The sequence below is a fragment of the Nicotiana sylvestris genome, chromosome 1 (genome assembly GCF_000393655.2).
Source record: "Nicotiana sylvestris chromosome 1, ASM39365v2, whole genome shotgun sequence".
Lineage (NCBI taxonomy): Eukaryota > Viridiplantae > Streptophyta > Magnoliopsida > Solanales > Solanaceae > Nicotiana > Nicotiana sylvestris.
The window spans coordinates 132,273,568-132,345,656 of NC_091057.1; the positions used below are offsets into that span (position 1 = coordinate 132,273,568).

Here is a 72,089-nt window from a genome sequence, read left to right on the forward strand (position 1 = left end):
CAACTTCTTGTGCTCCTTGGCAAACTCCTTTAGAGCCTTGCCATGTGAGGCCACTGCCTTTTCCAAATCAGCCTGGGTACTGAGGATCTGCTCCTGGTTTTCAATTATCTTCTTCAAGGTATCATCTATAGACTGTGGGACCTGTGCTGGCTGAGGGGCCGACTGAGCTACAATGGTGGAGGTCAAGGTAGACAACTTGGATGACGTAGTATACATCCAGTTGTTTAAACTCTGAAGCGTCTGGCTCAGCCGGTGGGAAGTGATAGGATGGTCCCGAGTAGATGGAATCTCTGGGCCCGCTGATGTGGAAGGGCCTAGAGGAATATCTGAAGTGGAGGGTCTGGGAGGCAGGCTCAATGGAGGCCTCTACCACAACTGGCTCTTCAGACTGGCCAGTTGGGGAAGAAGCTGGTGCCTTATAGCTCTTGTCCTTGGGGTTGTCTGGTCCCTTCAGACTATACCATGAGAATGGGGCTGTAGCCTTTGCCTTGAGTCAAACCGCCTCTTTTCTACCTTCAAATCTCTGAAGTACATGGTCAGGTTGTTGAGGAAAAGGTAGTTCCTGTCAGTCTCAGTACCCACAAGAGAGATAATGCGGGACATCACATTCCCCACATTGATGGGGTACCCTTCCATGATGGAAGCAACTAGGACAGCCCGGTGAAGAGGTAGAGTCTGATCATGGGTAGTGGGGTCTAATCGACTGCATACAAACGTCTCCCAACCCCTCACCTCAAAGTTAAGAGTCCTCCGTAGTATCTTTACCCCAACAAACAACCACTCCAGAATTGTACCTGGGATCGCCAGGTACTGAGCTAACCATGGACGGATCTCCTCGCCCATCTCCAGCTTTTCCATATAGAGAGACTAATCTTCCTCATTGAAGCCTAAATATTCATTCAGAGACTTCCCATCGAACAAAAACCTTTTTGTTTCGAACCTTAGTCACTTTGGAGCCCTTGACGATGTGGGACACATTACAGTAAAACTCCTTGACCTAGTGTTCATTTGCCTCCCCGCAGTCATCTATAAAGTGCTCCCACCCCACTCTTGTTCTAAACTGTCTATGCACATCGGGGTTTAGGGGTAGAAGATCTCTATCTACGGAACTCCTCTCCAAAATCATTTTTCGCACCGACCACCACTACCTGAATTTGTGGTATGCTACTTGGCTTACAAACCTATCTTCCCACACTTTGGGTTTTCTAGTACGGGCAATCCCCCTAATTTGAGGCTCACCCCCCTTAGGTACCTCCTCATCTCCCTCATCACCTCCGCCTGCACTCTCCCCAGATAATGAAGCTGTAGGGGAGGTAGAGTACTCGCCACTGCTGGCTACTAAGCCCTCAGACGACTCAGAAGGTATATGCTCTAGAGCTTGGGCAATGGGTGATTGTGGAGGAGAATCATCAGTCAATCCGAAGTTGGAGACGAAGTGAGTTGGAACTGAGTCAGAGGAGATGTCTTGGGAAGGCAAGTACTCACTCCCCGATTGATCACAAGCCCTGTCAGTTGCCTTGATTGCTTCCCTCATGTTCTTAATGTTTTTTCTAGCCTGGGGAGTGAGTTTTACCAACCTTTGCTTCCCTCCCCGGGAGGAATCACCTCGGCCAGGTCGTTTTGAGCCTTTACCCTATTGTTTAACCATTTATCTACAAACACAGCATCTAACGTTGTTAGTGTCAGCAGAGATAGTGAGACATTAGTACAATAAGAATTGCATAACAGAAACAGACAGTTGCAGACACAGTTGCAGAGCAGTCCAATACGGACCGCACAAAAAGAAGTGCGGCCGCACTGGGGCCAGTGCGGACCGCACAAAGTAGTACCTCGGCCGCGGTGGGCCAGTGCGGACCGCACAAAATGCAGTGCGGACGCACTGGGCTTAAGGTCACCTTGCATAAGTTCAATACCACGGTCCACGCAAAGTGGTACTGCGGACCGCACTAAGGCACCGCGGACCGCACAAAATTGACTGTGGTCTGTGAAGGGTGCCCAGATATGGAACTGAGTTAGGGTTCCTAATTTTTGATTTATTCGTTCAAATTCACCTAATTAACGTCCCTACTCAATTACCCAATTCATTATACTCATCAAGCACCCAAAAATTAACATTTAAACTAACTAACCTAAAACTGAAGAAATACGGGAGGAGAAAAACTACCAGCTAATAGAAATGAAATTAAACATTTAAACTAAGAAGAGTTGGGTAAAATGTTACCAGATATTAAGCATGAAAGAACTAACACAAAGCAAACGAGTAATTACAAGCAAGGAAGAAGGATGAACAGTGATTAGTCTCTTTTGAGTGTAAAATTTGCGAAAAGTGTAAACAGGAGTCCCTGAGGTCTATTTATAGAACAGCCACTGGGGACCCATACTGACCTACCAGCGAGGCCGCACAAAATGGACCGTGGCCCGCGCTGGGTTTGTTTAGAAGAAGTTTGAGAAGGCAACCTCTACTGTCCGCACAAAACAGACCGTGACCGCAAAGGTCCACCGCGGTCCGCACAAAATGCAGTGTGGCCGCAATGGCAAACTTCTGACAGTCCTCACATTGGTCACACCAGTGCGGCCGCACTGGCAACTTCAGAGACTTGTTCAATTTTTCCATCATGTTTTGCACTGCATCAATACAATCCTTGCACATCTCACAACCAATTAGCACAAAAATCAATCCTACACTACAAAGAAAATCAAAGAAAACAAGAAGAAAAAGACATGGGTTGCCTCCCAAGAAGCGTCTAATTTAACGTCGTGGCACGACGCCTGTTACCATCACATCATTTGAAATGAAGGAGCACCACCACATGGCTGTCATCAAACTTTCCAAGATAATGCTTGACTCGGTGCCCATTAACTCTGAAGACTTCACCATTTTTGTTTTTCAAATCAAGAGCACCAAAAGGGGTCACAAACACAACTTCAAACGGTCCACTCCATTTAGATTTGAGCTTTCCCGGAAACAGACATAACCGGTAGTTGAACAAGAGAACCAAATCACCTACATTGAACTCCTTTCCATGAGCATATTTGTCATGAAAGTACTTCATCTTGTCCTTATACAAGGACGAGCTGGAGTAGGCATGGAATCTAAATTCATTGAGTTCTTTGAGTTGTTCAACACGAAGATTAGTTGCAACATCCCATTAAAGATTCAACTTTCTCAAAGCCCATATGTCCTTGTTATCTAACTCAACCGGAAGATGGCATGCTTTCCCAAACACCAATCGATATGGAGACATCCCAATTGGAGTTTTGTAAGTCGTCCGATAAGCCCATAGAGCGTCATCCAACTTCTTCGACCAATCGGTCCTATTTGCATTGACCGTCTTTGACAAGATACTTTTGATTTCTCTGTTGGAGACTTCCACTTGGCCACTAGCTTGAGGATGATAAGGAGTTGAAACCTTATGATTGACACCATAATTGGAAAGCAATGTGTCGAAAGCTTTATTGCAAAAGTGAGATCTCCCATCACTAATAATCGCACGAGGAGTGTCAAACCTTGTGAAGATGCTCTTTTTAAGAAATGCAACAACACTCCGGGTTTCATTATTAGGCAAAACCACGAATTCAACCCATTTTGAGACATAGTCAACTGCCACGAGAATGTAAGTATTCCCACAAGAGCTAACAAATGGACCCATAAAATCGATGCCCCAAACATCAAAGATATCCACTTCAAGAATGGTGTTGAGAGGCATCTCATCCCTTTTTGAAATTCCGCCCGCTCTTTGGCAATCGTCACACCTCTTCACAAAATCGCCCGCATCTTTGAACAAGTGGGCCAATAGAATCCACAACTAAGGACTTTCAAGGCGGTCCTCACCCCACCATGATGGCCACCATAGGGTGAAGAATGACAAGCCTATAAGATACTAAAGTGTTCTTCCTCCGGGACACATCTACAAATCACACCATCCGTGCAAATCTTGAATAAGTATGACTCATCCCAATAAATATCCAAGCTATCCTGCTTGAGCTTCTTCCTTTGGTTAGAAGTGAGCTCATACGGGATTATTCCGATCACAAGGTAATTGGCAACATCGGCAAACCATGGCATATCATTCATTGATACCGCAAGTAGTTGTTCGTCGGGAAATGAATCATTTATCTCAAGGCCATAACAAGGCCTCCCCTCCTCCTCCAAACGGGACAAGTGGTCCGCCACTTGATTCTCACTACCTTTCCGGTCCACAATTTCTAGAACAAACTCTTGGAGTAGTAACACCCATCTCATCAATCTTGCCTTGTAGTCTTTCTTTATCATCAAGTACCTAAGGGCGGCATGATCAGTGTGCACTATAACTTTAGCCCCCATAAGATATGGTCGAAACTTTTCCATTGTAAACACTATAGCCAACAACTCTTTCTCGGTGATTGTATAGTTCCTTTGAGCCTCATTCATGGTCTTGCTTACGTAGTACACCGGATGAAACATCTTGTTGATCCTTTGGCCCAAAATAGCCCCAACCACAATATCACTAGCATCACACATGAGCTCGAAAGGCAAGCTCCAATTTGGTGCGGTAATGATCGGGGTAGTGGTCAACTTAAGCTTGAGAAGCTCGAAAGCTTGCATACATCCCTCATTCAAGGGGTGTACCACTTTTGAAAAATCTATTATAAACCTCTGGTAAAAACCCACGTGCCCAAGAAAACTCCTCACCCCTTTGACAGAAATGGGGGGAGGAAGCCTTGAAATCACCTCTATCTTGGCTTTATCAACTTCAATCCCTTGTTTTGAAATTTTGTGACCCAACACTATACCCTCTTCAACCATAAAATGACATTTTTCCCAATTGAGTACGAGGTTTGTGTCTTCACACCGGGCCAACACTCTATCCAAATTACCCAAACACTCTTCAAAGGAATCACCAACCACACTGAAATCATCCATGAAGACATCCAATATATCTTCCACCATGTCGGTGAAAATAGCCAGCATGCATCTTTGGAATGTCGCCGGAGCATTACATAATCTGAACGGCATCCGAGAGAAAGCGAAGGTTCCATATGGGCAAGTAAAAGTGGTCTTCTCTTGGTCCTCCGGGGCAATTAAGATTTGATTATACCCCGAGTAACCATCCAAAAAGCAATAAAAAGCACGTCCCGCGAGACGATCAAGCATTTGGTCAAGGAATAGCAATGGAAAATGGTCCTTTCGGGTCACCTTGTTTAGCTTCCGGTAGTCCATGCAAACCCTCCAACCTGTGATTGTCCGAGTAAGAATAAGTTCATTGTTGTCATTGGTCACCACAGTTATACCACCCTTCTTCGGTACACATTTCACCGGAGAAGTCCATGAGCTATCAGAAATGGGGTACACAACCCTGACATCCAACCATTTGATCACTTCTTTCTTCACCACTTCTTGCATCGCCTCGTTCAATCTTCTTTGATGCTCCGAGGAAGGCTTTGCATCATCCTCCAAGATAATTTTATGCATACAAAATGTGGGGCTTATTCCCTGAATGTCAGCTAGTGTCCATCCAATTGTCCTTTTCCGCTTTTGAAGAACCGCCAAAGTGGCCTCAACCTGCATGTTAGTAAGGCAAGAAGAAATAATAACTGGTAAAGTAGAATTTGATCCTAAGAATTCATACCTGAGGTGTGGAGGAAGTGATTTCAACTCCAACACCGGTGGCTCCTCAATTGATGGCTTTGTTGGTGGAGTTTTTCGATTTTCAAGATCCAAAGATAATTTCCTCGGCTCATAAGAATAAGAACCCATCCCATGTAGGGCATTCACGCACTCCACTCTACTAGCATCATCATTGACATCCATGTTTAAGAGCACTGCTTCAAGAGGATCCTCCACATTGATCATAGCACTGATATCATCCACAATCACAGTTGTGACAAGGTCTACAAATGAGCACACCTCGGTGCTATTGGGTTGCTTTATAGATTTGAAAACGTGGAAAACGACCTTTTCATCTCCCACTCGGAAAGTGAGCTCACCCGCTTCAACATTAACCAATGCTTTCCCCATTTCAAGGAAATGTCTGCCTAAGATAATAGGAACCTCATAGTCCACTTCACAATCCAAAATCATAAAGTTGCCCAGCAATATGAATTTATCTACCTGGACAAGCACGTCATCAATAATGCCCAAAGGTCACTTCATCGATCGATCCACCATTTGAAGTCTCATTGAGGTTGGCCTAGGTTGCCCGAAGACCGAGTAGGGCAGTAAATTGATACTAGCTCCCAAGTCACAAAGAGCCTTGGCAAAATCCGCACTCCCAATAGAGCAAGGAATGGTGAAAGCACCGGAATCTTCAAGCTTCGGGGCCATTGAATGCACTATAGCACTAACTTGGTGAGTCATCTTTATAGTTTCATAATCCATAGAACGCTTCTTTGTGACCAAGTCTTTCATGAATTTTGCATAGCCCGACATTTGTTCAAGTGCCTCCACCAATGGCACATTAATAGATAAGCTCTTCATCATATCAATGAACTTTTTAAACTGATTATCATTCTTCTACTTCGCGAGCCTTTGAGGATAAGGTGGAGGCAGTCTTGGCAAAGGAGCCTTGGCTTTTGGCACAACTAGCTCCGGCATGTCAATTATGTGTTCCCTAGACGAGTTCAAATCATTTTGGGTTTCCACCTCGACTTCTTCAATATCAATCCTCACTTCATTGTTCACATTTTCATCAAGCACATCTTCAACTACCAAAGGAACTTCGTCATCTTGCAACTCAACATCATCATCCACAACTTGCTTTTGCTTAGAGGCATTTACATCACCGCTTCTCCCACTTCTTGTTGTGACCACCATAACATGATTGTTCCCACCCTTTGGGTTCACTACCGTATCACTTGGTAGAGCACCCTTCGGGAGAGTATTTAATGACTGAGAGATTTGGCCTAATTGCACCTCCAAGTTTCGGATAGAGGTGTTGTGAGAAGCTAATTGTGCATCCGAATCTGCATTCCTCTTCATCATCTGCTCGATCATCATGTCAATTCTACCCATATCATTACTAGAAGAACTAGGACCTTGAGAAGGGAAAGGGGGTGGATTGTTCGGTTGTTGGTGCATTGGGGGCGTTTTAAAGCCTTGTCCTTGGTTGCCTTGGTTTCTATTGTTGTTCCACCTCCTTGATTGTTGTTGCCCCAGTTGTTGTTATTTCCATTCCAATTGCTTTGGTTGTTGTTCTGATTACCCCAATTGTTGTTTTGGTTGTTGTTCCAATTGCCACCACTTTGTTGTTGATTGCCCCAATTTCCTTGGGGTCGCCATTGTTGGTTAGAAGAGTTGCCTCTATTGCCTTGATAGTTGTTGACATATTGTACCTCTTCACTTTGGTCATCATAACCATCATATTCATCAACAAATTGCTCAGAATTTCCTATATTTTGTTTCCTCCTTTGCCTTCTCTTGTTGATAAGTATACTAACACCCTCTATGGCATTCACTTGGCGAGGATTATGAACTTGTTGCAATTGTGCCTTAGCCAATTGATTCATCGTAGTAGTAAGCTCAGCTATCGTTTTCCCGTGATCATGTAATTCCTTGTGCAAATGGATAACCGTAGGGTCATCTTGAGGCACATTTGTTCTACATTGCTATGCTGAAGAAGTATCCGCCATTTCATCAAGTACATCACATGCCTCCTCATAAGAAAGCTTCATAAAATTGCCCCCGACCAATTGGTTAACAATGCATTGATTTGTAGTATTTATTCCCCGGTAGAAGGTTTGTTGGATCATGGCCTCGGTCATATCATTATTTGGGCACTCCTTCACCATCGTTCTATACCTCTCCCAAATCTCATGCAAAGGTTCCGTTGGCTCTTACTTGAAGGCTAATAATTCATCTCGAAGTGCCGCCATATGACTAGGAGAGAAGAATTTGGCAATAAACTTATCCGCCAACTCATCCCAATTTGTGATGGAATGGTTGGGGAGTCTCTCGAGCCAATCCAATGCCTTTCCCCGAAGTGAGAACGGGAAAAGTCTCAATCTCAGCGCGTCCTCAGACACATTCGTCTGTTTGCTCCCCCAGCATGTATCTACGAACCCCTTGAGATATTTGTAGGCATTTTGATTTGCAGCGCCCGTGAATTACCTACGCTGCTCAAGTAAGGTCAACATCACATTGGTTGTCTAAAAGTTGCCCACCCGAATTCGGGGGGGACAATAGCACTTGCGTATCCCTGGTTCGGTAATACTCTAGGAGCCACTCTTGGAGAAACCGGGGGAGGGTCTGGAATATTGTCATTTTGATTAGCATTGGCATTCCGGCCTCTCCGTTGAAATTGAGGTGCAAGAGGCACCTCATCTTGCTCAAGATCATCTACCTCCTCCCCTGCTATCACATTTCCAAGAGGATCATTAGCGTTATTTAAAGCCATATTGGTATCTGAGTAATGACACAAACAAGTAAGTAACAAAGAAAGAAAGAAGAACAATACATAAAACTAACTAAATAGATAGCCAAAATTGTTAGCTCCCCGGCAACGGCGCCAAAAAGTGATCGCAGCCTACTCCACACTACTAAAAAGTAGGAAGAGAGGGTCGCAATAGCTTTTACCCTATATGAGGGTCGGGATCGATTTCCACAGGGAGATAGAAATGGAGTCGAGTATCTATCTAGACTAGAGTCGTGTAATTGTTCCAAATGTCACTTCCAAACATCTTTTGATTTTTCTTTAACAAACTAATATTATCAACTACTAATTAGAACTAAATTATGCTAATGAGAAAATTGCTAGTGTTGTATCTAATGGGAAGAAAGGCACTAGGGTAGTGACTTTCACCTAGGTGGCTAATTAACGGGTAAATGCTTCTAAGGTTTGATTGAAATGATTGGGGAAATATGCTATAACCATTGCAAAATTTTACCCACTCTCACACCTCTTGGTAGAGAGAGTGATTTTGCCCAATTGACTCTCTCGAGACCAAATGGGTAGGCAAATTAGCTCAAGCAGGTAGGGTTCAAGTTGGTTAATTACTCTCTCAAGGTTTAACCCTTTAATTGGGACTATCAATTCTCTTGAGTCCATCCCAATTCCTTGTTGGGTCAATTTTGGAGACTTAGGCTCTCTTTTTCAAGAAGAGCCAAGTCAACTTAGTACAAACCAGTGTTTGCAACCACCAATTCATAAATTAAACCATAAAATTGACCCAAATAGCAAACACCCATAGTCAATCTAACCCTAGATGGCAACTCCCATCAATTACCCACACTAGGGTTTAGCCACAACCTTAGATAATGGGTTTAGCTACTCACGCTTGAAGAAGAAAATAGAGAAATAGATGAAGAACAAGGCATAATAATTAATTGCTAAAGTAAATACAAAGTTTCAATGATAAAAACTAAGTAAAAATGGCCAAAATGGCTACAGATGGTCTTCTCATGAGCGCAGCTAATGTCTGATAACATCTGATACGCTAAAAATGGAAAAATGTTCTATTTATACTAAGCTGGAAAAACTGGACAAAAATGCCCTTGTGGGGTTAGTGCGGATCGCACAAAATGGACCGCGGCCACACTAGGCTCTTGGACTTAAAGTCTTGGATCTCTGAACTCAGGCTCCGGGGACCGCGCAAAATGAACCGCGGACCGCATGGGTTTGAAGTTGGCACTAGACATCTCTCCGATCTTCTCCTCCGCGTACCGCACAAATTGGTAGTGCGGCCGCGGAGCCTTCAGTATGGACCGTACAAGATCGAATGCGGCCGCACTGCTTTGAAGCTCGATTTGCCAGCTCTCTGAATCCCCTAGTGCGGACCGCACAAAATGTAGTGCGGCCGCACTAGGCCTTTTTGTCCTGAGTTTGCCTTGTCTTTGGTACTTTAGCATGTTTTACTCCTTTTGAGTCGATCTTTGATATTTCATCACTTTGTCGATCAAACCTGCAATCAAGCACAACTTTTTAGCCTTTTGGGACTATTTTGTAAGACTTTATAATCAAAGTGTAAGCATGAAGGAGCATAAAACACGTCAAAATTCTTAGTTATCAACTACCACACCATCACGGGCCCACAAAGTCCCTGGGTAGTTTGACAATCAATCTAATTTTATTTCTATAGCCATGCTAGGCATCTAAGATATTTTCAGTAATTTTGTTTTAAAGACTCACTTTTTTCAAAATAATTGCTCGATTCATCGAACCGTACTTGTTTCGGATGCTTTCAGTTTTAATCAATGCATTGCTATTTATTATTCATTATTATCTTCAACATTTTTCTTTCTACATTGTTATTATCACTTTTTCTGATGAACCGGTGATTGTGACATGTAATGAGACAACGAAATATAAAGATAGTGACTCGGAGGAAGAAGATGAAATACCTGAGGAGGTTATCAGAGAAATTGAGAACTTTGAGAATAAGCCTAAGTCCAACTTGGACGAAACCGAAGCAGTAAATTTGGGAGACGTCGAAACTGTTAAGGAGACTCGTATAAGCATTCACTTATTACCGCCAGAGAAAGAGGAGTACGTCCGTTTCTTAAAGGAATATGAGGATATATTTGCATGGTCATATGAAGACATGACCGGTCTGAGCACATCCATAGTGGCTCACAAGTTGCCCACCAATCCAATGTGTCTGCCAGTGAAGCAGAAACTCAGAAAATTCAAACCAGATATGAGCCTGAAAATCAAGGAGGAAGTTACTAAGCAGATCAAAGCCAAAGTTCTCAGGGTGGTTGAATACCCAACCTGGTTAGCCAACATTGTACCAGTCCCGAAGAATGATGGGAAAGTCAGAATATGTGTTGACTATCAATATTTAAGCAGAGAAAGTCCCAACGATGACTTCCCACTGCCAAATATACGTATCTTGATCAACAATTGTGCCAAGAATGAGCTCCAATCCTTCGCACATTGCTTCATGGGTTATCACCAGATCTGAAGGGATGAAGAAAACACAGAGAAAGCAGCTTTTATTACACCATAGGGGGTGTACTACTACAAGATGATGCCATTTAGTCTAAAGAACGCTGGAGCTGCTTACATGAGAGCCATGACAACCATCTTCCATGATATGATACACAAAGAAATAGAGGTGTATGTTGACGACGTCATCATCAAATCCAAGAGGGACGCAGATCACACAGCAAACTTAAGAAAGTTCTTTGAAAGGTTAAGGAGGTACAACTTAAAATTGAACCCCGCAAAATGTGGATTCGGGGTTCCCGCAGGAAAGTTGTTGGGATTCATTGTCAGTCGCTGTGGAATCGAGTTGGACCCGTCCAAAGTAAAGCTATTCAAGAGTTACCGCCACCAAAAAGCAAGAAGGATCTGATGAGCTTCCTAGGACGTCTCAACTATATCAGTCGCTTCATAGCATAGTCCACAGTTATATATGAACCCATCTTTAAGGTGTTGAGGAAAGATGCCGAAACAAGTTGGACCGAAGATTGTCAGAAAGCTTTCGACAAAATCAAGGAGTACCTGTCCACACCACCGGTCTTGGTCCTGCCAGAGCCAGGTAGACCCTTGCTACTCTACCTTGCAATGCTAGGTGGAGCCTTAGGCTGCGTTCTAGGGCAGCACGATGAGACAGGGCAAAAGGAACAAGCCATATACTACCTGAGTAAGGAATTCACACCTTACGAAGCACGATACTCTCTGCTAGAATGCACTTGATGTGCTTTGACTTGGACGACTCAGAAATTGAGGCATTACTTCTGTGCCTATACCACATACCTCATATCCAGGATGGACTCTTTGAAGTACATATTTTAGAAGCCCATGCCGACTGGAAAGTTAGCCAAGTGGCAGATACTGTTAAGTGAGTTCGATATCGTCTATGTAACTCAGAAGGTAGTCAAAGGACAAGCATTGGCAGACCATCTTGTTGAAAATCCTATGGGAGGGGAATACGAACCTTTGAAAACATATTTTCCTGATGAAGAAGTATCATTCGTGGGAGAGGACATTACTGAAACATACGACGGTTAGAGGATGTTCTTTGATAGAGCTGTAAATTTCAAAGGAGTGGGCCTCGGAGCCATCTTGGTATTAGAAACAGGTCAACATTACTCGGTATCTGGTAAACTCAGATTTTCCTGCACCAACAACATGACAGAGTATGAAGCATGCATACTAGGGCTCAACATGGCAATCAACATGAATATTCAGGAGCTGCTAGTAATCGGTGATTCAGATTTGCTTGTGTACTAGGTACAAGGAGATGGGCCGCTGAGAATTCCAAGATATTGCCATATCTGCACCATGTACAGGAATTGAGAAGGAGGTTCACGAAGATAGAGTTTCGGCATGTTCCCAGAATTCAGAACGAGTTTGTCGATGCATTGTCCACTTTGTCATCCATGATACAACATCCCGACAAGAACTTCATCGACCCCATCCTAGTGAGAATTCATAATCAGTCGGCGTATTGTGCCCATGTGGAAGAAGAAACAGACGGGAGGCCTTGGTTTCATAATATCAAAGAATACCTGGCAAAAGGAGAATACCCGGAGCATGCGAACTATACTTAGAAATGCACACTTCGGAGGTTGTCCAATCACTTCTTCCACAACGGAGGAAACTTGTACAAAAGAACTCCTGATTTGGGATTGCTAAGGTGTGTTGATGCAAAAGAAGCTTCTAAGCTACTTAAAGAGATACATGCTGGGACTTGTGGCCCGCATATGAATGGTTTTGTCTTGGCCAAGAAGATACTTAGGGACTGTTATTTTTTGATGACCAGGAAGACAGATTGCGTCCAGTATGTCCGAAAATGCTACCAATGTCAAGTACATGCCGATATGATAAAAGTGTCGTCAAATGAACTCAATGCAATAAGCTCACCTTCGACATTCGCCGCATGTGGAATGGATGTCATCGGTCCGATTGATCCCACTACTTCAAATGGGAACAGGTTTATTCTAGTGGTCATTGACTACTTCACAAAATGGGTAGAGGACGCATCCTACAAGGCAGTAACTAAGAAAGTCGTGGCAGATTTTGTCCGCGACCTGATTGTTTGCCGGTTTGGAGTTCCGGAATCAATCATCACTAACAATGCCTCCAGTCTCAACAGTGATCTGATGAAGACCATGTGTGAAACTTTCAAAATTAAGCACAAGAATTCTACAGCATACAGAACTCAAATGAATGGAGTTGTGGAAGCTACTAACAAGAATATCAAGAAGATACTAAGGAAGATGGTAGAAAACCTCAAACAATGGCACAAGAAGTTACCCTTTGCCCTGTTGGGATACCGCACTACAGTCCGTACATCAACTGGGGCGACTCTCTACTTACTAGTTTATGGTACCGAAGCTATCATCCCAGCCGAGGTAGAAATTCCTTCCTTAAGGATCATACAGGAAGCCGAACTCAGCGATGCAGAATGGATGAGGAGTCACTATGAGCAACTGTCCCTTATAGATGGAAAAAGAATGAATGCAGTATGTCACGGTCAGCTTTATCCGAACAGAATGTCTAGAGCTTTCAACAAAAGAGTCAAACCAAGACAATTCGCATCAGGACAATTGGTATTAAAGAAGATCTTCCCACATCAAGATAAAGCCAAAGGGAAATTCTCTCCCAACTGGCAAGGTCCATACATGGTTCACCGAGTGCTAACAGGAGGAGCACTCATACTTACAGAAATGGACAGAGAAGTCTAGCCAAAACCAATCAATTCAGACGCAGTCAAGAGATAGTATGTTTAGACTACCTACATTGCAAACTCAAGATGCATCGTATTTTGAGTTTGCAAGTGATCCCGGAGGTAACCATTTTTCAAACAGGAGCAACCTTTGCTCCGGTTTCCGCTCATACCATTTTCATATCGCCATTCATAACCGATTCTCATCAGTTACCCATCCTACCTCATGATATCCAACTATCTGCCCTATAATACATCTGATACACTCCAGATCCATAATCATAACTCCATTCGACATTACCCTTCACAAAGGAACCTTTGTTGAAATTGGCTACCATTCCTATAATAACTCCATCGGCTTCATTCACCGGTGGATCCAGAACTACACATGGAATGATTCCTATAAAACCAGGGATAGGAAGGCAGCTCAAAGACAAAGGTTCGGCCTATATTTTCCAAAACGCCTGTTCGGTCAAAATTGGCCATCATTTCTTTACCCGAAAACTCTTTCATCTTTTTTGGGTAAAGAGGGGCAGCTGTTGATACCCAATTTTTTCCTATAATACTTTTTTAAGTGCATACATACCTTCAAAACTATACATTAGCATCAATTGATATTTTTCCATAATTTTTATATTTTTTAAAAATTAATTTATCCTGGTATTTTATTTACATAAATAATTACAAAATTGCATCACAAATGACTTTATAGCATTTCATGACTTAATGTTGCTATTTATAGTTATATTAAGTTCAAGTTATTTCACAAATGGCCAGATTCACACTTTTGGTTACAATTGCAATAGCTTTGCAATTATAGCTCATGCATACATTATCACATTATTTTAACAAAAAATAACTCATTGTATTTTCTAAATATGTAGTGATTGTTTTAAAACATTTCTATGCATGAAAATTATTTTTTATAATCTGTTAATTATTTTATAAAATATTTTTTTATAAATTGCTTGGGTATTTAATAAATAGCCCCTTTTATTTTCATATCTAACCTTTTTAAACCAGCCCAAAACCCCTCGAAAATTGGCCTAATTCCCTTAAGCCCAAATACACATCTGCCCGACCCAAGATCCTCATTCAATCGTGGTCGTTGATTATTTTGATCAACGGTCTACAAAAACCATTACCATAAGTAACCCTAAATGACCCCCCCCCCAAACCTCTCATTTCTCACCTCTCACCCGCCGTCATCATCTCCCTCTTCTCTCAAACTCTCTCGACCTAACCCTATTTCTAACACGCCGTCACCGGCGTGAATCTTCTCCTTATGAAGCTTTCATGGCTTCTCTGGCCAGTCATGACCATCTACGCGCAGTGGCTTTTTGATTATTTAGATCCTTGAGAAGATCTCAAAGAACCCAAGCAATTCTGGGTTCAAACTTCGCTCAATAGCCTGTCTCACGCCATTTTTCTCAACTATGAGTGAGAACTTCTCTTTATTTTGTTATGAATCTATGGTTTCATCTTTGTTATATTTTGTAAAAAAAACCTAGTCTACTACCTTCGATCATTTCCAGATCTGAATAGATCTGAGATGAATTGAGCACTATTACATGTTTTTCTCTGAAAATTTCTAGTTTTAATTGATTATTTTTGCTTTTCAATAAAAACTAGGGTTCATTACGAGTTGTTTTTTTCCAAAGGTTTTCTGACTTCTAAATGTTTAATTGATTCTCTTTTAATCTTCTTGACTGATTTGTGCAAATGATACTCAAACCCTAGTTGATTTCATGAGATACTTCGATTTTCTGATCTTTGCTTCGATTTTGAGTCTTTCAGTGTTACCAACTGTATTAATTCACCCTGTATTTTCTGACTTACACATTTTTCTTTATCAAATCCATTATTCTGTGGTTATTGCCCTAATTAATCTCTATAAGGTTTTGCATCTGTTTCCGGCTAATTTCTGTACTTTTTTGTAAAGTTTAACTTAGCTTATTTTCTATTTGTGGAAGTTGATATTTCTTTACAGAAATCAGTATTACTTTGAAATTCTGGTTGATTGATTTGCTCTTGATTGTTTCCTTGTTTATTACCTTATTTTTGTCATTCATGCCTTATTTAATTGTCTGTATAATTGTGGATCTTTGTTGATTCTTTACATAGTATGATTAGGGTCCTTTCCTTAATTAGGCCCATGTATTATCGTTTGATCAAGGAGTCTATTCTGAACTCCCTTATTTGGTTCAAACTCCTTGCCTTATTTAATCCCTATTATTACTGTTTGGCTAATTGCCCTTAATTAAGGGAGGTCTATGCTGAACTCATTTGTATGATTGTTTTCTGTGACCTCTTAATTGCTGGTTTCTGATTCCTTTATCTTATTTGCTCTACTCTTGAACTGCTATATAAGTACTCTTATTTTACCTCTCAACACACGAACACTAAGTTCAAAACACACACGAACACTCAAACTCTCTCTTCTTTCTCTGCTACTTGTGATAACGATTGATCTAGCCAGCTGAAAGTCAAGGCTAGGCATTGGAACTATACCTGCTTTAAATTCTGCACTTTCTTCTTTAACTGGCATGTCTCTAGTTAAATTTTGAAACTCAAACTCCATGTGTTCCATTCCTGCACTAGTTTAATTGGCTATGTTATTTAATTGTTTCCCTGTTTACTGCTTTATTTAGCATGTCTAAATTCTATCTTCTCTTGTTCAATGTGTAATCAGCATGTCTAAACTTCACTTGGTTATTTGATACTTGTCCAGCATGTTTACTTAGTCCTTGCTTACCCCCCCCCCCCAACTAGTGTGACCATGTTAGTACTTAGTCTCCTAATGCATTCGAATGGCCCTAATTGTATGTCCAATTCTGTTGAACACACCCTTGTCTTCAACATGATTCTGCTACATTCTTTCTCTATGTTTTAACTATCTATTACCATGACTGACTTGTTCAGTGGACTCCTAGTTGTTTTGTGCATTTGTTGTCTCAAATATTTTCCTGTTTATGTGGTTTCAATTCTATATGTTCCCAATCCATTTCACCCTTGTTTGTAAATCTGTTGGTTAAGTGCCTGTGAATTTGAGTATTCTATGATTAATAGGTTGTTTGCTGAATTTGCTCTCCTCAGAACTGATTTCAAAACTGTTTTTCTACTCTTAGTATTCTCCACAAACTGGTCACTCCTAGCATCTTCTTAAAATTGTTTTCCATTTCTGAAATTCTTTTCACTTCTAAGATTGTCTCTACACTATTTTTTACTACATCTTTCAAAATGATGTGAAGCACTCTCACTTTACTCTTAGACTATTAGGTTCTGCCCCTCTGGTGTGTGTACTGCTTAGGGATCCTTGAGATTCCTCTGAACTTTGGCACACCAGGGCTGGCCCTTCAACACTACACATAACCAATCCCTATTTGAGAAAAGGTCTTGGTATGAGCATTGTCCGGGATCCTTGAGGTCCTTAGGGAACTTTGACACACTAGGACACCCTGTTATCTATGAGACTTTTGGCATCTGAGATTGTGTTGAAGGCCTGGCATTCCCAGGTTTACTTTGGTCCTGATTCGGGCTCCCTATAGTATAGTTTCATTTATTTATGTAATTCATTTGATCCTGGTCTATAATAATATTCTTTGTAAACAGATATTGGGGTAATTAGTAAATGAGAGGGTTCCTATATGATTTTTGTATGAAACCGGGTAGAAATCCTACCTTAGGTTCATATTATGATTCGCAATAGAAATCATGCTTTAGGACTATATTGTGTTTATCTGCAAATTGGAATCATGCCTTAGGTTTGTGTTGTTTGCATTAGAAATCATGTCTTAGGATACTCACGTTTATTATCTTTGCATATTAGAAAACATGTTATAGTTCATCACTTCTTTTTTTTCTGATTCTACATAAGTTGTTATCACCAAACGGAATCATGTCACTAAATTACTGTTGTAATCATGCTTAATAAAATGACCACCTCTCTCTGTGCATTAGAAATTTTGCCTTAGGACTATGTGTGCATTTGCTCTAAATCGTATCTACGTCGCTTAAATGAATAAAAAGGTTTTAAAACAGTCCAACACATAGATATCATGTCCTAGTATAAACATGCATGAAATCGGCTTTTGTAACATTAATCGCCTAGATCAGCATGCCTATAGGACTGGATAACTTCAAGTTGTTTTAATTAGTTCCCAGAATTATGATTGCATACAGACCTGCGCCTAGGCAAGCCTTAGGTAATTAATGGTCTAAAACTGTGAAATTATGCTCTGTTTTATGCGTGAAACTGCCCAGGTTTAACAGGTTTTAAAATCAGTAGGCAAACTAATTAGGATTCTGTCACTTCGCCTTAAAACAAATGTTGCATATTTTGTGTTTGTAAAGCTTATCTAGATACCATGTTCTAGGGCCTTCTAAAATTCTTTAAAAATCAGTTGTTTGAGACGTGCTACTTATTTATTTATGTGTGGAGGTAAACATGAGCCCCCTTAATTGCTTCCCCATTTGATAGTCCTATATGTTATTTGTTGTCGCTTAGATTTTACATTTTTAAATACCTTAGGAGGGTCTAGTACTACCCAAATTTAGAGGTCCTAAACACCTCCAGGACCACAACGAAGGGACGGGTAAGTCACGCTTAGAGTTTGTTAATTAAACTCGCTTATATAACCACTAAAGGGAGGGTAATGGGTAGTAAAAGGATATGATGACCTGTGCGCTAATGCCACGTATAACCCCTCTATTTGAGGAAGGCTTACCGGGTATTGTACATATGTGATCCTATATGCTAACCAACTTAGGACTTTCCTTCCATTATTTATATATGTGCTTCACCTGCCTAAACTTCCTTTATTTATATATATGCACTTAAACTGCCTAAACTTCTTTTATTTGCAAATGTGTGCTTAGACTGCTTACCTTTTAAATGACTAATTCACATAACTGAGTTTGGCCGGGACCCACCGTTGTGGACCTCGAGAGGTGCCTAACACCTTCCCCTCAAGGTTATTTCGAGCCCTTACCCTAATCTCTGGTAATGTAAACTAGTCATATTAATTGCTCCAGGTGCCATAACGCACCTTAATCCGTTAAGTGGCGACTCTTCAAATACCCAATTCCCAAAAGGAAACGAGTTGTTCCCAATGAATATCGAAACACCGAACTTCCACGAGGAAAAAGGGGGCGTGACAAAGACCTAATAGGCAACTCCCCGATTTCTAAAGGCCATGGCCACCCCACTTGGGGATTGTTATCTCGGGCAAGCCTGGATAAAATAAAACGAGAAAATGATCCCGATGGGAAGATCCTGAACTAAAGGACTACGACCAATTTAACATGGCTCGGAGACGTCGGAAACCCGTAACAAAAATAGGCCTTCAAATAGGAAAAATAATTCTTTCACAACCGGTTCTAAAAGGCTACTCTCAGCAGAATCTTAAACTTGAGATATTTTCGGGAGAAAATTTAGGTAACTTCGAACCTCGATAACGGCTTGACCCAGAAAGGAAATAAAGGCAAGATCTTGTTCGAACCCTCGAACACAACCTAATTATTCCAATCTTTGTGAGTACAATCAATAAAACAAAGGAAAAATTTTAAAGCCAAAAAGGGTAAAAGGCCTTATATATATATATATAAACAATACAAAGGCCAGATCGGCCAAATACAAAACTTATGACGACCAAAATAGCCTCGAAAAAGATACAAAAGAAAGCAAAAATACAAAGGAGTAAGGGCTACTTTTACTTTAAGTTCGAGAGACCATTCTCACTCGATTAGAAAGCTAAGGGCTACCTTATTTCGAGTTCAAGTGAAACCTCACTCGACTATTAAAGCCTAAGGGCTACTTTTATTTTCGAGTCCGAGAAACCACTCTCACTCGGCTATCAAGCTTAAGGGTTACCTTTATTCAAGTTCAAATAAATGATCTCACTTGGCACAAAACCGCCTAAGTTCGAATTCGAGCATTCAATCGAGGACTACCGATCAGAAATGGTCGAGGACAGTACTTACCATCGGCCCTTACCATCTCAAAGCTTCGAACGCGACATCATTACTTCATGTTAAGGCACTTTAACCTTTGTATAAATTAACGAAAGGCAATAGATTCGTAAACTATGGAAGAGAAAAAATTACATAAACGCCTTTTTACAAGGGCCATGTGGCCCGATCAAGAATTCTTTACAAAGGCCGATCGGCCTTAACATAAAACCAAAAATTACAAAGCCTAAGTAGCATGGTCCTTATCGAAGGAAGCATCTTCGCCCTCGGAGTCTTCTCCACCAGATTCTCTTAAACTCGCGGAGTCTTCCGCAGGAAAAGCCAGTTTTCAATCCCTTGTTTCTTCTGTTCTGGCAATCTCAATTTCAGCGGATATATCAAAACCCTGAGCACGGGTTCCCTCGAGGGCCTCCCTTCGAGATTGCCATTTCGCATGATCCACCATGCTCCTAGCCAGTGCCTAGGTAGCTTCAACATCGACCGTGTATTAGGTCGCATTAGCTTGGGCCTTGATGTTGGCCACTGCCGCCACAGATTTGGCCACTTCGAGTTCTTTGGCCTAGTTGGCTAAATTGGACTAAAGCCCCTTAATTTTCTTTGCTTGTACCGAGGCCTTCTCCCTTACAGCCTGAAGCTGAGACTCAGTCGACTCCAGATCTGCTTGGACGACCTCATTTTTTGAAGGTAAGATATCCATACACCCCTTGAACTTTTCAGCTTCGGCTCGTATTTCATCTATTTGTCTCTGATGGTCTTTGATATGTTCGAGCCTCTATCGAACATGCAGTATTAGATCATTAGTTTTTATCTCCAACTCATCTTCGCTATCATGAAGCACTCAGAATAGCTGCTCGGCCATCTCAATATGCTCATCTTGAGTCGTCAACAAATCTTCCTAAAGCTTCTCACCGAGAAGCTTGTAGGTATCTCTTTTCTCAATGAGGCCCCGAACTCAGCCTTGCGCTTCTCTTGGATTCAAAGGAAAGCCTCGTTATGCAATACTGAAGCCTACAAGTAAAGAAGAAAATATTAGAATTATCTACAATTCAAAGTTTCAAAAAAGATAATGGAATGGCCCTCAAACTTAGCCGATTCAGAGCGTGATGGGCCTCGTTGAACAAACAAGCATCTCCTACTACATCCATCATGGCTTGTTACTCTTTGGTCACCAAGCATCTCAGGTAGCTAGCGATCCCCATGGGAGGATCGAATACCCAGGTGTCCTCCGGGATAGTAAGCACCATGGTACGCCTACGATCGGGGTTAGCATAAGGGTCGAGAACCGGTCCACTAGTTTTGGGCTCGATGAAGACCCAGTGACATCCGATGACAGTGTTTTCTTCGGTACCGGTAAGCCACCAAAACTGGTGTTATCACCCCAAGATTCAAACTCCACCCCATCTAGGAAGGTGTGGATGTCAACTGTCCCATGAAGACCTTCACAAGGGTGACTTACCAAGTTAGCAGCTTCGTGGATCGTGCCGTCCGAAAATTGAGAGGACTCGAAGATATTAATCACTCTGAGATCGTCCCTCGGGACATCTTCAGCTATTCGAGAATCCTTTCCTCTGGTTCCCTCCTCGATCATCTCAGTTAGGGATGGAGCGGCCTCGATCTTTTCTGGCTCCGAAATTTCGGCCGAAGCTCCCTTGTCAAACTCCTCTGGTTCGGGGGACTTTTGTATCGAAGCACCAACACGCACACGGGCTATCACATCAGATCCTTATTCCTCTTCGAACTCATCCCTTAGTTGACGGATCGAGTCCGGATGCATAGCAATGGTGTCCCTCTTAGGCTTACGGGGCCTCCTCACCGGTCTTTTCTTTTTCGGAGCCGGAGGGCTTGGAGCCCTTTTCCTTTCTTCTCTTTGGCCTGCTTGGGGGCAGGTGGAGAGGGAAGTGCATCTTATTCAGCAGATATGGGCCTCATTGCTATATCTTTCCCGAGGCCTACAAAGGAAAAAAGACGAGTAAGCTCGATACGAGACCCGAACAATAACTATTCTAAGAAAGAAAATTACCATGGTTACGGGCCTCCCATTGACCCTTTAATAACTCTATCCAAGCATGCTTGGAGTATAACTTCTGCGATACTAAGCACTCAACCCATTGTCTGAGATCGGGGATTACTTCTGACAAATGGGCCACAACTACAACACAAAAAAACATAGATGAGTAAAGAAAATGAGAAGTAAAATGACAAAGTTAGTCATTCAAGGTGAAGTAATACTTACTATTCATGTTCCATTTTTTGGGAAACGGCATGTCTTCAACAGGGATTAGGTCTGAAGTTCTTATTCAGACAAATTGGCCCATCCAACCTTGGTTTTGGGTCTCGTCTATGCTCGAGAAGGGGGGCTTGGTGGCTCGGTGGTAAAAGCTTGATCAATCCTCCCCTACAAAGCCGAGGACTGTAGAGATGCATAAGGTGATCGAGGGTAAAAGGATACCCCTCGATCTTGTTTACAAAAAATCGGAGGAGGATCTTTATCCTCCAGAAAGATGCATGGATCTGGCCAAGGGTCACATCGTACCTCTTGTAGAAGGCAATGATGATGGGTTCTAAAGGATCCAATATGAAAGGGTAAGTGTAAGAACTTAGAAAGCCTTCCACATGGGTAGTGATCAATTCCTCAACGAGGGCACCACCACGTGCTTATCGATCCAATTGCAGTCTTTTTTAACTTGGTCGATGAGATCGTTGGCAATTGTGCATATGTACCTCAAGACCGGTTCATATCGATCCAGTACCGATGGTGTATTCTCTACCTTAAAATCAGTAGCAATGGGGCACTTTGCTGGAACAAAGTCCTCTAGGGGAGGTTCCACCACAGCTCCGTCGCCGGCATGCCTTGATGAAGAAGCGATTTCCTTTTGCAAAATAGTTTTTAAAGTCTTAGCTATTTTACTTTTACGAATAAAGAAGAATGGAAACTGAGAAGAAACACTTGGTATTTTATGATGAAACTAGCGAAAAAAACACCAGAGATCTTAAATACAAAGCTTTGGGGAAGGCAAAGGATTTTGAAGATTAGAGCAAAGAAGATTTGAAAGTTAAGTTTGGGCAAAAGAAGAAAAATACATTTATAGGTTTAAGATGACGGTTAAAATCCGGTAGTGGCCGACCGTCGACTAACACGCATTAAATGCCTAGGAAACTGTACCAACAAGACGTTTCGGTTACCTCTATTGCTTAGATCATGATGCTTGCATCATGGTGAAGATCGAGGGCTCAAATCGTTTCTTGTCATTACTCTCCAAAAAACGAGGGAACTATCTGTATACAATCAAAATCGGGTTTGCTCCTTTTTATGATTAATCGAGACTAGGGCATGACAGGCCAGGGTTCGATCTCATGTCATACTGGACCGAGACACGAAGTTATATGGCCAAGCTCGTGACTCAGGGACCGATCGAGATCGAGATCAGCCAAGATGGAGATCGAGCGGGATAGAGATCAAGCAAGATCGAGGGAAGCCTGCCGAGCCAAATAATGAAAAGCCAAGATATCCGCTATTAAGCGAGGATCACGGCTGAAATCTCGGCACATATCAAGAAGAGGCCGATTAACCAGCTAATCATAGGATTTCTTACCATATTTAGGATTGTATTAAGGGTAGGACTCCCCTACTATATAAAGGGGGTCTGATCATTCGTAAAGCTCATCATATTCACGCTACATAAGGCAATATACTCTCTTTCTCTTAAGCTCTCAATACTCTGTTACTATGTTCATATTTTCCAGTGAAATATTTGTTTGATTCGAAGGCGGCTTAGCTCGAGGACAAAGCTATACATTTCTTTTGGTTTGCTTTATATCTATTTGCAGTTAATTTTTATATTAATTTGCATTTTTTCTCAGTTTGCCAAGTAAAATCACGTATACTTAAAACCACAATATAAATTCAATTGTTATCCGTTTTTAGGGTAAACAGATATATTTGGTATAAATATTAGGTGCGTGTAAGTTTTTTACTGGGCTACAACCAAGACTCTGAAATGATATTCAGTCGTACAAATAATAAGGTTTTTCCTCCCATGCAGCAACATCATGTCGATTAATTGCAGATTCATATTATGTCTTTTGCCCGTGGATATAGTGAATTAATTATTAATTTTCAACGAGACAAAATGCATATAGAAATATTAACATGGCATTGAAAACATCGAAAGATAAGAAAGATTTTGACATGGGAATTACATGAGTTATATTTTAGAAATATATATTATGAAACATGTCAAATTTTGTCCATTGAAAATGTGGAAATTTGGAGGCAAATCGGAAATCAAAAGGAATTTGGAGGGAAACGAGAGATGCCAAATGGAACATGGTTAAAGAAAAATCTCAAAAGCCTGTGTGAAATAATGGCCTTTTATTTTGGCATTTAGTATAACCACTGAAATTGAAAGGACATAAGCATTAATAAGACAGATTTCCTAACCTAAATGAGTGGGAGCCGTGACTCGTGGGACAAAGCTAATACATCAATTCTCTCTAATCTCTATCTATAATTAAATTTCAAAATTGACTGCATGATACTCCCACTGATCCACTTTAATTAATTTTTTGGCCTTTTTTATGGTTCATAATATTTGATTTTTTCAGATATAAAAATGAATTAATTTTTTTTCTCCAAAATTATCCTTGGAGTAAAGAGCCGAGGAGTATTTGTTATATTTTCAATGAACAAATTAAGTTAATATGATTAATTTAATTGTGAATTAATACTAAAAAGTGAATTCCTTAATATGTATGAAAATATCTAAAAAATCATTTAAAGTGAATCGGATGAAATATGGATTAAAAAAGAAGTTGAAGCCAATACGTAGATTCTGGATAATAGATAGTATAAGTCAACATGCGGGAGTCGTCGCTTAATATTTGCCTTTTATGTTAGTTTAGAGAAATATATGTATGAAGGATTTCAAGGAAGTGCTAATTCTCCAATTATACAGTACAAACTATAAAGTCATGTTACATTAACTATCATGTCACCTTAATGATAATTAAATATAACTCTCCATAATTTCTGGATCTAATAACCTAATTAAGAAATACGATAACAAACATTGTATAACAAGTTAAATTGCATTGATCAAGTAACCATTAATTTACACTACCAATGAAGTTATGGGTTTTTTGGTTGCCGGATAGAGAAGAATTATTCATGTATTAAAATTAACATAACTTTATACATTGTTTGGTTATAAATTTTGTATAAAAGTAAAATAATCTCCACATAGAATCTAGCATAGGTTATATAATATTTGATTGGTTTTTTTCCCTACAGAGAATATAGCATAGTTAATGGAGTACAATGTTTGGTTCATATTATTCTTTTTCTTATAACGAATAAATATATAAGTTATGAGAGAATATATTATATATCATTTTATGCATGGTAGAATGTAACGATTTGATCGGTTGTTTTGAGCTCTAGCATGTCGTTCAGCGGTTTGAGGCCCTGAATAGCTTCACTTCAAGTATTATGACTTGCATGTGTGGTCGGAATTGAATTTCGGAAAGTTCAGAGTTGATTTGGAAAGAAAATTCTCATTTCGGAAGCTTTAAGTTGGAAGAATTGACTAAAGTGTGATTTTTGAGTAAAAGACCTCGGAATCGGGATTTGAAGGTTCCAATAGCTTCGTATGATAATTTTGGACTTGGGCATATATCCGGATCGGATTTTGGATGACCCAGGAGTGTTTCGGCACCTATTGTGGAAGTTGGCATTTTGGAAGAATTTCATAAATTTAGGTGAGGTGTATTTCAATGTTATCGATGTCCATTTGGGATTCCGAGTCTGAGAATAGCTCCGTATGGTGATTCTAGAATTAGGAGCGCGCCCGAAAGTAGATTTGGAGGTCTGTAAGTCATTCGGGGGTCATTTGGCGAAAGTTAGAAATTTGAAAGTTTTTGAAAAGTTTGACCGGGAGTAGACTTTTTGATATCAGGGTCAGATTCCGATTCTGAAAGTTGGAATAGGTAATAAAGAATGTGACTTGTGTGCAAAATTTGAGGTCAATTGGACGTGATTTGATAGGTTTCGACATCGAATGTGAAAGTTGGAAATTCTAAAGTTCATTAAGCTTGAATTGAGGTGCGATTCGTGATTTTGATATTGTTTGATTTGATTTGAGGCCTCGAACAAGTCTATATTATGTTATGGTACTGGTTTGTGTGATTGGACGGGGTCCCAGGGGCCTCATGTGTGTTTCGGAGGTATTTGGGTTGTATCGCGCTTTTATTTGATTTTTCAGCGTCGTTTCTTTGGGCATAAAGGGAACTATATTTAGAAACCAACCTTTTATTTGTGATTGGATTGAACCATTAGATCCGTATCGTAATTATGGAGTCATAGCAATAAGAATTGTCGAATTTCGATGTCATATGAGAGAGTTATGCCCATTCCGTGTCGGACAAAATTAATGGTTTTTGGTGCGAAGATTTATTCTTTGCGAACGCGAGAGAAGTTCTGCGAACGCGAAGAATGATTTTTTGGTTGACCGTCAACGCAAAAAATTGCTCTTCGCGAACGCGAAGTTCTCCCACAAAGGCGATAAATAAAAATCGCATGGACAATATTTTAAACCGAGAATTTTAGTATTTTGGGCATATCTTGAGTTCTAGAGCTCCGTTTGAGGTGATTTTCACGGTATTATTCTCGTCTCAACATGCGGGTAAATATATGACCTTCATTTTGATATTTCTCTATGATTATTTCTATTGATTTCTATTTTTATCCGTATTTGGATTGTAGAAATTCGGATTTTGAGCCCCAAAGTTGAAAATTGGTAAATCCTTGATTTGAGGGTCGATTCATGGACGAAACTGGATGAATTTCTGGATATACACCATACGAGTTATAGGTAATATTTATTTTTAATAATTTTTGAAATACGGGCATGTGGACCCGAAGGTTGACTTTATTAACTTTTCGAGTGGAGTTGGGAGTTGTTACAAATTGATTTATTATGAGTATTAGAGTATATTTTTATTTTTTGCACATTGCTTGGCTAGTTTGGAGCGACGGACACCGGTTTGAGGTGTTAGAGCGATCTTGGAGCCGGTTATGAAACTTCGAAGTGAGGTAAGTCTCCTTTCTAACATTGTAAGCGGGAATTTACCCTATAGGTGAAATGATTCGATTTGTACTTCTATTTGTGGGGGCTACGTACGCATGAGGTGACGAGAGTCAGTACGTAGCTACTATTCCATTTTATATCCGCATAGTTTTAGGTTTACACCATGCTTTGTGGACACTGTTACTTGATTATATTTGTTAATTGTATAAAATGGAACTAAGTTGAGGAATTTTAAGGATTTAAAAGTTTAGAGTTGAATTGTCTTTATTTTGAAAAGAATCAAGAAAGGGTTATGATTTAATGATAAATTTCTATTTGACCGCATCGCAAGTATGATCCGCGAGCATGGAAACTCCTTAAATTTATATTTGATCGCGTCGCATGTATGATCCGCGAGCGGGGAAATTCCTTAACCGCGTCGCATGTATGATTCGCGAGCGAGGTAAATAGATACATCTATGGTTTGCGTCATTCGACCCTCGGCAGTGCACAATTTAAATATTATGTTGGATCGGGTCGTATGACCTCGCATCATTTGGCATAACTTAATTGAATGTTTTGAAATTTTTGATAATTGATGTGGCCTCATTGGCCGGAGATATAAATTGTTAAAATATGAAAATAAATTTGGAAATCTCTTATTAACAAAAGAATTGTTTACCTGCTTCATGTTATTGAGTTTACAGTCGCTTTAAAGAAAATCATAATTTATCATATTATCGGTATCTTATTATTGGCCATAGTAAGTGTCGGAGTCGACCTCTTGTTACTACTTCTTCGAGATTAGACTGGATACTTATTGGGTACGCGTTATTTTCGTACTCATACTACACTTGCTATACATTTTGTTGTACAGGCACATGTACGTCTAGTGGCCTTGTGGGCGCAGCGACATGGTTGATATGGGGACTTAAGTGAGTTGCATCTTATGAGACGATCCGCAGCCAGCAGAGTCTCCTTCAGAGTACTTGTATTTTTCTTTTCTGTCCAAAGTTATATTCCGGACAGTTATTGTATTTTATTTTAATTCCTAGTAAATGCTCATGCACTTGTGACACCAGGTTCTGAGATGATTATGGTTAGAAAACATTATTATTATTCTGTAAAGTTCATCTTTTACTAGTTAAGTTGAAGAAAATTTATGATCTCAAAAATATAAAAATGAGAATTTAATTTAACTATTTAGTGTTGGCTTGCCTGATGGCGGTGTCCAGAGCTATGAAATAGAAGATGAAATAACTAATACATATATTAGTAATACTTGAATTAAAATACAAAATAACAAGAATACCTCTATTAAAGCTTGTACTTTTTTTTCGCTTAACAAATATATTTAAAATATACATATAATTTTAATAGAATAAACTAGACAAACAATAAATAATACTCACATCACATTTCTATATTACTAATTTCTACATAATAAGTATCCACATAACTAATTCACGTGTAACTAAATTATGTATAACCAATTCATGCATAAATAATACCTACATTATTAATCCATGCATAACTCTTGAACCAAGCTACACCTTAACTCGTGTTTGGTTAGTCTATATAGCAAATGAAACCCATAAATGTGAGTAATATACAGATGCGGACCTATGTTATCAAGTGAGGGATCATTGACATCCGAAAAGTTCGGTAAAATTTTCATGAATACATGTATATGTTTTTAGAAAATACTGATATATTAGTAGTGACATTCTGTATATAAAGCAGATTTTGGTTGAAAGTAAAAATGCACCCACAATCTTCAAATCATGGGTCCGCCTCTGATAATATATGTAGTAAAATTCTACAAAAATGTGAACAATACGTGATAAACTTTAGATTAATTTTTTTAATTAATAACGAAATTGTGTTGTGGTATTTTAATCCAATATTAATGACTGGTGTTTCATGTGTCTTACAACTTGTTTGGATGGTTGTTACCCATTGTATTGTATCGTATTGTTACTCTAAATACGATGTTTGTTTTGATTGTTACTTAAATTTTAGTATATCGTATCGTTAAATCGGTCGTTACATAACGACGAAATGTGCCACTTTATGTAACGACCGATTTGGTGTGGTTGCGTCGTTACCTTGTCTTTTTCTCTCAATCTCACCTCTTATTATTATTAAATAATTTTATTTTATCATTTACCCTATTTTTTATATAGTAATTTTACCTTGTATCATAATTTTTCGTTATAATATTACAAGTTTATTCCTCATATTGCGGGTGCTTGATATCATGAAACGATGGCAAACGATACAATCTATCCAAACATTATTTTTATCAAACGATACAGTAATACGATTACGATACGATACATTATAAAACAATGTGTAACAACCATCCAAACAAGCTGTTAGGGTCTACACGTACAGTATTTATGTTTAAATTTATAGAAGGCGATGTCCTTGCAAGTTGTCCCCATCATTATCTAACTCAATTTTGCAAATTTCACAATGTGTATATATTATCCAAATTAAACATCACCACCAGAATCACAAAAATGTGATACCCCATCGATGTAGCCTTACTAATTGAAATTCAAATAATTCAAAATCTCTACTATAATTCCATAACAAATAATATTTCAACAAGAATTTATTTTAGACGGTTGCAAAAAAATGCAATGATAAATATAATTAAATTGTGTATTAAATATACTCTATAAGATAAACTAATTTCTGAACTGGAAAAATGTATTGTCAATCACGACGGTTTGAATATAGTTTTGGTTTCCTTTTATCTTAGAAGAATTACAAGAAAATAATTTCTGGGCAAAGTTTGTTTGAACCAGTTTTGAGAAAATATTTGTAGACAACATTTTCTTTTCTAAAGCCTATCTTTTGGTTATAATTAAACTTTGTCCTTATTCAGACACTATACTTATTATTTTTAGCTTTCTTAAACGTTAAAAACTTTTTCTAATACTAGAGCCGTAAATGTATAAAAAACTCATTGAAGTAATTTTCTTTAAAATGTGCAAAATGACCATTGAGCAAATTAATTCAAATAAGATTACTTTCCATTCGATTTAAGTTATTACCATTATCAATGTAATTTTTTTTATTTTTAATGAATTTTAAGCTATAAAAGTAAATTAGTTATCATTTTTGTCAAATTATCAAATAATGTTTACTAAAAGATTCATTCCTATTTGTTCAAACCAAACACAGGAAATAGTTTCAGATTTCTTTTATATATGTAAAAGGCCCAACATTAGCGCTTGCTAGAATCCCCTCGACATATTATATACGAGAAATTATTCTTTTCCTTTTGCGCCAAATAGAAATATCTCGAAGAGAAAAAAGAACCAGAGAGATGGCGGAGTCAGGGTGGCGGCGATCGTCCACGTCAACTTTCCGGTGGCTACGAGTGAGTTTCTCACTTCCGACGTCGTTTATGCGGTGGCCAAGGCTGTTTACTTCGTATTTGACGCCGAATTGGAGTCCGAGAAGCCGGGACGGCGTCGTTTCGGCCTGGAGTGGCATCAGCTTCGCCTTCTCCCCTAGGTCATGGTCATGGCCGGACCTTGACTTGCCTTTCTCCATCGTTGATTCTATCGTCTGGTCTATCATCTCCGCCGTTGAATCTGTTGCTCTCGTCTCCATGCTCTGTTTCTTCTTCCTTTTCTGTGGCTGTACTATCTAAAATTACTCCTTGAAGTTTCTCATTTATATCTAACGTAGTTATAGAAGTTTCTACAGCGGGATAGCCGGAAAATTAGTCGGACGATGACCGGCTTTTGGACATTCCGGCTAGTAGTTTGATGATTGGGGGAGGAGGCTGAGGTCATATCCAGCACGCGAGAGGCACGTGGAGAGTGCCTTGTAGTGGTGAATTCAGCCGTGATTGGACTGGTGTACTGCTGCTCAGTGGCTGAGGGTAATTTTTGTCAATTAGGTAAGAGTACCCGGAGTACTCAATAACTTTTATTTTTTATTTTTTTCATTTCATTTTTAGCGAAGCTAGTACTCAACTCATTGTAAAATTATATAGGTCCCATTTCACTATATTTAGATACTCCTTTTTCTAATTTCCTCTGCCCTTTATATAAAAAAAATAGTGGTTTTCGGTATTCATAACATTCCCCCTATCAAATTAGTATTAGTTACTTTGACGGATATTTTTTTAGCATTAGTTACTTTTACAGAGTGAAATTGAAAAATTGATAAAGTAAATAATAACACTACTACCAAAATTATACATATTTCGTTACTCGTTGAAAATTTTCTTAAGAAAATTGTTTACAGTGGAGGAGTGTAACTTTACCAATTCAGTTCCAACTTTTAACAAGTTATAAAAGGCGTGGCCAATTTCAGGAAAAGCAAATAAATTTCCCACTAATGAAAAATAACTGAAAGAGGTTTGGAAAATTTTCCTATAATGTACTAATCAAGAAAGTGTTGTTTTTCTTTCCCTTTTCTCATTAGAAAAGGATGGAGAAGAGTAGTTTCAAATTCTACTATTTCCTGTTGAACGTTTGGAGAACTGAATGAACACCATTATCTCTATTATGTTTAATTTCCCTCAGTAATGATCGGAGGAAATGAAAGTGCATCGTTGTCAAATTAATGACTAACTAAAAGTCCTCCAAGTCTCCAAATAATTATTTCGACCGTTCCTCTTTTACAGATTACAAATTACAACTACTTTATGTATAAAGAGAACCTTTCAAGTCTAGACTAATATAAATACTTTTCCATGCTCGAATTGAAGGAATTTTGCTCTTTGATTCAAGACCAAGCTTTTAAACATCTATAGAGATGTTTTTAAAAGGAGAACAAGAGAACACTCTTTAGAAATAGAAATACTTTAATAATTACAGTATAACTTATTATTTCTTCAATATTAAATATGCAATCTGTTACTCCTTTTTTAATTTTTGATTGTAGGACAATAGGTTTGTGTGTATAATTAAACAATTTGTATTCAAGGTAGATATACATGGTGTTTGAAGCTCTAGAAATGATGTAATTTATTGGAATATCTACTATAGTATTAAATTAATTATGCAAGTAAACCAATCAGATTACTCAATTCACCATTCAAAATATAATTAGTATTTTTTCTACTACCTAACGAACAAAGTACATAAGCAGCTAATCCCCTGTGTGTATGTGTTTTTCTTTCATTGAATTGACTCATTGAGGAACTCCCGAATTTATTTATTTATTTTTGGTTCAGACAGTTGTATTTTCAGATACCAAAACAAGTGACAGCAACTAGCAATTATGCTCATGTTGTGGAGGATGCTCGCACATTTTTAACTTTGAATTGAACGTTAAAAGCTACCTATTGGAAATTATATTTTTATGGCTATGGGTTTTTCCATTATGGCATTTACGTCTAATTTACGTGAAAAGTTTCCCGTAGATTTGTAGAAGCTGGTCCCAGACGGCTTTGTACTAAATTGTTGCTCTATACCACATAGACTCACTATATTATTGACTGGTATACTACTATAAATTTAAATTTATAAGCGTATTGACTAGGTTCACTTTATTGTTTATTTAATGAAGAGACAACCAAACAAGTAAGGCACGCCATATTTTATTTATCGTAGTTTATTGTCATTGTTGTTTCACAACTTTGGGCAAAACCTCTTGCAAATCCTTCTTTTATTATCTTTAGTATGTGCAACTCTAAGACTGTGAATCAATAGAAGAAGCTGTCCGCCAATGCTTTTGGCGAACCTGAATTATTTGATAGATTTCTCAAGATAAATTTGTACTACCTATAGAACAAGATATACAAATACCAAAATGAATATATTAGCTTGGCCGCTTACCAACTATTTCACAAGAACTTAATTATGTGCTAAATAATGCATTGTATTTTATTATCGTCAACAACAGGGAAAGTTCATAACTGAATAATTTGTAAGTTCTTATTTTTGAGAAACCAAAGAAAGAAAAAAACTTATCATTTGGAAGTTGTAAGTTACCACCAGTATATTTCGAACAATGGATGTAAAAAGAACATACCCTTATGCTCTTGAATCCATTTGGTATAATTTCTCTTCATGAAACCGCCTTGAGTTTCAACTTTTTACTAGGAAAAGAAAGGGAATAGATCAGTGATATTAAAACCTGCTCAGATTATTGTATTCTTTTCTCTCCATTACCGCGAAATTAAATAATTTTTAGAGATTGGACTTAGATAACATTTAGCGGGAAAAATAACTTCAATTTGCAGTACTTATTATGGAGCATTGTCAAAGTAAATGATAGAAAGTAGACAATTTTGTGAGTGGTCTTGTCATTAGAATAGTAATTGCGCTAATTGAGCCGCAAAAAAGGCCAGCTAAGCTCCCCTAAAGGCTAAAACATTCCCCTAATTTCCAGAGTTTCCTCCTTTTTTATAGGATGCTATTCCCAATCATATCATCTTTTTCTTCCACAGAATTTTTTCCACTAGCAGTACATGTCAAACTAGAAAACACTATAGGTGGGGTGGCAGAACTAGTGCTCGAAAATTGCTTTCCCTTGCATGAATTTGGCAGATATTGGCCTGGTGGCCAAATCATATGAGCTTAACATTGCACTTGTCATAATCAATATTGAGCTAAAAGCCTTTTTAGGAAAGGACAGATGTATACACACAAGGATCAGCAGGATTCTGAGGTTGCATGGCTATTTTTCCAATGACAACTGACACTTTGTAAAATATGATAGCAGCGCCTTGCAAATAAAGATTCATTCGTGATTCCACCTATATAATTACATTTTGGGAAGACCAGTACTCATTGTTAGGAACTACGCAGATTCTCCAAAACTTACAACCCTGTTTGAGTATATCTCAGAACGGTCAATCCTTGAACCATTTACTGATGCATCTTGATCAACACTTCTAACTGAAGTCGCGTCCAGTTGCCTTCGTTTGGACCTAGACCTCACTGACTCTTCCTTTTCGTCAGCAAAAGAAAGGAATGTCTGGAGTCGTCCTGATCGCGAGCTTCCCCCAGAGGACTCAGACTCGGGATAATAGTGGCAATATTGGCATGCTATCATCACAAAATATATGAGCAGTGCCAGAAAACATGCTAATCCACATAGGAAGAATAAACCTGAGAAGCTTTTCAGTTGAAGCCTGTCCACTTCAAGCTTTGTATTCTGTGAAGTACAAGCAATTCCAGAAAGCCATTTATCATGGATCCTTTGAAGTTCCCCATTTTCTGATAGTTTCAAAATTGCAGTGGACATGTCAATCGCTAGAGGAGAGTCCCTAGGGAAAGCCTAGGAGAAAACAAAGAAATTGAAGGACATTATTCTCAAATGTAGACAGATCAATGCATAAAACCGTCATAACAAAATGGTTCTAGATTGAATAGTTTGATGTAATAGAAAAGGAAAGGTGTATGGGTCAAAATCCGACCAAGAAAATTCAGTACGGGAAGGTGTTCGTCGTGAAGATCGTAACTTGTCATGGGCAGCTCGGCCGAGTACGACCAGGAGGAGTTGTTGAAGAGTTCATTGAGGCCGAGTTCGGTGATAAGCAGAAGAGCCGTTGAGTGGCTCATCAAGGTCGAGGTCCAATAGCGAGGAACGGTAGCAGCGGTCAGTTTTGTTTTGGAATCTCTGAAAGGAATATGTGCTTGTACTTTCTAGGGTTCTTTGGGAATATCCCACTATTTAAATATAAATAGTGTAAGAATGATGAAATGAGGGAGGGGATTTTCGGTTGTAAGAAAGGCATTCAAAGAAAAATACAAAAAACCACTTTTAAGAGAGATTCCACCTTTTTGTGAATTATCCCATTTGTCATTTCCATCAAATCCAAGAAAGTGCGCAATATTCTTTAGCATTCGTATAATTCAACGCGGTCAGAAGATTCCTTAATATTTCCTCATATTTACATTTATTGCCATTTAATATAGTTATTGCTCATCATTGTTCTTCCCATCCACTCTTTGGCAACGTTATTTAATACCCTTTGTATTAAATTGGCTCAAACGTTATTCTATACTATTTATATAAGCATATGCTAGATCTAGAACTTATTATGTTTAACTAGGTTTTACCCATTACCTTTGTATTTAATTGGTTTAACAAAAGGCTTAACACTTTTTGGTCAAACAAAAGGAAAGGTAGTTATAACCAACACAATTAAGCCAAATACACAAACTTAACATCTTTTACTCTCAATTCTTTTCCTTTACGTTCTCATCGACCCCCTATAATTTGAAGGTAAAAAAATGGCAGCCCGATGCATTAAGCCTCCGCTATGCGCGGGGTCCGGGGAAGGGCCCGACCACAATGATCTATTGTACGCAGCCTTACCCTATATTTCTGCAAGAGGCTGTTTTCACGACTTGAACCCGTGACCTCCTGGTCACATGACAACAACTTTACCAGTTACACCAAGACTCTTCTTCTATAATTTGAAGGTACCAAAAGAAAAAATATATATTCAAGCCTAGACAAGGACAACTTCTGTGTGAAGCAAGCACCATGTTATGTCAAGAGTGATATCCTAATCTCCTCTCCTTCCAAATATCAAGCTAACAGTATGATTCACCTTCAGAAGCATGTTTCAAGCAGAACTTATAACTAAGGAACAATGGGAAAAAATCATGCATCAGTGAAAAGTATATTTTGTTGGCCTATTTGCAAGCTTTAGATGTAGAGACTTCTACTTCTCATGCATTACCACATTCGTTAGTTGGTTAGGTTGAATTCACAGGATTCATAATTTCATCATCTCTTTACGTTGCTAACAAATATTGGTAGCTCTTAGTTTGGTCATGGTGTGAGATAAATTCATAAAAAGCAGGTTCACATGTACAAGAAAAAGGTGAAGTTGACAGAGAGCTACTTACAAACCCCCATCCATTTTTTGTGAACTCTTGGCCTAGAATACTGAATTGGCAACGCGTTGAGAGGAAAAGCTCCATATAGGCGCGCTCATCTACTATAGCTGCAACTCCCCCATGACTAGGACCATCTTTTAAAGCTTTAGCATAATCTTCGGGCAGGTTAAGAGGAACAAGTCTAGATTCATGAATGCCAAGTTCTTCAATCAGATAGTTACGGGCAAATGAACCTAATTGATAACCAATGGGGTCCTTTGTATTTACTAAACTTTCAATTCCTGTAATTGGTGAAGAAAGCTTCTGCACTGTAAGAATTGAGGTGAGGCTAGCAGTGTAGCTCGAGTTAATTATCAAAATCACAAATAGCCATATAAGGAGGACAATGCGGCCACGGGTGCTAACAGTGTTTTCTCCTGCATGCAAAAGTGATCTTTGTCAAAGGAAGCTCATTCAAGTGCAAGTGCAAAAATAACTCAACTAGCATGAGTTACTTACTGTGGGCATTAAAGAGAGTTAAAAAGCTGAACCTGCAAAAAGAGTTTTACATAGGAAAAGGTCAAAACTTTATGTATAAAGATAGATAGCAGAATTTGACATACAGAATGAACTGGCAAGTGGAAGACTAGATAATAGAAGAAAGTTAGAGAGAGTAGAGAATACATGACAGACTTGTTCGTCAAGTTAATGTATGTTAATTTATTAGTTAAGTGCTATTGGAACAGAAAAAAAGCTCAACTGCATATTTTTCTCACAATCAAGATCCTGATATTATATGTACGTGCACAAGTAGTTGTCAACTCACCAGAGAACAGTGACAACCTGCTTACTCGGAGGTCCACGAAAATCATCATTCAATCTGTGTTCCAAAATCCAAATTACAGTGCCCACGACTAAGAAAAAAACACCAGTGATACACCACATCCTAGGAGTAAATGGCCTGAGAAAAGCCCAAGCATTAGCATTCTGCTGCTTAACTGGTGCCACTACAACTAACCCAGATTCAATGTATGGTTGAGTGAAATCAACCATTTTTGTCCGATTAGTTGTAATTGCTATGTCGCCTATGGCAGCGTCATAAACCTGAAATGAAAGACCAAGTATGCACAGTTAGAAAACACATTGCTAAACTGACACTAGAGTAGAACATTGGTAGTCTTATACTCACTCCTGCTGTGATTAAGCGCACTAGCTCTGTATCTTCTGGATTGTTATGGCCATCCCCAAAGGCAAGAAGCTTGTAAGGGACAGCATAAGGCAATAAGTTTATGGCTGTAGTGAAGACTTCAATACAGTATCCTCTGAATGAGTCAGTAGTGCCTGGTACCTTGCCAACAAATTCACGAAAGCTAGCTCGGTTAGGGACTGCAATTTTCAGTTGTCTCCCATTGTTTGGAAAAACCCATCCACGAGGTTTCTCTGTTGTTTGTCCGGGCCATTTATACTATGTAGTTGCTGATTTGAAGAGGAACGATTTGGCTGCTTAGAGTAGAGTGTTTCAGGAGGCACAATTGATAAACCAGAGTAATTACACCAATAACCAACTTTCCTAAAACCTGTACCAACAACATTAATGACTTCAAAAGCAGGGCGGAATAGATTTCTATCAGAAGTGAAACCATATGGTCCTGTTACACCTGTCATATTGACCTTATATATGTCGTCAAGCAATAGCTTCCCTCCATCAAAGATGCTCATAGAATCAAGATTCAAACTTCCACTATTTTGTTCAGTTAGCCTTGGATCCTTAGAAAATGAAATGTTTCCCCCTTGGTTAAAGAATTCGTTTATGGCACGAGCAAGTAGCCACACAGTATCATAGGCATAGAGCGCGCAAGTTGACATTCCACCAGTAACTCCTGCCTTCCCTGTCAAATTGCTCCACCGCGAGACAAACTTCTTTTTCAGTTCTGAATCTGGAGTGTGTATACGCAAAGTGATTGCCCCGTCAAGATTCTCTTTTTTATCGGGAGAAAGGGGACCGTCAGTGTCAAGGATAGTCGAGAGCCAATGCGTAGCAATGCAAACATATCCATTATCTATCATCCCTAAATATCGAGCCATAGAGAATATGTCCAGACCCTTTGAAGGATAAGTGTGAACAACCATTATTCGAGATTCTCTCAAAGCAACCTGAACCAAGACATCGAACATCGTCTCTTGTCCAGCTGATCTGCTAATGCAGCGATACCATTTCTTCCAAAATCATCATCAATATATATAGCAATCACTTCTCTCCATTCGTAGTGATCAATTATTTCAGCTATTGCAGCCATCTGAAACATATCACTTGGGGAAGTTCTCACAAAAAACGGGTACTGAAGTGAAGAAAGAGTGGGGTCTGTGGCTGCAAAAGATAATAGAGGAACCTGAAGCTCATTCGCGTTGTTTGATACCACATGAGCTATAACAGAAGATTGGGGGCCAATAATGGCCATAATATCCGTTTCCATGAAGCGGATAGCTGTTATATAAAGATGAAACGGTTCACATAAAACTCAAAAGAGTACTGAAACTATAAAAATCCAGTACACAAAAACCAAAAGAATATAATAGATGTTGCAAAAGGGCTTACCCTCAACTATTCCAAGAAATCCACTGGATTTACTATCCAATAATATCACATTCAACTTAGTTCCTCCAAGAACAGATGGATTGGAATTAATATCTTCCACGGCAGCTTCCACGCAGCTTCCACAGCAACTTTTGTAATTTTTCCGACAGCGGTATTGAAACTTAGCATACAACCAACGTTCACAATTTTAGGCCTTCAGAAAGAGTTGAATTAGTCCCCTCTGAAGAATATCCATTTTAGAGAACTATCAATATCAATGTCCAAAATAGCCTCATTGTGAAATTGGGAATGAAAAGGTGCAACCTTGACCCTGCTAAGGCACATATAGGAACAATTTACTAAATTAACCACAACTCTTTCATTAACAGAAATAGTACATAGTAAGTAATAATATTAAGAATTCAAAACACACCCTCAAATTGCTGATTAAAGAAGGTTAAAGCATGCTAATTTACAGAAACTGATAGGGAGTCCAAGAAAACTCCAAATAAACCAAGAAAAACAGTAATAGTTAATACTGTAGAAGCATATTAAAAAGGAAATAGAGGAAGTAGGTAGCTTCAGTTTCAGACTAGAAGGACATGAACAGTATTTTCCCACCTACGAATAGGTGAGTGTGAAATGAGAGATATTCCATGAAAGGAGATAATGGAGCAGACAAACAGAATACTTTTAACTCCAAAGTCAAATATAAGCAAGAAGAAAAGCAGAGCAAAATCTTGAGAAAATATGGGTGGTGGGACAAGAAATTTTACTTATAGAAAATCAAATAATCAGCCAGACAAACGCCATGACAAGGGGAAAAAGAAAGAAAGAAGGAGAAACAGAAGAAGGGAACAAAAAGCTGTGGGATTCTGGTCTTCCCCACTAAAGAATAAAGGTAAAGCAAATAAATGCAACTATGCAAATCTTGAGTTTCAGCTAAAGAGAAAAAGTGTTACTTTATGTTCTTTTTCTCTCTCGTTTTTCTTACCTACTGTACCACCTAGTTCATGTATGGCGTACAATATCTGAATTTGCTAATTTGGTTGGAAGTAAAAGATAATTGGAGAGTGAAACCAGGTTATCACTGCCAAAGAGGAAAATTGGATCGGATATCCACTAGTGGCAATCCTAATTACTTGCTAACAGCAATGTCTGGTTTTAAATCCTTCTTCTTCTTCTTCCCAGAAGAAGTACTCTGGGGTTGCTAGTAGTGTAAAAGAGAAAAGATAAAGAGATCCCAGTACAGACATTGTTCTTTATTTCGAAAGGGGATAACTTGAGGAGCCAATTCTGTGAATTTGATGGTTACTTGTCTGACTGTTGTTCTTTTTACTCTCAGGTTTTTGATGGGCATGGTGGAGTTGATGCTGCATCATTCACTCAAAAGAATCTCCTTAAATTTATTGTAGATGATTCCCATTTCCCATCGATGGTAAAATAAGCTGTCAGGAATGCTTTTGCAAAAGCCGATAATGCGCTAGCTGATACGAAGTCTCTTGATAGTACCTCTGGAACAACTGCTCTAGTCGCACTTATTTTAGGACGGTAAGACATTGATCTCTGCTTCTGTGTAGTTCAGTAGTAAGTTCTAATTCTTCATGTCGGAAGGGAGCAACAAGTAATGAGTCCATCACTGTCCCTAAACATTGTTTATGCAAAATTATGAATATTTTGGACTATTGTTTGTGTTCTGATCAAATGGTAGATACCTTTGTACTGAAAGGAAAGACATCATCGAAACCTAAACACAAAGTTTATCAGATTGGCGAATGTCTATAATGAAATAGAGGCAAGTTGAAAAATTGGAAGATAAAATGATGCTAAAATCATTGCAGCCGAAAATCATATCGCTATACTTGTTTTTCCTTAGCTTCGTAAGGGACGGACACATGTTAGTCCACTTTTCTTTTGGCATATCGATTTTGCAACTTTTTCTAGGGGTTCTCCAAATTTCTTTTTAGTTTACAGCTGACAAGGCTTTTATTTGATTCGAGATGAGAGTAGTTTGAACACGTGCAATAGGCCCTTATGGCCGAGTAAATGGATTACTGCTTTGAAATGTAAGTCCATCGTGTAAAAGTGATCTTCCTATTGATTTCGGCCTTCAAATTACATTCCATGTAAGGGCAAACCTTTCGTTTTAGATATGATTTTCATTTACAAGGACAACTTTGGACCTGCATCTATGTATTTATTACATTTATCTTTCCTGCGTATCCCACATAGTTGTCTCAAATTGTAACTTGCACTCATTTATTTGTTATATTTTCTTTTGTAATACACAGGACCATGCTAATAGCTAATGCTGGGGACTCTCGAGCTGTACTAGGGAAGCGCGGAAGAGCAATTGAATTGTCAAAAGACCACAAGCCAAATGCTACTTCCGAGAAATTGAGAATTGAAAAACTAGGGGGAACAATATTAGATGGCTACCTCAACGGCCAGCTATCAGTTGCACGAGCACTGGGTGACTGGCACATAAAGGGCGCCAAAGGTTCAAAGGGCCCCTTAAGCTCAGAGCCAGAGTTCGAAGAAGTGGTCCTGACAGAAGAGGATGAGTTCTTAATAATTGGCTGCGATGGCTTATGGGATGTCATGAGCAGCCAATATGCAGTAACAATTGTAAGAAAGGAGCTCATGCTGCATAATGATCCTGAGAAATGCTCAAAATTTCTTGTCAAGGAGGCACTAAAGTGTAACAGCTGTGATAATCTAACCGCTCTTGTAATCTGCTTCTCTCATGATCCGCCACCTCGAATTGAAATACCAAGAACTACAAGGAGAAGAAGTATATCAGCTGAAGGACTGGATCTTCTAAAGGGGGTGTTAAGTGACATATGAAAAGGAGAGTTTGGCAACTTTTTGTAGAGATAAATTAGCATACACCATAGGTCAGCAATTTTTCTGAGTTTCTGCTGTCCATGGTACTTACTGATTGTTGGTGAGTAACATGGAGCTCCTGTAACCTTGGAGCCTCCACGAACTCGATGTTTATCCTTTTTCTGTTACTATTCTTTGAATGTTATGTGCTGATTATCATTATAAGATGCAAGATGCATTCATAGCCAAAGGGGTTCAGTCTGGCCTTGTGAAGGGACTGACCATAATCTATGAAATGAATGGATTGTGTTTTCCAGTTTTCCTCCCCTCCAGAATTCAAAAGAAGAAAAAGTCAATAGTTTCCTTTCTCTACAAAATGATTGTAACGCTGAGCATTACTCGTGCAAACAAGATGGATGTTCTTGGTATGTCACTTTTGTTACATTGCTTCTATGTTTGATTCACTTGCCAAAAAGGGAACAGAGCATTTGGTTTTCAAGAATTTAGCCTTAGCATGAGCTATAGCCTATAGGGTACTCCATCCTCCTTCCGCAAAAGCTCAAAAGCACAAGCATAACAAATTCCTCAAATCTACTCACTTGTACCAGTGGATTTTCTGCAGATGCACATACTTGAGTAATGAAGCCTCAGCCTGCTAGTAATTTTATAAATCATTCCTACTTTTGACATTTTTTAGATTATGTTGAATTGTATCAAATCCATTTTTGGTTTTGAAAAGAGTAGTTCTTGATAAAACTGCGAGAGTTTTTCTTTTTATTTTAACTGAACACAAAGGAACAATATTTGTCGACATAACTAGAATGACCACATGAGATCCTTTCTCTCCCACTTGATACTTTAGAATGCACCATGCTTATTGAGATAAACATGCTTGCACATCTTTTTGAACTTGAATTAAAATTTAAGAAAACTCAGACGCTACAGAATAATTCAAAGAATAATTGGTCAAGAAAGCATTATAACTTTTTAGGATTCTCTTCTTTTCAAACAACATACTATTAAAGTAATATGGAAATAATGGAATAATAGAAGTAACAAAAGAGTTTGTAATCTTTAAAATGAACCCTATCTTGGAAAAATGACAAAGTATAGTCGCTCTCAAAATAACAGTCGAAAAACTATTATATATATATATATATATATATATATATATATATATATATATATATATATGTTATATACAAAAAATATACAAATTTTATATACTTGTATATGCCTATCGAATGTAAATAATTTCGGTCGCACGCTAAAAGTGATGCTTGCCTTATCATCTTTTATAAGGTACTTCAGCTAGCTAAATGAAATAGCAGCTCAAAACACTTCATCTATTATTACGCAAATAGCCGGTCAGGTTCAATGTTTATTTTTTCTAGCCAGTATATATTATTTATACATAGTTGTATATATATTCTACATGAATTTATATATATATATATATATATATATATATATATATATATATATATATATATATATATATATATATATATATATATATTATTTTTTTATTTAAGAGATTAGGTGAGTCATGGCTATTTGGGTTAATTCTTCAAAATGAAAGCCCATGACATGATGGCCCAGAAGTTCAGGCCCAAATTTAAAATTGCACAAACTAGATTCTCCAGTCACCGGCGCAGCAAACATCAGTAGCCCCTACTCTACAGCAAAACCCCAATTTACGCCGCCACATTTTGCAGCATGGCGACGCTAAAAGAGATCTTAACACGCCGCCCTATCTCAGCCACGATCCGTCTCACCGTCGATGCGGGTGCAGCTAAGCCCGGACCACCAGTAGGCCCCGCCCTGGGTCAATACAAACTCAACTCCATGGCTTTCTGCAAGGACTTCAATGCTCGGACCCAGAAGTTCAAGAGCGGTACACCCATGGCCGTAACCATTACGGCGTTCAAGGATGGTACTTTCGAGTTCACCGTTAAGTCTCCTTCAGTTACTTGGTACCTAAAGCAGGCTGCTGGAATTGAGCTGGGAAGTGGCCGCCCTGGTCATGTAACGGCGTCAACTCTAACCCTAAAGCACGTTTATGAAATTGCTAAAATCAAACAGAGTGATCCGTTTTGCCAGTACATGCCCTTGGAGTCGATTTGTAAGTCTATTATTGGGACGGCGAATTCTATGGGGATTAAAGTGCAGAAAGAGCTGGATTAAATGAAACTATTGAACGGCATTTTTGCTATTTCTGTAGTTTTGTACTAAGATTTGGAAATGAAGAGTAGTAAAGTTGGTTGAAGTAATGATTTTGCTGTTTAAGGAAGCATGATATGAATTATGAATGTTTTCTTAGCAATAAAGTTAGTTTTTTTAAGTCCATTAGAGTTGTTTGATCAAGATTAATGCTTTTTGATACCGTTATTGTGAATCAAGAAGAATGAGCTAACCTATGTGGATTCTACTGCCTCTCTTTTTCTATTTGTGTGTGTAAGCATTAGTTATCATAGGTAGAGCCGAGGATGGAAAATTAGACTGATCATTTTTGCTATTGATACAAGGTCTGTTACCATGGTAGTAATCCTTATATGGTGCAATCTTGGTTTAGGGAAATGTTCCTTTATAGGTTAGAGAATGGATGGCTGCGGTAAGAAGGATGTAGCCAACGAATAGCGGTTACTAAAATGGTGTTATGTCAGATTGATTCATACTTGGTGCATGTTGTCACAACTTATTCTGGATTTTTGAATTGTATGTTCAAGTAACTGTCTGTTTTTGCCTGTTGCTCTGGATACTTCTGACAGAATTGGATTATACAGGGAATATTAGCACGACTCCTGCTGAATGATGACACCCACGAAAAGGGAAAAGGTTCAAAAGTTAGCCTGTGTTTGTCACAGAATAAGACAGGTTCTGTAGTGTTTTCTCACGGATTCTTTTCTTTGAAATTTAGCTCGTTTATTTGATAAGTTTGCTGAGTTCTCTGCTGTTAGTTTTGGCGTTCATCTAGAAAGCACTCCGTGCAATTTTTTAGTCAAGTCTTCCTTTTCTACATTTGCCGTTTCACAATTTTTTTTACTCTTCCATTGGAGGTAGTCTCTAATCTTAGTCTTATAAAATAGACCATATCTTTAATGCCCTAATGTAAGTATAGATTCCATAGCCACCTCTTGCATCGAGTTGGGAGCTTGGTGTCTGTCTTATCTTTAATTATCAGTCCCTCTTAGCATCCTTAAGCTGTTGAAACCATAGCTGCCTGTGTATTTTCTTTGCCATATCCTATTCTTTTCCTCATTTTATGCATCTAAGTTTCCTGACAGGAGATTGTAAGCCAGTTGTCAGGTTTGATCATTGATTGCCATTTTCCGTAAATGTTGTTCTTTAACTATTTACTAGAGTACTTGAAAAGCCCTTACTGAGAACTTCTGCTTAAGTGTAGTAGGCATCTACCTAGTAGGTTCTTGCTTTTCTTTTATCCTTGTTACCTTAAGTCTTAACAGCTCTGTAATTTGAGCGATCATTGTTGCATATCTAGAGCTAAATGAGATAGATCTGGCATTGCTGGTTGTACATATAGAGCATTGCAAATTGTAACCCCTCTCTCTCTCTCTCTCTCTATATATATATATATATATGACTGCAAATGATTAGTGTTGAGTTCTCACTACACTTTCGTTCATCTTAGTGTCGGGCTTTATCTACTGGTTATTATTGTGCTTTTTTTTTTTTTGTATATAGTAGTAATAGAGAAAAATGAAAAATCAAATCTCAGGAGTATGCTTTTGGATATTCAGTGAGTTGCTGTGAGTCATCTCGAATGCTTTTTTCTTTTTGAAAAATATCACTGAAGCTTCTTTTTTGTTTTCACCATCAAAATTTCAGATATATTTCCTGATAAGTTCCTGTAAAGTACAACACTAGTACAAGTGTACAATACTATGGTTCTTATGTTACCTGCCAATGCAGTTGTGAATTGGAGAGTCCAAATGGATTGACATATCTGTACAAGATATCCTGCGAACTTTTGAGCACACAAATGAGTAGTAGGTTAAACATATATACATAATTAGTGTTTACCTTATCAATAAAATACATAAATACATAGTTAGATTCATTAATTTGCGTATTAGGCAGAAGAACATCATGGAAGATTACAATAAAAGTGAATTTCAAGTGATATACATATAATTGACACCCTTTCGCCAGAAAATTAAGTTATGTAGATAAGTAAAAATTCTTTATATATTAATTTTGTATATCTAATTTCTTATATTTAGACTCTCATTGGTGAAAATTCTGGACTCTTTGTGTATTAGGTCTTTATGATAAAACCATTTTTTATCCTACAATACAACATATCCACATTGATGTTGGTGTTGCTTTCTTGTTCCTACTGTATAGGTTAAAATCTGCCTCAAGAAGATTTAACATGAAGCGATGTTAAGAAAAGTAATGTGGTCAACGTCGACTAGTAAACAGTAGGGATCATAGTCGGGGAGTCAACAATGGTCGAGGTCAAGTATCAAGAGCAGTAGTAACGGAGGTGGTACTTCGCTGTTAGATTTCGCTAAGGCTTTTGTGCTGGTGACTGTGAACTCGACTTTTCCAAAGAGGGAGGAACATCTAGTAACTTTCCAAAGTTCGGCGGTGAAGACTCGGATAAATTACCTTCTCTTCAGAAGGTGTGATAGAGGGTTGTGCAAGGATTGCAAGGTTATCCCGGGAGAGACCCTCGCGACTCAGCATAGGCTCTTAGTAATGGACATCGGCATTATGATAAAGAGGAAGAAGAGGTATGCTCGTGGTCGACCGAGGATTAGATGGGGAGCTTTAACCAATGATAAAGCCCAGGAGTTGGAGGGGAGGTTATCCGCTATGGGAGCTTGGAGGAGTAGTGGAGACGCGAGCACTATGTGGTCAACGACGGCGAACTACGTGAAGGAGGCGGCGAGAGAGGTGCTAGGGATATCGAAGGGTTTTCTGGAGGCATCAAGGCGACTGGTGGTGGAATGACGTAGTCCAAGGTAAAGTAGAGGCGAAAAAGGTAGCGAACGCAAAGTTGGCAGGGAGCACAAGCGAGAAGGAGAGGAAAGAGAATAGAGAGAGGTACAAGGTAGCGAGGAAGGAGGCAAAGCTGGCGGTCACGGAGGCTAAGAATGCAGTGTTTGCTCGTCTATACGAGGAATTAGGGGAGAAAGGCGGGGACATGAAGTTGTTTCGGCTGGCTAAAGCGAGGGAGAGGAAGGCCTCAGATCTGGACCAAGTAAGGTGCATTAAAGACGAGGATGGTAGAGTATTGATGGGAGAGTCCCAGATTTAGCAGAGATGACAGACGTACTTCTATGGTATTCTAAACGAGGAGGGGGACCGGGATATAGCGCTAGGGGATTTGGGGCATTCAGAGAGTCTCCGAGATATTAGGTATTGCAGGCGCATTAAGGTGGAGGAGGTCGTGGGGGCTTTGCGTAAGATGAGTAGGGGTAGAGCGACCGGGCCAGACGAAATTTCGATTGGGTTTTATAAGTGTGTGGGTAGAGTAGGATTGGAGTGGCTGACTGGGTTGTTCAATGTAATTTTTAGGACGAAGAGGATGTCGGAGGAGTGGAGGTCGAGTACAGTGGTTCTGTTGTACAAGAACAAAGGTGATATCCAGTGTTGTAACAATTATAAGGGTATCAAGTTACTAAGCCATACCATGAAAGTCTAGGATAGGGTGGTGAAGGTGATGGTGAGGGTGAGGAAGACGACGTCTATATCCGACAATCACTTTGGGTTCATGTAGGGTCGCTCCACTACGGAAGCTATCCACCTTATTAGGAGGTTGGTAGAACATTACATGTATAAGAAGAAGGATCTGCACTTGGTGTTTATTGACTTAGAGAAATCGTATGACAAGGTCCCTAGAGAGGTGCTCTGGAGATGTCTTGAAGCAAAGGGCGTGCCGGTAGCCTACATAAGAGCGATCAAGGACATGTATGATGGAGCTAAGACTAAGGTTAGGACTGTGGGAGGCGACTCAGAGCATTTTTCGGTTGTTATGGGATTACACCAAGGCTCCACGCTTAGCCCGTTCTTATTTGCTTTGGTGATGGATGCACTGACACACCATATTTAAGGGGATGTGTCATGGTATATGTTATTTACTGATGACATAGTTATAATTGATGAGACGAGAGTCGGTTTTAACGAGAGGTTGGAGGTTTGGAGACAGACCCTCGAGTCTAAGGGTTTTAAATTGAGCAGGTCTAAGACAGAGTACCTGGAGTGCAAGTTTAGCGCTGAGTCGAGGGAAGTAGGCAGGGACGTGAGGCTTGGATCACAAGTCATCCCCAAGAGAGATAACTTCAAGTACCTTGGGTCGGTGATTCTGGGGGACGGAGATATCGACGAGGTTGTCACTCACCTTATAGGGGCGGGCTGGATGAAATGGAGGCTTGCATCTGGAGTCTTGTGTGACAAGAAAGTGTCACTGATACTCAAAGCTAAGTTTTCTAGAGCTGTGGTTAGACCGGCCATGTTGTATGGGGCAGAGTGTTGGCCGGTTAAGAACTCTCATATCCAGAGGATGAAGGTAGCAGAGATGAGGATGCTGAGGTGGATACGCGGGCACACTAGGATAGACAAGATTAGGAATAAAGATATTCGGAAGAAGGTGAGCGTGACCCCTGTGGATGACAAGATGTGGGAAGCGAGACTCAGATGGTTCGGGCACGTGCGGAGGAGAAGCCTTGATGCTCCGGTGAGGAGGTGTAAGCGGTTGACCGTGGTGGGTACGAGAAGAGGTAGACGACGGCCTAAGAAGTATTGGGGAGAGGTGATCAGGCAGGACATGGTACGACTGCAGATTTCCGAGGACATGGTCCTTGATAGGAAGGTCTGGAGGTTAGGCATTAGGGTTGTAGGTTAGGGGTAGTAGAGCTTTCCTTACTTCAAAATCGGGGTAAGGCGGGGTTGGATTAGGGTTGATCTTAGATTGCTTGCAGTTTATGTTGAGTCCACGCTATCCCTGCTGTTTATCTTAGCCCCGGGCCTTAGATACTTGTTACTGTTATTGCATGTCATTTATCTTTTGGTTGTTATGCTTCTGTTATTATTACGGTTTCTACTGGAGTTACTAATGAATTTTCTTTTCTTATTTTTTATTTCCGTCTTTCTGAGCCGAGGGTCTATCGGAAATAGCCTATCTGCCCTATCGGGAAAGGGGTAAGGTCTGTGTACACATTATCCTCCCCAGACCCCACTTTGTGGAACTTTACTAGGTAATTGTTGTTGTTGTTGTTGTTGTTGTTGTTGTTGTTATTCTCTATACTTGTATTTTTAGGGTTGACAGGGGGTATGTCCCATATAGATAGAAAAAGAGATAAGTGGAAATGAGGGAAATCTTGATTTTGATAAGAACACTTTTTGAGAAGAAGACTCTCTCTCTAGAAAAGAGACAAACATTATCTTTCTAATAAGATTCTTCCTTCCATTATTCCATACTTTTCCATTCGATCCAATCCAAGAATAGTTCTAATATTCTAGGATTTGTCTATCACTCATCATTATCAGAAAGACGAATCATCCACCTCATTCAATATTGAGTGAATCTTCCTCCTTATTTATGTTAATACCATTTATTGTCATTTATTGAATAATATTCTCTTACCATCACTAAGACTTTTCGGAATTGTAAATGTATACTGCATTTAATCCCTTACCAATATTATCTTGCAACATTCATGCTAGCTAGTTATAAATCTAGAGATATTATAATTAACTTGGTTTAACTCCTTGTTACATAAAATTAATTAGTTTAACCAAGAAGTTACAACTTTTTGGTCAAACACCTGCCACACATTTTTAGCATTTTACTTATTTTTAATTAATGGTAGACAAGTCACTGTTAGCGAAACCTTTATAGACCATTTTAATAGAGTGAAAGCAACATTCTGTTTTTATTTCAACCTCAAACCTAAGAGAAAGACGAAAAAAAGAAAAGAAAAGAGAGAGAGAGAGAGGAAATCTCCTGCGATTTTTGGTTATGTACCACTTACCTTTCTGATGTTTCCTATATTACAGAAATCTCTATTATTTATTTAAATTTGTCTAAATTAAGGCCCTGTTTTCTAAGGGTGTATGATAATAGGTGAATTTAACTATATTCAGGCCCTAAATAACCGCCTTCTTGCATAGTTTTAATAATAAAAGTGATAACAAAATGCTCTTATTAGTGCTTTTCATGATTTGCAGGTTATATATGACTAGGGAAGGCTAGGGAGCACTTTTGGAGTCAAAAAAATGAAGAAAGAGAGGCCAACCGTGAAATGTCCCAAGTGAACCACGCAAAAATAGGCTGAAGAATCAGAAAAATGACTCTGCCGCGGTTCCACCGCGACCGCGGCAGAACCGCGGTGAAGGATGCTCGCGGATAGAAGGAGATTCAGAGGAGTTTTTTGGCCGCGTTTCCACCGCGACCGCGGCAGAACCGCGGCAGGCGCGAGAAAAGTGCAGGGACTAAAGTGCAAACACGGGATTTTTAGCCCTAAAACCTATTTTAAACATTAGACTTCGCCCAAGAGAGGCATGTATTATTTTGGAGAGTATCTTGGCAAGAAAAACAATTGTGAGAGATCACCCAAAACATCTTTCTTCTTTTCTTTGCTTTTGATTGCTTGTTTATGATGGATCTTATCTTAGTTTGTTTACCCATAGTTATGAGTAGCTAAATCTTTTGTCTAAGGTTTTGATGGAACCTATTGGAGGATGAACTTCTTGTTTATGTGAATAAAAATTGCTAGTTTCAATCTTTATTTATTCAACTATGTTCTTGTTGTAGTTAATTGATAGGATCCTCAATTAGCTGTGCCTATTTAGTGTGCATAACTCGGGAGAGAGTGCATATTTAGGTTATTGTTGAATAACACCACTCCTAAAGTATAAGAGGAATCTATAACTGCGGGTTTAAAGGCGGGATTAGGGATAACGAAGCCTTGGGTGCAATCTTAAGTGAACTGTGTTAATTAAAGCTAGCTAGTGTATCTCGGGAGAGTGCAATAGTATATTACTGTGATTACTCGGGAGAGATTTATGGTAAGACGAGCGTTCATGATTGATAGAGAAGTGTTGGTACATTTGTATGAAGCATAAACAGAAGGGATTCCATCAATAGGGGAAATCTTTACCTTAGCTTTATCTCATCATTGTTTACAACCTTAGCGTTTTAGTTTACAGCCTGTTTAATTTACTTGCAATCTTAGTTACAAAAGAAACCATCAACTTGTGACTCAAACATTTGGGAAGCTGGTTCTGAAGAGTTTAGTGGGTCTAAAGATTGTGATTGATAGGTTAACTCTATGTGGGATTCGACTCCGGACTTGTAAACCGGATTATATTTACAATGACCGCATTGTCCTTTTTATAAGGCATAGTTGGGCGTGATCAAATTTTGGCGCCGTTGTCGGGGAGTTAACGGAATTATCAATTACCATTGATAGAAATACAAAAATTCTTAGTGTAGGCAGTTTCTCTACACCCAATTTTTGATTGAAACTTTTGACGGTTGTTGACTTGGTTGCACAGGTGTATGCCTAGAAACTCTACCAGGACTCGAGAACTACTTGAAGGACTCTCAGACCCTGAGAAAATATTCAGGGCATTGAACCGTGCCAACAGAAGACTTCAACCACCTCAACAAACATACAAATTCGAAACTGACATGGGAGACGCAATCGACCCCAACGGAAACGGCAGGCATGAGCAAGTCAACTTGAATGTCAGAGAAGCGGCACCTCTGGTGCCCGAGGGTGCACTGTATGACTAGGCACATCCCACAACTGACAATTTGGCTACTGCCATAGTTGTGCCCGCAATACAAGCTGAGTTGTTCCAGATCACAAATAACATGCTGCACTTGTTGCAAAACAAGGGACTCTTCTCTAGGACACAACTTGAAGATCCTCAGCAACACCTGAAGAACTTCCTGCCAATCTGCAAGACCCAGAGGCAGCCCAATGTCACTCCAGAGGCTATCAGGCTATTATTGTTCTCATTCTCCGTGACAGGAGTTGCACAGGTTTGGCTAAACTCTCTCCCCATAAATTCTATAGCAACATGGGATGAGTTAGTCAAGCAGTTTCATAACAAGTTTCATCCACCCAACAAAACTGCCCAACAAATTGATGAGATCGTGAGCTTCAAGCAGAAGCCGATGGAGACACTGCATGAAACATGGGGCAGGTTCAAAGGAATGTTGGTTATGTGTCCACATCATGGTATTCCAGAACAGATGTTGGGACAACAATTTTATATGAGACTGTCAGATGGGTTGAAGAATATTGTGGATGCCTCAGCTGGTGGGGCATTCCTGAGCAAGACATGGAGTGAAGGTCAGAGTTTACTAGATAAAATGGCACAGAATTCGGGATGGACATCCAGGAATGCACCCATCACTCCAGTGGTGCACTCAGTGCCTCTTGATCCTTCAAACACTATGGCTAAAAATATGGCGACTCTCCTGACACAAATGAGCATCCTCACCAAAAAGGTGGAGGAATCAGAGCAGAAGCAGCAGGTACACATAGTAGATACTACCAATGGGGGCCTATGCACATCTTGCATTAGTCAGCCAATTGGTAATCCTTGGAATACAGAGCTTGATCATCATCAGCAGCACCCTGCAGATACCCAAATCAATCCTAAAGATTAGGGCCCGAAGCAGCTGATGGCGGTGAGTCTCCGTAACGGCAGGGATCTCGACGAAGAGCAAGAGAGAGCTCGTGACAATATACAGGCTGAGACACTCATTCAGGTACCCGTTGAGTTGGATAAATCCACAAGGTTGACAGATGTGACAGTCCAGCCTGCTCAGGAAGAAAAGAATACTCAGCAGGAGACCGAGAAAGTTGCTGAAGCAGTTGAAGAGCTGGTAGTGGAGATAGTAGCCGAGAAAGAAAAGTCCCAAGTGATTGGGAAGAAAAGACCTCCTCCACCATTTCCACAGAGGTTAGCCAAGCATCAAAAGGAGGAGCAGTACAAAAAGTTCTTTGAGATGCTCAAGCAAATTCAGGTAAATATTCCATTGATTGAAGCCTTAAAGGAGATGCCTAGATACGCAAAAATGTTGAAAGACTTAATGTCCCGGAAATTTGATTTCCAAGACTTGGCTACGGTGGCACTTACTCAGACGTGCAGTGCAGTGGTAACTAGACTTGTTGCTGAAAATCTCTCTGATCCAGGGAGTTTTACTATTCCATGTACAATTGGAAACTTTGTTTTTGCGAAAGAACTCTGTGATTTAGGGGCCAGCATTAATCTTATGCCCCTGGTCATTTATAAGATGTTGGGCATAGGGAGAGCTAGACCCACCTCTATGTTGCTACAGCTGGCTGACGGGACTGTGAAGTGTCCATTTGGGATCCTGGATGATGTACTTATTCAGGTGGGGAAATTCGTGTTCCCTGCAGATTTTGTAATATTGGATTGCAAGGTGGATGAAGAAATTCCTATCATCTTAGGAAGACCTTTCTTGGCCACAGGGAGAGCTCTTATTGATTGTGAGACCGGGGAGCTTAAGATGAGGCTCAATGACGAAGAGATTATATTCAATGTGCAGAAATCTATGAGGCGCCCAAGTGAGTTCGCAAATTGCTCTCTTATTGATGCCGTGGATGTAATCGTATAGTCTGATGATGAAGTGTTGACGATTGAGGATCCCCTCGCTGCATGTTTGATGAATTTGGAGGAAGTGAACGGTGAGGACTTGGCAGAATGGGTGTTGGCATTGGAAGGTAGAGGGTTCTGGGATAGAGAACTAGAGTTTGAGCCCCTACACTTAGGAAAGAGACTCCTCCAGCTAAGCCATCCATTGAAGAACCACCGAAGCTGGAACTAAAGCCACTGCCAACCCACCTCAGGTATGAATTTCTGGGACCTGACTCCACTCTACCTGTTATTATCTCATCTGGTTTGTTAGATGTGCAGGTCCAACAACTTCTACAGGTATTGAAGGAGTACAAATCTGCCATTGGGTAGACCATGGCAGACATCAAGGGGATTAGCCCCGCTTACTGCATGCATAAAATTCTGCTGGAAGAAGGGCACAAACCTTCCAAGGAACATCAGAGGAGGCTGAATCCAAATATGAAGGAAGTGTGAAGAAAGAGGTGATAAAGTGGTTAGATGCGGGAATTATTTTCCCAATCTCTGACAGCAACTGGGTGAGCCCAGTTCAATGTGTGCCTAAAAAGGGTGGCATGACGGTTGTGAAGAATGACAACAATGAACTAATCTCAACGAGAACCGTCATAGGCTGGAGAATTTGCATGGATTATCGAAAGTTGAATCTAGCCACCCGGAAAGACCACTTCCCACTTCCCTTCATTGATCAAATGTTGGATGGATTGGCAGGGAGGTCACACTTTTGTTTTCTGGATGGGTACTCAGGGTACAATCAGATCTCCATTGCACCTGAGGACCGAGAGAAGACCTCCTTCACATGCCCTTATGGTATTTATACCTTCAGGAGGATGCCCTTTGGCCTATGCAATGCACCCGCCACATTCCAACGGTGCATGATGGCCATATTCACTGACATGGTTGAGGATATAATAGAGGTGTTCATGGATGACTTTCCAGTGGTGGGGAGTTCATTTGATGAGTGCCTGGTGAATTTGACACGTGTGCTGAAACGGTGCATCGAGACTAATCTGGTGTTGAACTGGGAGAAGTACCATTTCATGGTACAAGAAGACATAGTCTTGGGGCACCGGGTGTCTAGCAAGGGAATAGCGGTAGATCGAGCAAAGGTTGATGTAATAGCAAAGCTGCCTCTACCAACTTCGGTCAAAGCAATCATAAGTTTTCTTGGACATGCCGGTTTCTACCGGCGGTTCATAAAAGACCTTTTCAAAATCACCAACCCTCTCTATAAGTTATTAGAGAAAGATCACCCGTTTGTGTTTTCTGATGATTGCAGGGTAGCGTTTGAGGAGTTGAAGCAGAAGCTGGTCACAACACCCATCATTGTTGCCCCCAACTGGGAGCAACCGTTCGAACTAATGTGTGACGCTAGTGACTACGCAGTGGGGGCAGTGCTGGGCCAGCGGAAGGAAAAATTGATGCACCCAATCTACTATGTCAGTCGAACGCTGGGTGGAGCTCAACTGAACTATACGGTGGCTGAAAATAGATGCTAGCTATGGTGTTCGCATTCGACAAGTTTCGGCCCTACCTAATAGGATCAAAGGTAATTGTATACACTGACCATGCTGCTCTCAGGTACGTAATAGAAAAGAAAGACTCTAGCCACGCCTGATTCATTGGGTGTTGTTGCTGCAAGAGTTCGATCTTGAAATACGTGACCGCAAAGGCACTGAGAATCAAATCGCTGATCACCTATCACGACTTGAGGGAGCTGAAAATGTAATTGAAGTTGAGGAAATTCTGGAAACTTTTCCAGACGAGCAACTGCTTGCCATCACTCATCAGGAAGCGCCATGGTATATTGACTTGGCCAATTACCTGGCCAGTAGTATAGTTCCTCACGACCTTTCATCGGTCCAGAGGAAGCAATTTTTTCGTGAAAGCCGCTTGTACTATTGGGACGAGCCCTATCTCTTTAGAATATGCCTGGATAACATGATCCGGAGATGCGTCTCCGAGATAGAACAATATTCTATTTTGCAGGCTTGTCATGCATCGGCTTATGGTGGACACTTTGGAGGGATCAGGACAGCAGCAAAGGTGCTAGAGGCCGGATTTTTCTGGCCGACTGTGTTTAAAGATGCCCACTCATGGGTGAAGGGTTGTAATGAATGTCAATGCACCGGGAACATTTCCCGGCGCCACGAGATGCCCATGAACCCAATTTAGGAGATAGAAGTGTTCGACGTCTGGGGGATTGATTTTATGGGTCCCTTCGTCAGCTCTTATGGTAATAAGTACATCCTTGTTGTTGTAGACTATGTATCCAAGTGGGTGGAAGCTGTAGAATTGCCCACCAACGATGCGAAAGTGGTGGTGGGGTTTCTAAAGAAGAACATATTCACCCACTTCGGGACACCACGAGCGATTATCAGCGACAGAGGCACTCACTTCTGCAATAGAGCCTTCGAGAAGTTGCTTACAAAATACGATGTGCGCCACAAGGTGGCTACTCCTTACCAGACTAGTGGACAGGTTGAGGTATCCAACAGGGAAATCAAGAGTGTGTTAATGAAAACTGTGAACGCTACGAGAACTGATTGGGCGAGGAAGTTAGATGATGCACTCTGGGCCTACATGACAGCTTTCAAGACACCAATTGGTATGTCACCATACAAGTTAGTGTTTGGGAAGGCCTGTCACCTACTTGTAGAACTTGAGCATAGAGCGTGGTGGGCACTGAAACAACTAAATTTAGACATGGAAGCTACGGGCACGTCAAGATTCACAGAACTGCATGAGCTTGAGGAGTTCCGGTATCTTGCTTTTGAGAGCACAAGGCTGTACAAAGAGAGAATGAAGAGGCTACACGATCAAAACATCGTTGAGCGGAACTTCAAACCTAGGAACATGGTATTGCTATACAACTCAAGACTGAGGTTGTTCCCGGGTAAGCTGAAGTCACGATGGTCTGGACCATTTCGAGTAGTTGAAGTTTTCCCGTCAGGAGCGGTTGAAGTTGCCACTGAGAATGACTCTCGTACATTTAGAGTCAATGGTCATAGATTGAAGTTGTATATGGGTATGAGCGAGCCTAAGGAAGGGGCTGAACTGCATCTGACTGAACCACAGAGGTCGAGCGAGCCTTAAATGCGCTCTTCCTGCGTAGTGCAGCGACGTTAAATCAGGCGCTACGTGGGAGGCAACCCGCAAAATTGTTGTAAGTGTAACATAAAAAAAAACGTCATAATCAGAGACGCGGTCAGACCGCGGTCAAACCACAGTATTGACCCTTCTCTGAACCCAGGCCATCGCGGTTACACCGAGATCGCGGTAAAACCGCGGCCAGGGAGACCCTCTGAACTTGGTCTACCACGGTCCTACCGCGACCGCGACAGAACCGCGACAGACGTAGACGGGGTCCAGGTAAATTTTTCATTTTAATTTTTTTCTCTTTTCAGCTTTTACCCAAAATACCCCCCACCTACCACTAAACCCCCCCCAATTCGCTCAGATTCAGCAAAACACCCCCCACTCCCTTCTCTCTAATTTCTCTCCCACTTCTCTCTATCTTCTCTCTTCTCTTCTCATCTTCACATCACTCCATTATCATCCTCCCCTACTATCCACCTTCTTCATCCACTTTCCCTCAACCAAACAAGTAAGTTGCTCTTTCTCTCTCTCTCTCTATTTCATCTTCTAACTTAGTATAATTTAGCATAATTGTATTTAGTTTAACCCTAGGTAGGGTTAGTATAACTTTTGTCAATTTTTGCTTTCTTTTATGGTTTTTATTATTATATGGTACTGTTGTGATATTGTTTGGTGTCATAGTGTGTGGGCCTTCATGGTGTTTACGATGTTTTAGCCTAGAAATCATTTTTTTGGGGTGTAGTTATTATTATGCACCATGTGGGTCAAAATATTGGAGTTTTCGTGATATTATGGGGCGGGTTATACCCACTCCTAATTAGGGGGTGTTATACTTGGTGATTGGGGGTGTTGTCACTGTTTGATAATATCTGCAGGAGTAGTGTGGGGTGGTGTAGGCCGAATGTTGTACGTAGTTCTGTTGTGAGGCCTCTGTGGAGATTGTAACCTTCCCTACCTTGCTTGTGTGGCTAGTCTGCCAAGAAGAACTCAATGGGGATGGTGTTTTGGTGCCATCAGGTGGCGAAGACTAAGTACCCATCTGACGGACACTAATTAGGATGAATTTGATGGTTATGAATTTTCCTGACTCATTGCAGGTATTATAGCCCATAAAAAGCAAAAGAGAGGGGCTGTCACATCCCAACAGCCGACATATGACGAGTCCAGGTTTGAATCGGAACGAGCGGAGGACAATTTTCATGCCAAGGCTGGTAAGAACTTCATTCATGAGTTGCAAATTGACCGGGCAGACCTCCGCGTGGAACAGGAGGAAATGTATGAAGAAATTTGAAGGCAAGAAATGGAATTCCTCTTTGATGACCCCGGCCCAGCAAACCGGATGATGGTTAGGGAGTTCTACGCGAACTGCCCAGCACATATGCTGCGGGAGGTGACTGTGCGAGGCACAGAGGTAGATGCCTCAATTGAAATATCCGCCAGGTATTGAGGCTACCCCGGTTCACGGGCGATATTGACTACTACCACGACAGACCAGGTGTCACGTGGGAAGTTATGACTGATGTACTTTGTGCTGGTGGGCGACCAACCTGGATCAAGGACCACATCACCCTGAACTCCAACTCTTTCATGCACTTGGCTAAGTGTTGGTTGACTGTCATCTGCAGCCGGTTCATGCCCTCCAGCAATACCACAGACGTGAACTTCAGCAGAGCCCTATTGACTTGGTGCTTCGTGACGAAGAAGGATTTTGATGCAGCACAGGTAATTGGTGACGAAATGGTCCTGCGGGGACCGCTACTGTCAAAGGGATTTTACTTCCCTTCCTTGGTGACTGCACTGTGCTTGCGGAGGAGGGTCCCCACTGATCCTGCTGATGGAGCATTGGCACCTGAAGCACCATTCTGAGCTTCACGCATCAGAGTGGGCAGGGGAACACGTACAACAATTGTGATAGATACTGAGGCTGATGACCCAGTTCCTCTTGCACCGTCCAGGAGATCTAATGACAGTGTCGGACCCTCTCGGCACCCCCATACTGGGGCAAGCTTTGCCAGATCTCAGTCTACCAGGCCGATGCTGCGTTCCATGAAGGAAGAGGTCGCGGATCTCCGCACCTCAGTGGATGGCCTATACACACGGATGGATGCCATGTCTCATAGGCAGGCCCGGTCTGAGAACAGGTTCATGGCCTGGTTCCGTGTTTTGGGGAGAGCTTGCCATGTCGACCCCAGCACAGTCTCCGACTCTGATTGAGTCTCAGGGAAGTCTTTTTATCCTTTTGCTCTTTACTTTTTTGATATGACATGGGGACATGCCATGATTTTAAGTGTGGGGTGGGAGACTTGCTCTAGTTATATGTGTACTGTACATAGACATTGTGTGTGTTGTAGCATGAAATTGATGTTGTTGTATATAATTGACTGTAATTATATTAGGAGTCTGACTTGGCCCAACGACGGACACTTGTCGACGGGTCTCTTGAGGGTCCAAGTCGAATATATTTATAAAAAAAAAAAAAATTAAGGTAGAGGACTCTTCCTGAGGACGGACCACTGGGACAGTACTCTTGAGGGAAGTAGTCCATGAAGATTTTTTTTATTTTTTTTATTTTTCTTTTTAGGTAGTGTAGTAAGTCCCCTTTGATTTTTCTTTTGGCCACGGTTCTTTTCCAAGGGTTTTTCTTGAACCGGGGTAGGTAGATTTTTCTTTTGTAGTTAAGACTAAGATGGGTAAAGGCTAGAATGCTACCTCTGATATACACACCTGCAACCAACTAAAATGAACTTGAGAGTGTGACGTCTAGGCTCAGTTGTTGACTTGTAAATCTATGCCTTAATTTTGCACATCTTGCTTTGCTTGAACGCTCGTATGAGTGTATTGATAGACTGATCCTGAACGAGTTACATGCTAAGTGTGTGTGAGATTTTACTTGCATTCTGTGCATGCATATGATACCTAGAACTTTCCCTGTGTGTTTGCAAAGCGAAATAGAAGCTGTTGGGTTTTAAAGATGATTGAGGCATTTCTTTGTGTAAGCCTACATATAATGGTGAATCCACATGTCTATATTGCCATACTTAACCCCTTTGAGCCTGAAGCCTGTTTTCTGATAACCCTATAATGACCTATATCCCTGTGTTTGAATAGCTGATGGTTTGAACATATACCTCCGAAAAGCACTTGAATCACTAAAGAACATACAAAAGTCAAAGTGTGGGGTGGTAATGAGTTAGCGAAAAAAAATGGGGAATCAGGAATGAATTATTTGAATGGTGCACTGGTACCTTAAAAAAAAAAACAGTTGCACCTAAAGGAAAGTAGGGGTCACTTGTGAAACAAAAATGTGGAGGAATGATTAGGCTGAGCAGGGAAATCGAGATAAAAGAAAGTGTGTATTAATAGTGCTTAGGGAGGTTAGTCACTACATCCAAATGTATCCTACCCGTCCCTTAGCCTACATTACAACCAAATAAAGACCTCTTGATCTTTGACTAAAACAACTCGATTAGTAGAGTACTACACTAGGGGCAAGCTTATGGTGTGTCTGTGCGGCATGTGAATGTTCTTTGCTGAGAGTGAGTGAATTCTTTCTATCTTCAGTTCCTTGTGTTTGAATTTTATGCATGTGGAACTTCTATCAGACTTTTGATGTGAGGGAATGTGACTCGGGAATAAGGCTGCTTGGTGGGCAGGGCCTGAACCGGACCGGGCCCGCGGTCCTAACGGGCCTGGTGGGCCGGTTCTGGTGGGTCGGGCCGGTCTTGTAGTATTAGCCCAAGAGCCCGGGACCGTTTAGCCCGGGACCGTCAGACGGGCCTGGGCTGGTCCTGGCGGGCCTAACGGGCCCAACGGCTATTTTTTTTTTTTAAAAAAAATTAAAACTCTCCAACGGCCATATTTAAAATCTAGCCGTTTGGGCTGAAAATATGACCGTTTTTAAGTTTAAAAAATGGCCATTTGTCCCCCAAACTTTATTTTAACCCCAAACTTTATATAATTACATTTTTCCCCATTTCTCAACTATAAATACCCCCTCATTCTTTCATTTTTATTCACCAATTCATCAATATCTCTCAATCTCTCTCAATCTCTCTACTACAATTACTTAATTTATTGTTTAAATTTCGTGAAAAATTGTGAAGTTGTTGAATTGAAGTTTTCAAGTGTTCAACGATTTTCAATTTTCAAGAAGTTGTTCGGCAATCCGGTAAACTCGTTTCAACTCTTACGTTTTAAGAATATATTTTTGTGTGGTTTAGTTTGCATAATTATAATTAATATGGCATTTACTTTGAAAAAAATGTTTGGTAAAGGAAAAGATAAAACCGGTGAAAGTAGTGGCCAACCAACTACCCTTCCCCCGGCTCCCCGACCTAGAAAAGATAAGCAAGTTGAAAGTAGTCGCCAACCTAGACGTCCTCCTCCTTCCGTAATTCTTGATAGTGATCACCCTTGTTTTCAATTTACCGATAGTGAATTTTACCATAATGTTGCACCAGGTGAAAGATTAGATGATGAAATTATGAATGCTCTTTATCCTAATGAAACCATCTTAGAAAATAATGAGGAAAATGAGGATGATGATGAAACCCAAGCACCGGATTTAGATGATACACCTACTAGTCCTCTTAATAACCCAACTGATGTGTGGATCTGTCCATTTTTGCATTTAATCATTAACAAACAAAATACAAAATATGTATGTTAGGATGATTAAACCATAATTCGGTCAGTAAAAGAAAATTCAAAAAATATATATATGTGCATCGTTCGTTCTAGGCTTTTAGTTAACTTACTTAAATATTTTTGTGATAATTGTGTTAAAATGTTGCATTGTTGTTTAGTTTTAATTTTGTTATTTTATTATTTTGTTATTTTTATTTTGTTTTAAAAGAAAAATGAAATTAGAAAACAAAGAGTGAAGGAAATCGGTTTGGGCCCAAAAGAAATGAAACAAAAACAGGCCCAACCAGCACTCAGACCCAGTCCAAATCCGGCTGCCCAAGCACCAGTTCAAACGACGCCGTATAAAGGCGTTCGATCTGAGCCATTCGTCCAGGCCAATCCAACGGCTCAGGACCCCTTTCAGCAACCCGTGTTCAAACCCGACCCAATAACCAGTCTGACCCAACCCCTCACTTAAACCAAACGACCCCGTTTAACTACCAAACGACCCCGTCTCATTTCTCAGCATCAGATCTAAGCCGTTGAGATCATCTGATCTAATGGCTCAGATCCAATCAGCCTCCCCGTATATAAACCTCCTATCATACCCCCGCGCCCCCTATTCGAACCCCCCCGCTCATCATCTTCGCCTAAACACTGAAGCCCCCATCAAACCCTAACGCCGCCCTAGTCTCCCTCGCCATTAAAGCCGGCGTCACGAACGCCGGTGACCACCTCCTGAACACCCTAAGACCCCCTCACTCTCCTGAACATGGATCTGGTACCCCCTAGCCTCGAATCACCTTCCTTCGTCTCGAATCTTCATTTGAAGATTTGAGTCGAACCCGGACCTATGCCAAACCACCCCATCTTCATACCAGACACTCCCCTGACCTTCTTCGTGACCAAACCAAGCTTGGTTTGGTCCGAATCTACCCACAACTCCCAAAAAATCAGATCTGAAGATCCAAAACCTAGAACACTAATAGCCTTGGAATCCGGCCGGTCTTAATAAGGGTTTGAGGTTTAATGGATCTTAACCAAGGTGTTCTCATGTAAGAACACCCTGGTTAAAATTTGTTCGGCCTCAAATGGTCAGAGTTGAGTCGGATTTGGGTCTGTTTGATTTAAACATTTTTCGGTAAGTTTTCTTTCCCTTTTCGTTTATATTAATTGCTGATTAAGTCATTAGCATTACTTTGTGGTAATTGTTTGTTATTTTCTGATAGTTTCTTAATTTCTTTCCTCTCAGTAAAGACCTTTTATTTGGTCGATTGTTTCTGTATATGATTTAAATGCATCCTATGATAAGCATGTCCGATTAGTATAGTCGTCGCATGAATAACTTATATAGGCCTCAGTAATTGAACAAAAGTTGTTTGATACCCTTTAGGTCCTTGAACGTATTGTTTATATGAGCGACTAATTATTACCTGTTATAATTAGTATAGTCGACTCGATAAATGTCGTCGATTAATTTTCTATAACTAATAAATCGAATGAGCTAATAATGTCGCATGACTAATTGAACTTTGCCACTGACTGAATGCCCCAGCATTGTTTGAAATGGTTTGTTTGCATTGTAAAACTGACTGAAAAGTTTCAGTCCAGGCAGTCTTGAATTTGAACTTTCATCAGTTCAAAAATGCCCTGATACTGCAATAGGCAGGGCAGTAATAATCAAGGGTTGACAAGGGTATTCTGGGGTGTTAAAAAAGGACAGAAAGATTAGTTTAAATGGGCTGACAAGTAGGGCACTAATTTGGGATTAAACTAATACCAATGGGGAACAAGACACAAGAGTATGGGGCTTAAAATGAATAATAAAATGATGCCATAACTCTTGATTAAACAAAAACCAGGCGTGGGGAACAAAGGGGCTGGCACCAAAGATGCCTAGGTATGGGCTTAAAGGGTATGGGTATTCTGCCAATTGGCAGGGGAGGCATCTTAACTGCACTGGTTCATTTGGCTTATAAATAGGCCATTTGAGAACTTAAAAGGGGCTGGAATTTTAGTCTTCAGAAAAGGAGAAAACAAAAGGTTGGAAAACTTTTAGTCTGAAGAGAGGCCTAGTGAGTTCAAAGAAAACTGAAAAACATAAGGTAGTTTCCAATAAACATTGTAACCAAACACTGCCTGAAAGTTGTATAAGAGTTCCTATTGGTCAAGCTGTCTTGGCCAGGTTCTGTTGCTTGCAGTGACTGAGTCGTTTGTGGTTGTTGAACTGGTGGTTTTACTGCATTAAACCCTCAGTTATTGCTATTATTTCCTTACTCTTTCTTGGGATTGCTGATTTGGTACTCGACTATTTGCTGGTTCTCTTTGTTTTGGGAAATATTGTTGTTTTTCTGTGGATTGTTGGACACCACTGGGATTGTTCATCTGTTGTTCGACTCTTTGCTGAGCTTCATCATTATTGGCTAGTTGTTTGTTGCTGTGTTGTTGCTGTTGTTTGCTGTGTGCTACTCAGCTGATCCTTTTCCTTCTTCTTCTGTTCCTCTACATCAGGTACACAACCAAGGCACTATCAAATGTAATTGGAACATTGAGCATGAATGCAAAAAAGAAAAAGACTTGAAGTTGATTTTCATACGTATATTGTTATATTAGATATCATGTATTGTATGATAATTTTCATTCTTATGTTGACAATCGAAGCAGCCTGTACGCCTAGTGTATATCAATATAATTTAGCTAAATGGTAGCTTACATATGTATGCTGATAGGTGATAATATGCTCAATGAGATAGGTTGCATCTCAGATTTTAGTTTACTTTGCAGTATATGTTGTAATGTATGCCAAGTATGAAAACTGTACATCATGGATTAAGTTCTTCCTTTTCGGATTGATGGTCTCATATAACTAGTGAACCACCTGTTAAGACAAAGAACACCAAACTTGCAATCTCAACCTCATAAAGGTCGAGTTCAGGCCAAAACAGGCCAAACCGGCCTGCTTCGAGCAAGCAGTGGCCCAAGTCTGGCCAATCACGCTTGGGCTGGATTTGGGCCCGTGGTTATTTGTTCGGCTGACTGTGCATGCAGCCTCGTTTCTGATTTTAAGCATTTCTGAATATTGTTACAAACAACTTGCAAGCATGTAATTAATTAGGACTATCTACTGTTTTCAATTGATAAGGACAAACAAGACAAGAAACGTAGTTGCTATAGGATATCCTTTTAAAATAAGAACGAGATGAGCCTCGACGGAAATAAACAAAACGCGCAGATGCGGGGCCCTTGTTAGATGTATATTATCGAAGCATTTAGTTTCCAGGACGGGTTGTTTAGCAAATCTCACAACCCTCCTAAAATAACAATACGTTAGACTCTTTAAGACGCGCCTTAATAAATCTTACCTTCCTAAACTCGGGTGCACATTTATGTGACCCAAATCCAATTCTCAACGGAGTCGAAATGTGTTTCTAATCACGGGTACATTGATTGTGACGTGGTTCGAGATGCGTGTCCATGACGTTGCAAATTCATTTTAAAAAAAATAAGAATGAGATGAGCCTCGCCAAATAAAATACAAATTGCGGGGCCCTCAGTAAATATCTGCTTTAAAAATTGTTTAGACTTCGGGATGGACCGTTTAGTAAAATTCCACGGTCCTACCCAAAATAAATACGCTAGTCGCTTTAGGCGCGCCTTTAATAATTTAATTTCCTTAAACTCGGGTGCACATTGATGTGACCCAAATCCAAATCTCAACGGAGTCAAAGTGTGTCGACGACCACGGGTACATTGATTGTAACGCGGTTCGAGATACATTTTCACAACGTTGCAATTCTTGATAAAAACAGTAAATGATAAAAGCGGTTAAAAGATAAAATTTGCACATGGTTCATAATTGTATTAAAAATCAGATAAATAAGCCGAATATAACAGTTGAGCGACCGTGCTAGAACCACGGAACTCGGGAATGCCTAACACCTTCTCCCGGGTTAACAGAATTCCTTATCCGGATTTCTGGTACGCAGACTGTAATATAGAGTCATTCTTTTCCTCGATTCGGGATTAAAATTGGTGACTTGGGACACCCTAAATCTCCCAAGTGGCGACTCTGAAATAAATAAACCAATCCCGTTTCGATTGTCCTTTAATTGGAAAAAACTCCCCCTGCGCCCCCTCGGGCGCGGAAAAAGTAGGTGTGACAGCTCTGGCGACTCTGCTGGGGATTTGGCACCCAGAACCACTGGTTCAGGGTTAAGAATTCGAGCTTAGAATAATTGTTATTATTTGGCTTTATTTATTATCTGATTATTACATGTTCTGAGCCTAATGTGCTAAATGCTGCTTTTACCGCTTTGATATTATTTGAACTGTATATAAACTGTGCCGAAACCTTTCTCTTCTTACCTCCGGGGATGTGCTCACTGGTTGAGACTCCCTATTCTGTTAGTGTCATACCCTAAATAAAAGAGGCTCGGAAAGTTTCTAAGCCGGCTGGCCTTTTGGTTCCCGGAAAGGAGCTCCTTCCTCAACTCGAGTTGTCCGCTCGGGTACACTGTCTAGAACACCGACCCAGGTTTTGAACATAGAATAACGTGACTTCATGCCGGATCCCTAGTAGGAACGCTTATTTGCATCATGTTGCATATGACTTAGGGGACTCAACACAGGGGTTGGGTCCGTCTAGGACTAGCGACCTGATATGAAAAGGCCATTCTGATGCATCCTATTATTTTCCGTGCATTTATTTGTCTCATGCCCGCATGCTGACCGGTGTTTGAATATTTGGAATATTGTGAAAAAAAGAAATAACGGTTAGGGAATTGATTGTTTATTTTTGAAAAAAAAAACAAATACTGTCAAAACTCTGCCGAAATTTTGAAAAGTCATTGTTCTGTTTTGTTTTACAAAAAATAAAATATAAATAGAAATATATAGTTTGTCTTGCCACAAAAATAAAAAATTTAAAAAAAGGAATCTTATTTTTAAAATGGTTTTCTTTATGAAAATTCGAAAATAATAATAAAAAAAAGGGAGTCCTATTTTGCCTTTACTTTTATTATTTGTTGCAAATATATGTATATATATATATATATATATATATATGAAAAATTCAAAAAGTCTTTCTTTACTTCAAAAAATGTATATATATCTTTATTTGTTGCAAAAGTATTTGTCTCGCCAAAGGTCTAGAAAAGTTCTTTTAGGCTCCCAGTTTTCGAAACAAAAATCCAAAAATATTTTCCGTTATTGACTTCTTTAGAAAGTTTTTTTTTATATATATACGAAAATTCAAAATTCAAAAAAAATCGCATATACTTTTGTTTTTATCAGAATAAGTGTCGTTTGTTAAAATCTTATTAATAAATGTGCAGAATGAGCACGACTCCGAATGAACCCTTTTCAATCATGAGTAAAATCCCCCTCCAATTGCGGCTCTGGTGGAATGATTTAGGCAAAGAAGGGCATGACGAAATCAAGAAGTATCTGAAAGGCCTCACGAGTTTGTTGGATATCAGGCCACGAGGAGATATCATAAGGGCACTAGTTCCCCACTGGGATCCTGCGCACAATGTCTTCCGTTTCTCAGATTTTGAACTTACCCCAACTTTAGAAGAAATAGCAGGGTATATCGGCAGCGCTGAGACTCCTTTGAGGCACAAATATCTGATTGCTCCAAGAGCTGTAGCAATACACCGGTTTCTGGACTCCTTAAAGATAGTCAGAACAATTCATAACCCTGACTTGGCAAAAGGTTTTTGCAGCATGAGTTTCATATATCAAAGATATGGTCACATAGGAGGATTCGACAAGCCAGAAAACCAGTTGTGCAGCAAAGGTAATCGCCAAAAGTGGGAAGAACATAGACGGATTGCTTTCATGATAACTTTCTTAGGACTACTAGTATTCCCAAGAAAAGACGGGAATATTGACATAAAGATAGCAGGGGTCGTCAGTACGTTGCTCACACAGAGTGATAGTACGTTGGCGCCCATGATAGTATCTGATATATTCCGGGCACTCACTTCTTGCAAAGCCGGAGGAAGCTTTTTCGAGGGTTGCAATTTGTTGTTGCAAATGTGGATGACCGAACACCTATGTCACCGAGCCCAGTTTCTGAGCCATGGATCCGCTGGAAAGACCTGCATAGAGGAGTTCTATACCAGAGTTAATAAGACCTACCTACCAGAAGGAGTCACAGCATGGACCTCATATTTCCATACCCTCAACGCCGGTCAAATACAGTGGGCGCTAGGGTGGTTACCGATCGACGAAGTCATATACATGCCAGCAGCCAGACCCCATTTTCTCTTAATGGGACTCAAGAGCATTCAACCATACGCGCCGCATCGGGTTTTAAGGCAACTGGGGAGGTATCAGATAGTGCCGAAAGATGAGGATCTAAGCACCCAGGTGATCGAGATCAGTCCCGACGGCCAGTTTCCTGAAGCAAGGGTGCGTCAAATTTGGAGCCAATGTCAATACTTAGAAGCAAATACTTGTGTAATGAATCGGGCAAAAGGGGAAGTTTCGCCCGGGTATCAGGCCTGGTACAAAGGGGAGACATCATCTGGAAGACCGACCAAAAGACCTCACCTGCAAGAATTTGCCAAATCTTCACAAGAGCAGTGGGGCTGGTTGGCCAAAGAGCGGGAATATCTTGCCGAAGCAGGCAAACTGAAGCAACAAGTTCAGGATATGAGGTTTGAGTGCCAATTACAGTCTGCTGCCCACAAGGGAGAAAAGAACAGATTAATCAGAGAAGGCGAGATCCTCAAAGCTCAGATCCGGAGAATGAAAAAGGAGGCTAATAGCCAGCTGAGAAGCCGGGCAGATAAAAGATTGATAGCAGGGTTAAAGGATCAGGTTGCGGAATGCCAGGAAGATTTGGAAAGAGCCAAGGCCAGCACAGCAAGATTGCGGACCAAGTGGGCAAAGGGTGCGATAGCTCGGAGGCAGCGCCTGCAACGAGTCATAAGGGATTATGAACTGAGCATCGGGACATTAAGGGAAACGAATGGCTCTCTTCAAGAGAGGGTCTTCAAGCAAACATGAGATGCCCAAGCCGACAGAAGGCAATGTTACGATGCAATGACCAGAATGGAAAGGCAAATGGAGATGTTCCAGGACCAGCTTGCCAGCAATGCACAAACACTAGGATTGAAGAACCGACAGATAAGGCAGTTGTTCGCGGAAAGGGACAACATTCGGGGAAAGATCGACGAGATTGGGCATTACATCTACATGAGATGCCTGGCATGCGAGCAAAAGCCTCGAAAGACCCTCCTTGTTTCCATCATGGGTTGCGTCCACCGAATCATGAATGAGCTGAAAAACCTGCAGAGGGACCTCACACCAAGGGCCGCGGAAAGGCCGAATGATGCCTCGCGGGTCCCTAAGTTGGAAAATTAATCTTTGGTTGAGTCCTGTTTATTTGGCTTTGTCGCTTTTCCATATGTTGTTTTCCTTTCTTTTAGTCAAAACGGGTTAAGAACTGTGGAGTCTGTACTATTGCTATTCCTTGCTTGAAGTAATTTGTAATAGCAAAATTTTGAGAATGAATTTAATGATTTCACAAGAATTGTGTGTTTCTTTACTTTAAGGCAGAACTACGCCTGGTCTGATTCACGCGGGGACGTGATACGTAGGCAATCCCCATAAGATTCGACCGCTTTTAATAAATAAAGAAAAGAAAATGTAAATAAAATAAAACGCAGGGTTTCGCAAAATACTTTAAAGAGACGAATGAGCAAACCGGGATGACGCATGTTGTTTGAAGCAAAGCATGTAGAAACGGTTAACTGCCTAGGTGCATTGCATCCTCTATGTGTTATGATCAAATCTGTTAAGCTCTAACGCTAACAAAGTTTGTTGTTGTCTGACATCAGACAGTTAGTTGTTAAAGAATTCTGGCAACACATTCATACCAAACCAGATCCAAAGGACCGGTAGCAACAAGCATGACTACTTCGGAGAATAGCAATGAGGAAGAAAGGCCGATGAGCCAGTTGTTAAAAGAAGCGATGGAAAAGATTGAAAGGATGGGACTAGAAATGAATGCAATGCAACTAGCCCTAGCCAAAACACAAAAGAGCCCTGAAACACTGGGACACATGCCGGAGTACCCTCACTTTGGCCCTTCCACAAGCCGCCCAAATCCCCTCTATCATCAAGAAAGAATCCCTCATGATTCCCAAGCTCCACCACCCCATCAACCTCTCCCAACACCCAATATTCCCATTTTTGTGGGACCTACATCAGCCCCTTTACAGAGAACGACCAGTGAGCCATTGTTTCAGGCTCACGATACACAATACTATCCCCTGAGCCTACATTCCATGCACCCGAACCACAGGCTTACAATCCACATTTGGAAGTACCGGCAGAGGTTGAGAAGCCGGTTAAGGCCCCTGAACAGGATGAAGTGTTGAGAAAGTTCAAAAGCCTGGAGCAATCCTTCAGGAACTTGCACGGGCTGGGCAATCAAGTCAGCGTGGCATACAAAGATCTGTGCCCTTTCCCAGACGTCCAACTCCCGGCTGGGTTCAAGATGCCCAAGTTTGATTTATATGAAGGGCACGGTGATCCCATGGCACATTTGCGGGGATTCTGTAGCAAAATGAGAGGGGCAGGAGGCAAGGATGAGCTTTTGATAGCTTATTTCGGCCAAAGTCTGAGCGGATCTGCACTGGAATGGTATACCAGGCAGGATTTCAGCAGGTGGTACACGTGGGATGACCTGGCGCAGGCTTTTGCAGGTCATTTCCAATACAATCTGGAGATAGTCCCTGACCGTCTCACGTTATTGAGAACTGGGAAGAAACCCGGGGAAAGTTTTCGCGAGTTCGGGTTCCGCTGGAGAGAACAAGCAGCTAGAGTCGATCCTCCCATGAGAGAGGGAGAGATGGTGGACTATTTTTTGCAGACATTGGATCCAACCTACTTTGGTCACTTGGTGACAACGGTTGGAAAATCTTTCAACGAGGTGGTCAAAATAGGGGTCATGATAGAAGAAGGTTTGAGGTCGGACAAGATCTTGAACTATTCGGCACTTAAGGCCACAACCCAGGCTATTCAAAGCGGCACGGGAGGTGCGCTGAGAAGAAAGAAAGAAGAGGTTGCCACGATCGAGGCAGGCAGTTGGTCCAGGGCTGGCAGGCCGCACTACAACCAACCCAGGCCTCACAGGTCAAACTACCCATACAACCCACCACAAAATTTCTATCCACCTCGAGAACCACATTGTTCCGTACACCAAGCCCAGGTATACACTCAGCCTCCGGTTCGCCCACAATGGCGCGCACCGGCTCCCCAGAACATATATGCACCACCACAAAACACCTACCCTCCACCAAGGGCATATAGAAACCCTTCAGGGGCAGGCTTCCGGGGAAATCCAGATGCTAGGAATGACAGGTTGCGGAAGCAGAGAACCTTCACGGAGCTGGGAGAAACCTACACCGCTTTGTTCCACAAGCTGCGGCAATTGGGTTTGGTTAGTCCTGTCCAGACTCGAGAACCAAATCCCCCACCTCAGAATTTGGATCGATCAATCAGTTGTGAATACTGTTCAGGGATGCTCGGGCACGATACCGAGAAGTGCTGGAAGTTAAGGCATGCCATACAGGATCTTATTGACACCAATAAGATCGAGGTCCAGACACCGGAGGCTCCTAACATCAACCAAAACCCACTGCCAGCGCACCACGAAACTCACATGATTGAGTTGGTGTGTGAGGGAGGAGAATTAAGAAAACCCTCACAAACAGTGATGATGATCCAAGCCGCCCCGAAAGAAGTCTTAACCAGTGGAGGAACGAGTGTACAGTCGCAGGGAGAAGGCGTCAAGCCGGTAGTGATATTGGGGAAGAGCCCGTCCATCATAGCAAGCAAACCCGAGCCAAGCAAGTTGGTAATACCAGGGATCCTGCCCACACCGGCAGTCGTGTTGAAAGGGGTATGTAGAGAACGGGTGACCATAAAGCCTGTGGTCCAACTGCCGATGATTGACAGCAGGGCTGTGCCTTGGAAATATGAAAAGGCAGTGGTGACGTACCAAGGAAAACAGGTGGAAGAAGTCAGTTGTGAAGCGCAAGGGCTGACTCGATCAGGTCGATGTTTTGCTCCGGTGGAGCTAAGAAAAACCAACCCAGTGGCAACCAAGAAGCCAGTGTCCGAAGAAGAGGCTGAAGAATTCCTGAGGAAGATGAAAGTACAAGACTATTCTGTGGTTGAGCAGCTGAGAAAAACACCTGCCCAGATCTCACTATTGTCATTACTCCTCCATTCTGAGGAACATCGTCGGGCCCTGTTGAAGATATTGAACGAGGCTCATGTACCCAGTGAGATTTCTGTAAACCACCTGGAAACCATTGCCAGCAAGATTTTCGAGGTGAACAGGGTAACATTCTCAGATGATGACCTGCCGGTGGAAGGTACGGAGCATAACAAAGCTCTATACCTAGCTGTCAAATGTGAAGACTCGGTGGTAACTCGAGTATTGGTGGATAACGGCTCAAGCGCCAATATTTGTCCATTATCCACTCTGGACCAGTTAAAGATCGACCGCGGAAGAATCCGGAAGAATAGCATCTGTGTCCGGGGGTTTGACGGAAACGGAACAACCACTGTGGGGGATGTTGTACTTGAACTGACCATTGGGCCAGTCCTGTTTACCATGGAATTCCAGGTGTTAGATGCCACAGTTTCTTATAACCTGCTGTTAGGACGACCCTGGATTCATGCAGCCAAAGCGGTGCCTTCCACCCTACATCAGACGGTGAAGTTCGAGTGGGAAAGACAAGAGGTCGTGTTACACGGCGAGGATACAACATGCACCATGGGCGGAACCATTGTACCTTTCATAGAGACCGCTGATGACAAAGGTCCTTGGGTCTACCAGATTTTCGATACAGGGTCGGCCAACAAAATTTCTGAAGGAGAAATCATCCCGCACCCTAGGGTAGCTGCCGCAACAGTCATGATGGTCTCAGAAATGCTGGGTAATGGATTTGTGCCGGGAAAAGGCCTGGGAGTTGAGCTTCAAGGGATTGTCCAACCTGTCACCCTTCCTAAAAATCTGGAAACTTTCGGATTGGGGTTCAAACCAACCGCGGCAGACAGGAAGCAAGCGCGAAAAATGAAGAAGAGGGTCTGGTTTTTGCCTAAACCAGTGCCACGCCTCTCAAGGTCTTTTGTCAAAGCAAGTGCCAAGGGGTCACCGGTCCCAAAGATTCGAGGACCTTTGATCGGTATAAATGAAGACTTGAATCAGATTTTTGAGAGACTATTCGCGGATGTCAGTATGGTGGAAGCTGGAGAAGGTTCCAGCAGAGCAGAGATACAATTTGTGGGGCCTGAGGCCAAGACCAACAATTGGACGGTTACTCCTCTTCCTGTCCGAGGGGAGTCTTGGTAGTAGGCTTTGATTAATGTTTTGTTTGTTTGTTTGATCGGATTATTCAAGGGTGTAATCCAAATTTTACTTTCGTTTTTGTAAAAGTGTGAACCCTTTTATCCCGCAAATTTAATAAAGTTCTTTTCTTTTGTCCCATTTTAATTTTGTTTTGTTCTTTTTCTTTCTGAACAGTTCTCTTTTTATTGGTTCTAATGACATGGCATGCACAACGGATCTTTGACCTAGTCTAATAAATCAATCTGAAACCGACTCAGTGATGCAAAAGGTCGTTTGTGACGATGAATCTGAATGTGACGAAGGTGAAGCCTTCGAAGAAATAAACCGAGAACTGTGCCAATTTGAAGAGAAACCCAAGCCTAACCTAAATGACACCGAGGCTGTGAATCTAGGAGACGCTGATAACGTCCAAGAGACCAAAATTAGCATCCACATTGAGCCGAATGTCAGAGCAGAATTGATCAAAACTCTCAGGGAATTCAAAGATGTTTTTGCCTGGTCATATGATGATA

At 40.6% G+C, this 72,089-nt stretch overlaps 3 protein-coding genes and 1 pseudogene across 3 annotated transcripts; 3 read left to right on the plus strand and 1 right to left on the minus strand.

The window, feature by feature from the left end:
* Positions 1 to 32,665: 32,665 nt before the first annotated feature.
* Positions 32,666 to 38,213, minus strand: LOC104242835 (glutamate receptor 3.6-like). The gene is given in 9 exon segments (XM_070168013.1): positions 32,666 to 33,881; positions 35,465 to 35,871; positions 35,954 to 35,985; positions 36,261 to 36,538; positions 36,624 to 36,895; positions 36,898 to 37,605; positions 37,608 to 37,919; positions 38,031 to 38,142; positions 38,145 to 38,213. Coding segments are annotated over 9 exon segments (2,655 nt in total). The 5' UTR covers positions 38,199 to 38,213; the 3' UTR covers positions 32,666 to 33,401.
* A 546-nt stretch (positions 38,214 to 38,759) lies between these two features.
* On the plus strand, positions 38,760 to 41,151 carry LOC104229058 (probable protein phosphatase 2C 47; annotated as a pseudogene).
* A 1,274-nt stretch (positions 41,152 to 42,425) lies between these two features.
* Positions 42,426 to 43,184, plus strand: LOC104229056 (large ribosomal subunit protein uL11m-like). Its single transcript, XM_009781628.2, has one exon. It carries the CDS (start codon positions 42,555 to 42,557, stop codon positions 43,020 to 43,022), a length of 468 nt encoding a protein of 155 aa, XP_009779930.1. The 5' UTR covers positions 42,426 to 42,554; the 3' UTR covers positions 43,023 to 43,184.
* An 8,320-nt stretch (positions 43,185 to 51,504) lies between these two features.
* LOC138874566 (uncharacterized) lies at positions 51,505 to 53,977 on the plus strand. The gene is made up of 3 exons (XM_070153249.1): positions 51,505 to 52,389; positions 52,465 to 52,570; positions 53,190 to 53,977. The coding sequence occupies exons 1-3, from the start codon at positions 51,505 to 51,507 to the stop codon at positions 53,975 to 53,977; spliced, it is 1,779 nt and encodes a 592-aa protein (XP_070009350.1).
* Positions 53,978 to 72,089: the final 18,112 nt, after the last annotated feature.

Coding starts and splice junctions, on each gene's coding strand:
- LOC104229056 (XM_009781628.2), top strand. CDS start 42,555: ATGGCGACGCTAAAAGAGATCTTAACACGCCGCCCTATCTCAGCCACG.
- LOC138874566 (XM_070153249.1), top strand. CDS start 51,505: ATGGCGGTGAGTCTCCGTAACGGCAGGGATCTCGACGAAGAGCAAGAG. Junction 52,390..52,464: donor ACGAAGAGATTATATTCAAT/GTGCAGAAATCT, acceptor GTAATCGTATAG/TCTGATGATGAAGTGTTGAC. Junction 52,571..53,189: donor ATGGGTGTTGGCATTGGAAG/GTAGAGGGTTCT, acceptor ATGGATTGGCAG/GGAGGTCACACTTTTGTTTT.